Raw genomic sequence first — 72,089 nt, forward strand, 5'->3', positions numbered from 1 at the left:
CATATGCCTAAGGTTAACCACCTTAGTATGATTTTAGATGAAATCCAGTATAATATTATAAATCAATACTGTGATTTTTTTCAACACTGGACAAATGCATCTATACCATAATGCATTAATATGATCAGCAAGATCAACAAACAACTACAGTAATTTTACTGAGGGTCTTTTATTTGCTGACAATTTAAAAATGCTATTCTATCTTGTTGTCAGGACTCTACAGTCTGTTACAAGATATTCACACTTAGACAGACCAACACATGCAATGAAATGTTTATATAACATGTCTCTGTGTTTTGTTGCATGCTGAAAACTAAACATGCCTTGTGTGAGAGGTTCAGGAATGTTATCAGATAAGTAACTGGGTCTTCAAGAAACAACAAATTACATACAAGCATGCATTTAAACAAGACTAATCTAAGAGAGTTTAAAAAGGTACTTATAACAAGAAGGTATTTAATGTAATGTTAAAGCCATATGCAACTGAGGAGCAAAAAGATAATGTTCCAGGAAACACACACAAGAAACTGAATCAAAATTAAGTTTGAAATGAGCATTTTGACAGAGGATCTTCACTGGCAAAGTATACATGTGTCCAAATGTTTATTATTCATATTCATACAATATCAAAGACCACTTAAAGTACAGATGATCACACATTTCAACAGATACAGCAAAAAACCCCTCAACCCTTTGATCATCAAGTCACATGATCCATCTTTGTTTTGAGTGTTGTTTTCCCATTTCTCCCACTTGGTGGAAATGGAAAGGACAGAGAAGTTGATGTGACTAAAGTTTTCTTTAGCTTTAAATAATTCTTATTATGGGGATAGAGTGGGAAGAATTACCATGGGAAAGTTCACATAAGGAATTCTGGGGGAGGCGGGGAACCAGTCTCTCTGGGGAAATGCTACTACTAAATGCTACTACTAAACTGGGAAAACATCTAATTCTGTAAACAAGTGAACACAGAAAGAATGATACGGATGACATCTGTTGATACTCTTTTCCTCACCATTCATGTTTTCACTAAGATATATTTAACTTCTTATGGAAGAGAATCTGTGTGAGACATAGCAGATACAGTGTCAGGGTAGGATTTGGTGGATCTGGTTCTAAATCTCTGTTTAGCCTTGGGAATTCATTGTGGGTAGTAATGGCAAATCACTCCATGAATTCTGTAAGGGTTGCTGTAAGTCGGAAGTGACTTGATGGGTCACAACATCAACAAAAATGGCAATGCACGCAGTTTTGCCTCTACTGTAAGCTATCTGTATTCTTCTGATTAAGAAGTGTAACATGAATGGACAGCGGTATCTTTAGACATCTAAATTAATGCAAATGTGAAGGAGAAGTAGAGAGGAGAAAGACAGATGAGAGTGTGCCGTCTCCCCAAGAGATAGTGTCACAGAGAGAGGTGGTGGGAAAAGAAACAGAAGGAGTGATGGTAAATGAAAAGGAAGAGAAAGAAGCAAAGGTGGAAGTTTGCCTAGTGGAAGAAGACAAGGGAAAGGAAGGGGAGGAGTTAACTTTGCCAATGTGGGAGGAGAATATAAAAGAAGGGGAAGAAGGGAGAGTATTCTGTGTGCTGCGGGAAGGCATAAGAAAGGAGGGAGAATCTACTTATAAAAAAGCACAAGAGTTATTGGAGGATTTTCCCAACCTTAAAGTGGGGGGATTATTACCCGGCCCAGACCCCAAAGAAAAGAAGGTGACAATAACCGAAATGCAAGAATAAACCTGAGAGGACAAGGTCATTGGAGGAGGGTGATCCGACCTGATGCAACATGCAGTCAACCACCGTGCGAGGGGGATTGGGCTCAACATCCTTGCTGCAGTACAATTTGTGCTGTGAGGAGCGCTCTGCTGAGGAAGCCTACAGACAAAGAACGGTTTGGGCCAGCCCCACAATAGGCTCTCCAGAATTCCCTTTGGGAATTTATTTATTTATTTATTTATTTAATTTATATGCCGCCCACTCTACCCAAAGGTCTCTGGGCGGCTTACAACAATTAAAATTCAATGAAATAAAATAAAATGATTAAAATACAATTAAAATACAATTAAAATACAATTAAAATACAATTAAAATTGCCATCATTAAGACCCACAGTTAATGTTATTTCAATTAAAAGCCTTCCGGAACAGGAAGGTTTTGACCTGGCGCCGAAATATCATCAGTGTCGGCGCCAGGCGAATTTCAGTTGGGAGGGCGTTCCATAGTCTGGGGGCAGCTGCCGAGAAGGCCCTTTGTCTACAAGCCATCCCTCTTACCTCCTTGAGGGATGGCTCTTTCAAAAGGGCCCCCTGGCTAGATCTTAACAGCCGGGTAGGCTCATATGGAAGGAGGCGGTCCTTCAAGTATCCAGGGCCCATTGTCATTGTCTCCTTATGAACAGTTACTGAATTTGAGTTGTTTTGACCCTGTTGAGATTGTTAAATCTCCAAATGTTAAACCAAATAAATTTGTTAATCGTTCAAATTACTCCTCTTGGTTATTTCCCACCAAAAAAGAGAAACTGCTTTAAACTTCAAATGAACCCTATCACAGCAGGTCATTGACAACTTCGATCCAACTTTGTATGCAACAACTAAAACTGAGATGGGCAACTTCTTTGGACTATTCATAGTAGATGGATCATTTTGGGCCATGACATCTCTATGTATTGATGGTACTCATCATTGTGTCTATATTCTATCTTAATCAGGTGATGCAGTGAAACAACTAGACTGGAAGAAGTAATGGACTGATGAGTGCCAATAAACTGAGACAGAACCCTGAACCATCTTGAAGAGGTGTTGGTGCCAGGCAGTCAAGATTGGGGATATGGGAAGACAATATGTTCTGAGTGGACTTCTAAAGTGTTTGACCTTGGAAGTAACTATAAGGAGCCTTGTGGTGGCATGATTAAACCACAGTACTGCAGTGAAGACTCTGCTCATGACCTGAGTTCAACCCCAATGGGCTCAGGTAGCTGGCTCAAGGGTGACACCTTCCAATGATGGTAAATGGAGTATCCAACTTGTAGGATGGGGGCCTGCATAATGAAATTGTGAACTGCCCAGAGAGAGCTTTAAGCACTATGAGGTGGTATATAAACAGTATGCTTTGCTTTAACTTAAGGGGAGTGCTGGGTCCAGCTTTCTCCCTGAAGGCTTGATTGGGTGTCATTGGTAGATGTGCTTCTTTTCAACCCTACCTTATTCACTACCTACATTCTTCCTCAGGCCAGGATAATCTGGCCACATTGAGTCATGTTTTAGTACCTTAATGGCTGAACTGATAGAATGCAGGAAAAGTACAACTCCCTTTGAAGATGGTTCAGAGGGTTGAGCCAGTGGCAAATATGCTGCTGTTCAATTACTGAACAATGTACAAAGCCAGATTTATGACACCCATTTTCTGTGATCTGCAGTGGCTGCCTATTTGCTTCTGAGCCAACTTGGTGGCTTCCTATGGGTATCTGTTGATCATTGTGGTAACAAATTAATCAGTACTGGGTTAGACAAGCATTTGGTTTGATCCAGGAGAGTTTTTCTTTAGGCTTTAACCACTTTACAAACTCCAGTGCTACTTAGGATTATTGCTATTATTTACCATAGTTATGAATTTATTATGTATTCCCAGCAGCAAAATCTATAGCACACACTGTTGGAAATAAAACAGAATACCAACACCAGCAGCCTGTTTGATAAAACTAGTAGCAGTTTGACTACCATCAATCATGCTCTTGCACATTGACATAACACCCACATTCACCATACAAGTCAGTTTTCACCAGATCAATGTATAGTGATACGTATATGCAACACTATCATGAAATCAGCCTTTGTCAGATACTTTCTAGATGTCCAAGTACATAACATCTACTGATTATCTATTTGTATTCCATTGAAGATTGTTGGCTGAAGCATTTTCTCATTCACTCAATTTGTAGTTTATGTCTGATATAGAGGGTCTTTTCAGTATTAACGTTCCAGCTCTGAAATGCAATCCTTAAGGAAGCTTGCCTTGTTGCTTAATTTTGTAGCTTTTAGGCTGAATGCAAATCACTTTTTTTTTAGGCTTTCAAAGTACCTTAAATCACATTGACTTCCCTTGCACTAACAGTTTTTTATGGTACCACTTGCAACTGAACACTGTAACATGGAGTGTTTCTTACATTTGGGCTGGCTTTTTTTTTTGTACTGGCCAAATTAGTTTTTTTTAAATATACTTTTACAAATCCTAAGATTTCTTATGCATCTGCTATACGAGAACATATTCAGGCTGTTTTTGATTTTTGTAGTGCATAATACAAAGCATGAGATCTGAGAAATTGTAGCTCTGAACACTCATCTACTGAATGGAAGCCCAGAACTGACTGGAGACGCACACACACCCAGTTATCTGACTTGTAGAGGCTTCATATATTTGTTCATTTAGCCCATGTGTTCTGCGCACATTAAAAATGTGATAAAGCTGTAGAATTGAGCTTCAGAGGCAGAATTGCAAAGACCTCGATGTAAATATTTTGGATAACATTCTTTACGTGAAGGGGAGGGAGGGGAAGGAAAGGATTCCATCTTACAACATTCCTATGCCAAAGCCTTCTAGTCTTTACAAGTGGATATTACCAAGCCTCTTTGGTCAGGACGTGCTTTGAGTTGAACAAACATGCTCACTGTATTAATGTACCTTGCCCATACATAGTTCCCCGAGGGGAAGGGAATGAGGCTTCTGTCAGTTCAAACACACATCTACTTCTTTTTACCTCCCTGACGTAGGCCACTGTTGCCACTAGTTTGTTTACACATAAACATGTTTAATGCTATAAAGTTATAGTGTAAAAACAGCAACAAAAATTATTGGAGAATGTGCTGTTCTGCAGTGCCAAGTAAAAAAAAAAATACATCCCAAGGCGTGATCTGCTTTTCAGGTTATGAGGGTCACATACTAGCTTTCCTTTCATTTAGAACGTTGGGATTCCTTGACTCGAGCCTAGAGCATAAAACATTCCCTAAAGAATTCTGAGCCCAGGAAGTCATTTCCAACACCATCTCTAATAGTTCACAGAACTTCCATGTAAAAATACACTCCTAGTTACTGAATTTCAGCAGTAAAACGTAGGCAAGGGGTGGGGGATAACTTTGGAGTACTGTAGTTAGAAGTACAGTTGACGAGAGGTTTCCGTGTTTCCATATTATCTCCTTCATAGAAACTAATAATGGTAAATGTCATTTTGGCAACCTTTCTGTTACGGCTCTTGTTCAATAATGGTATAGTAGTTTTACCTCTCAGTCTTATCATTTTCTAAAAGCTTTGAAATCTCTGCTTCTGTCTTTTGCCAAACCTAACTAGAGTGGCAATAATGGAATAAAAACTGTGATTCTCTAACCCCTCTCAACCCTACTGCCACTTCATCTATCGAGTCTCTCCATTCAATAGAATCAAGTTAAGGACAGCTAATCCTCTAATTTGTCTTCCACTTTGTTGGATAAAATTATCAGTAACACAAGCCACAAATTTCTTGGAAGGGCCATATTTGGTAGAATTTGCCTCTCAACAGGTATCAGGATAACTGAAATCTCCCATTATTACTACATCATGTCTTTTTAAAATTCTTCCAATTTGTTTTTACTACTATCCCTTTTTAAATTTTTGCCACAGTTATATTAATCCAGATGCTCTTGATGGGACAACCAAGCTCATCCTCTTGTATATCTGTGCAAAAATATTTATTTTTGACATTCACTAGGCACATTTAAAAAACTACTAAAAACCTGGTTATTTAGACAGGCCTTCCCAGATCATATAATATCCTGATGCATTGGTGCTTCCAACAACGTAACATCTAATCTACTGCCATGCTTTTCATGCTATCCCATTTTATTGTATTTTATTATATATCTTGTTGTCTTTTATGGTATTTTGTTTTGCACTTTTATAATTTATAGATGTTATGTTTTTGTGATTATGTTACTGTTACTGTTTAGTCATTGTAAACCACTCAGAATGGCCTTGGCTGCCAGATGGGTGGCATAGAAATCAAATAAATAATAATAAATAATAATGATACAGTGTGAGTTCACCGCTCTTTCTGTTCTTTCTGTTCTTTTTGAATAATTTATTTCCTTCAATTGCTGTATTCCAGTCATGGGAGTTATTCCACCAACTTTCATTTATCCCTGTTACATAGTATTTACCTTCCTGAAGTAAGTTTTCCAGTTCTTCTTGTTTGTTAGATACTGAAGATTCTGTGCTTTGTGGCCTGCTTTCCTTACATTTTTATGAACATTATTATTGGGCCCAATTCCAGCTGCTCAGTTTGTTCCTCTTGTGCTTTAGACTTCATCTCTAAGTTTGTGTCTCCTTCCTTCTTCCAATTCAGTTTGAAGCCCTTCTAATATACTTCCTTGTGTGGTGACCAAACATATTATTCCCAGTCCTTGTGAAGGAAATCCTGCTATATTTAATGGAATTAGGACTGAAGGTGGCTAGGCCATTCTACACTGCATATTTAACTAAAAGATTTTTTGGCAGGCAGAGGTGGTACAGAAGAACATCACAAATGATGAGACACAAGTGATGTGCCCTATGAGTGATATTGTCCAAATGCTTGCAACCAATACTGGAATGGAGAAAAATACAAACTTCTCATGAGTGGACCACTGAACAAGTTCTGCAAGGGAACAGGATTCTGCCCTATTGTATTTAACTATTAGTTGTTATTGATCTTATGTGTTATTAAGTAACTTCTGAAAACCCAATGTATTAGTTAGCTCCAAAAGGTCCTATCATTAACAGCTATGTTCAGACTGTGTTTACCTGTACACGTGCCATAAAAAGAATGAGGGAGTGGTTGGCAATATTCAGAAGACTGTTACAGCATCATATTTGTACCTGCGATTTACATAAGAGACTATAAATCTATTATTAATATGCCTTGAACTATAATAAACATGTAATTCACAAGCATGCTGCTGTAGTAACAATTAAACAGCTAATTAAGCTTTTGCAAATTATGCCCTTGCCATATAATACATGATAAAGAGAAGAAATTTAAAAAAAATAGTTTTCAGCTTACAAATACTGTTTTTACTTCCTGAAGGGATGCTGCTACTTTCAATTAGGTTATTTGCTTCAACAATGTGTAATATAAAATTAATGTCAGAAAACATACTATTAAAAAATCTACATGCCTGGAAGTAATCCTTGAGTAAAATTAACCAATCGGCAACACTTGCACTTCTCAGATCTATATTTTCCTAAAATACTGTTTCTTGGTTCTTGGCTGAAATTGAGGCCATGCCCAGAAAAGATTGGAGGAGGGGTTTAGACAAACAAATAACCATATTTGAAAAACAATACCCTGGTTTTCAAGCAAACAACCTCCAAGGAAATCCACAATAGGTTTAAAATACAAAAACTATACTCAGCAACCCATAAGCCTTTGCCAGTGTCAATAGCCAAAAGGATTTTCCTTTTCCAAGTCCCAGAGCAGACAGCATTTGGAGCCGAATGTTTTATGGCAGGGATTGGCAAACCAGCTTCTAGCAATGGCTCTTTCAGTAGCTGATGGACAGGACTGGACTTGCCTTTGTAATTAGAAGAATTATGACATAAATATTGCAATGAGCTAACAGCAGATAAAGTACAGTTCCCAGCCCTGGGATCACTGCAGGCTAAGCTATGAGAGACACAAGTCCCACCCATCCCCCCAGTCCACACACACACACACAATGATGTCACCACATGCAGCCATGTTCTTCTAAATGAATGGTAGCCATATTCTCATATGTGATTTTTAAAAACCCCTGATGAATTGGGCCAACCAAACCGACAGGTTAAGACATAAATTTGGCTCCTGCTGATCCTTTTTCTTCCCCCAGTATTCTTGACAGAGGGGATTACTTACCTTGTACAATAGAATTAATGGGAGCAGCTGAAGTGCAGCCAGGGGGAGGTCACATGGTGAGGCAGGAAACATTACTTTGGGGTGCCCAAAATTCCCTAGCTAGTGACAGGAGGATCTGGGAGTTATATTTAAAAAATAACGTTTTCATGCTCTGGTCAACGAGCCTGCTCTCATATGCCTCTCTTCTCCAAATGGGGAAAAAAACCCCACCAGTTAGGGCAAGAAAGAGCTTAGCAGAAGTCTGTGGTCATGGACAAGAAATTGTATGGTTCTTGAATGGGGAAGGTATGCCCTGGGTGCTTTTTTCAGTGTCATTTCACTATGCTGGAATGGCAACACTCTGGAATTTTACGCAAGTCCTGTCTGATTTTATGAAGAAATTAAAACAAAGGAAAGAGGCCAAAGTAATACACAGCCATCTATTTCCTACAGTTTTCTTCATTTTTCTCTTTGAAAAATCATACAGTGGTGCCCTCGCTATACGGAATCATCGCTAAACGGGTAGGGGAAAGGTATTGGAACGCATTAAACTTCGTTTAATGCGTTCCAATACCTTCGTTACTTACCTGTTCAGCGAGGATTCCAGGTGCCGGCAGCCATTTTCGCGCCTTCGCTAAGCGAGGGCAGGGCGCGAAAACGGCTGCCGGCAGCCATTTCCGGGCTTCCGGCGGCCATTTTGGAACCGCCGATCAGCTGTTCGGCGGCTCCAAAATGGCCGCCGCAATACCCGATCTTCGCAATGCGGGTTTTCCCCATTGCGAAGATCGGGTATGTTTCCGTATAGCGATCCCGAAAAAGGGATCGCTATACGGAAACCGCTATACGGTGCACTCGTTAAGCGAGGCACCACTGTATTTGGAAATAATGAATCAAGGAAGCTACCTTGAATGTGAAAAGAAGGAAGGGAGTAGATGCAACAAAACTCTGAAGATATCTGCAGTAGTTGTTAAACTAACTAGGGAAAAAAAATCAGGTGCTATTTTGGACAGTTTTCAACCTATGGGCCTGTAAGGCAGTCTGGAATGATAAATTGAAATTAGCTTAACACAGGAAGTACGGATATGCCAGACCAGACTAAAAGGCCAATTTGAGATACGGTAACATTTTCTTCACATAATGGCCAACTGGTTGCCCATAAGAGGCCTATATGAAACACCTGGGGAGAAGTACATTATGTTCTACCTTTTGGATGCTGTGAATATGGAAGGGCTGATAAATACTCTTATCTCCTGTGAAATTAATTGTGGTTCCCAAGCACAATCCTATATATACTAGACTTTATTGGAGCTGTATGAATAGGATTAAGAAGTACAGTTATGTCCTTGACTGTGATGGTAAATAGCGTTGATTGGAACTAATGAGGGCTATGGTGATAGGGCAGTACCTTCATTGCCTAGAAAGCTCCAATTAATAATAATAATATGGCAGCTTATGTTTTTAATTGCCCAGCTATGAAATAATACATATACAGTGGTGCCTCGCATAGCGAGGTTAATCCGTTCCGGATTAACCTTCGCTATGCGAAAACATCGCTAAACGGGAATAAAAAAGCCACAGAAATGCATTGAACTTCGTTCAATGCGTTCCTATGGCTTTAAAACTCACCGTTAAGCGATGTTTTTCCATAGCGCCGCCATTTTCGCGCCCTCGGTAAGCGAGGGCAGGGCGCGAAAATGCGGCGCGGACCTTCCGGCGGCCATTTTGGAACCGCCGATCAGCTGTTCTCCCCGCTTCGTTCTGCGAAAATCGCTAAGCGAATTGCTTAGCGATCATCGCAAAGCGAAAAAACACTATACGGGCCATCGCTGAGCGAATGCTCCAGCGATGGCCCGGACCCCCTCGCTATGCGAATTCATCGCATAGCGAAGCACTCGCTAAGCGAGGGACCACTGTAGTTTTAAATGTTCTATGTTAATACATAGATATACTTCACATCTTAGTATTGTTTCTATACATTCAACACTGCATTCTTATGCTGTCTAATGGGATAGTCCGTGTCAGCCACCAGAAGTTCAGTTTTGACACAGATTTTTTTATATTCTGTTTTTGAATTCCTGCCAAGTGGTATGAGCCCTCTGAAGCACAAAAACTTCTTATAGTCAATGTCTCGATCAAAACTGTGATGGCAGATTTATGGTAACTCTTAGAGATTGTGTTTACATGCTATCAGGGATGAACACTGAGGTACCAAAATTTATGCTGCTTGAATTTTGACAAGAAAGTTTAAAAACCAGGTCCCAAATTAAAGGAGAAATCAAAGGCATTGCTAAAGTTTTGGTCCAGTAATTAATATAGAATCAGAGAAACTAAGGGGTTAGTTTGAAAGTGATTAGCAAGAGCAATTGAGTTTCCTATCCACTGAGTAGCAGCCTTGTGCAATGTATGTACAGGACTATTTTGACAGAGTATTGACTTAAGCTATAAATTCTATGATTATGCCAACGTTAGTGTGTTTGGGGAAGCCCATTCATGAAAATCTAAAAAAAAGTTGGACTGTGTTTGGAGGAGATACCAAACTGCAGCCTTTCATTAATAAAGCTCATTCATGGTGATTTGGAAATTAAGGCTTACAATGATAGTACCACCATCAGACAATGTTCCTACTGATTCCCTTACAAAAGGCAGTCTGTGGTGTTGGGGGTGATATATTCCATAGTACTACTATTCCATTAACTACTTTTAAATAACCTTTAGGACAAGTTCTTTCTCTTTTTCAAGAAAATCTCCCTTCTATTTCAGTTAATGCTTCCATTTTCTCCTAGCAACCTTGTCAATGCACTTCCTAAAAATTGCAGAATTTGACCCAAAACAGACTTCAGACATAGTGTTTGTGAAATGGCCCATTCTTCTGTAACAGCATCTCAGTTGTTGGCTTTAGGAATGCAGGCACCCTGTCTCCACAAAAGAGGTGACTATCACAACTCATGGAGGAGACTAGTGTTTCCCTTCTAGGGTTAAAAAGCCACTTATGCCTTCATATTCTTAGTGTTTCTCTACTGTAGTTTTAGTTATGTAAGAATCAGGAGGAGAAACTGTTGGTAACTCAGGAAAACGTTTTGCACTCTGATTATTTCTGATAATTTCATACTGGTTGGAATTTTACATAACAGGGTTGAGAACAACGGGGATTGCTTTATATAGAATTAAACTAAACACTTAACACAGCAATACCCAATGGAAAATGAGTAATAACATATGCTCTCCAGTAAATAGTTTCCCTCTGCCCTTCTAGTTCATAATGCTTAATCCAAGGGTAAGGAGCCTGTGTCCTATCACTAGACTCAAACTTTCATCATCACTGACTACTGGTCATGTTTGATTGACTGTTGGGAACTGAGTTCAACAACATCTTGAAAAAGGCACATTCTGTATCTCCGATACAGAATTTAGGGAACTAATAGAACACTGTCCTCTTTTTTCATTATAGTTCTATGCATCAACTCCAGCACTCCTGCACAACTCACAGTTCAGCAGAGTACATTGTTCTACAGCGAAGAGAGTATCTAACATCCCTCCATGATAGGCATTACTATTTCTTTTGTTTTGCCACCACCTGTCAAATAGCTATCTGCTTTATGGGACAAAGCATGTTCCTGCCCTCCAAACCATATGGATTGCTAGCTTGGAAGGAGAGTTACTGCCAGATGAACCCCTAGATACTGCTAAACAAGTTTCAATCTATTTCCCCTCTTTATTCCTTTTAAATCAAATAGTTCAATTCCCCGCTGTGCCTCTTTGACAAGAGGTGGACTCAGTGATCCATATGGCCTCTTCCAGCTCTGTAGTTCTAAGATAGTGATGATGATGATGATGATGATGATGATGATGATGATGATGATGATGATGATGATGATGATGATGATGATATATTGGAATTCAAGAGGCCTGGCAACGGAGAGAGTCTTTTTCTTGAGCACAGAAGATAAAATGATAAGGAAAATGCCCCATCATTCATATAGCTAGGAAGGGAAGATTAATTGGTAAGGGAAATTCTTCCAACCAGAACTGGAAAAGGCTATTTGGTGTAAACAAAACCCATATGGAAAGGTGATGGCCAAAATTGGGAAATAAGGAGAAGTAAACATTGACAACATAGTTTTCCTCTGACGCGAATGAACAGATTTACCAAAAGAAACATTTGTCCTGTGTATTTGGGAAATAAGTGTCCAGAATACAATGGGGAAATGGAATGCCTACTGTAGTGCAGCCTTCTCTAATCAAGTGCCCTCCAAATGCCCAGAAGACAGTGGGGCTTTTGTCCAAAATATCTGCAGGGCACCATGCTGGGGATGAATATTTTCATGGCTCTCAGGCAGGGACACCCAGTATGGTATAGCAGATAAAATGACAGATTAGGACTAAGGAGGCCTGGGTTTGAAGACCTTCTCAGCCACTGTGACACTGGGAGTATCTCCAGAGGACACTCCAGAGTGTACCGTCCCTTTGAGCAAAGACACCGAAGGACACCTGTCTACCCTAGTAGATATACTGTACAAGGACTGAGTTTGGAGGAAAGGACACTAGAGGGTGCTATTTTGGCAGGAAAGGTGGAGGAGATAAAGGGAAGGAAAGAGGAGGGAGAAGAGCAGTTGGAGACAGAAGATGAGGTGGCTTGTTGGGTGCAGGAGGAAGAGAAAGCTGATCAAAGAGGAGACTGGGTACAGAGTATACGAAGACCCCTGGACAGGGGAGTGGACTGAGTTTAAAGTCCCAAGGGAGTATGCAGAGAAAGAGTGGAAGGGGCGAGTCTGTAGGAAGTCACCCTATTGGGAGGAAACTGAAGAGAGAGAAAGGAGAAAACAGTTCAAAGCCTGGCAGCAACAGGAAACCCAGAGGAGAGAACACAGACAATGGACAGAGAATCCTGGGAAACCCAGTGGGCCAGTCCGTTCAGACTGAGGTTGAGACAAAACCTGGGCAAGAAGGTATGGGAACCGCAGGTGGGCTGGGTCTTCCACCCTCCTCAATGACACCTAACGCAGCTGTACCCGATGGATCAGGCTTGCCACCAAAGTCGCATTGCAAAGTTTTAAATTTGTCACCCTTAATGTTGAAAGGGGATTTGTTAGAGTTTGAAGATGAGAAAAGTTATGGCCTGTCCTTGAAGCAAGAGACAGGAACCCTTGTTAACAGAGAATCTGATGAGTTGTCAAAGAATAAAGACGTTTTATTGGAAGACCTTGACTTCATGACTCGTCCTTATACCAAAATGTGGCAGATGGAGAAAAGGGGATTGCACAGAATCACAACCACAGAAACTCATTGGTGGTATGGAACTGGTAAAACCAAAATATGTCACTTACCTTGAAACCTCTGTTAGGGTTGCCATAAGTTGGTTCAAACTTGATGGCATGTAATGTAGGGCAGGGAAAGGCAACATGCAAATTTGAAAACTAGCCCTTGTCCCTAAGGAGATCACCCACTCCTGGTCTATGGATGCTTGAAGCCACACACTTAAAAGGATATGACCATTAGTCCTAGCCAGCATATCCCATCATAAAAGATAATGAACAACATATTGACAGTACCAGGTTGCTCAGTCCTGGCATATATAATTCTACTTTGAAATTGTATACAGTGGTGCCTCGACTTACGAACTTAATTCGTATTGGAATGGTGTTTGTAATTTGAAATGTTCGTAAGTCGAAGTACCATTTCCCATAGGAATGCACTGAAAATTGGGTAATCTGTTCCAGCTGAAGAAACAGAATCACAAAAAAATAAAAATAAAAAGAACACAGCAAGCTTGGTCAGAAGGCACTCCATTGCTGAGGTTTAAGAAGAAAAAACCTCCAGAAACAAACACTAAAGCCACCAACAACATGGCACAGAAACATACCCGCCCCAGCCAAAACCCACCCAGAACAGTTTTTAAAAGGAGAAAACAGCAGCTTACCTCCCTGCAAGCACACGCACACACACACTCCAAAGCAGAAGAAGGCTCTCCCAAGCCTTGGACAACGAGGACACACTCTCTAACTGCCGAAAGTGAAAGAGCTACAGTACGAAGCAGCCTCGGTGCAAACCTACAGTTGGAAATCTGAATTGCCCGCCTTTTTTCCCTGCCTGTTTCTGTTCATAAGTGGAAGCTCCGCTTGCAAGTCAAAGCAAAATGTTGTGACCGGAGCTGTTTGTAAGTCGAAATGTTTGTAAGTAGGGATGTTCGTAAGTCGAGGCAACACTGTACTGTTATCTGTGCAAGGCCAGTGCAAGTTCTCATCACCTGGGAAGGCCAGAGAAGATTTGCTGTCCCCATGCCACTCCCTTTCATATACACCTCACAACAGTATGGCAACAGAACTCACATAGAGGAAGAGGAGTGGTGGCAGGTACAGGCAATGTTTTTGGCCCCTATTCCCCACAATGCTGTGGTCTCAAGGCCCCAGTCAGAGCCAGCGATTACTCAAATAGCCAACTGAAAGGCAGCTGTACTGTGAAAGTGAAATTGTCATTTCAGGAAGCAAAGCTGTGACAGTGGTTGATTTGGATGGGCAGCTGTCAGTGGTGGCTCTACACTGACCAGTGTTCTTCCACCAGAGGTGGCTGCATCACCTTAGGCCTAAGTCTGTATGATTTATTTGTCTTGTACAAAGCACCCAAGGAAACATTTATACAGTATTAGCTAGTAACTTCTTATTCAGTATATCAGTATAATGGTGCTTTAGTGCTTGAACCAGGACTCTGAAAACCTAGATTCAAATCCTCAGTCATGAAGCTAACTGTGTAACTTTGGGATCGTTACACACAGGTTGACCAACCTCGCAGGGTTATTGTGAAGTGGGGAAGAGGAGAACCATGTATAGTGTCTTGATCTCAGTGGAGGAAAAGTGGGACAGACAGACAGACAGACAGACATAGTTTTGGCCAACATATAATATTAAGATGTAATATATACTGGCGTCGTTACTGACAACAACCACTACTAACCTTTCTAATTTTTCTAGGGGACCTAAAACTAGTTTGGATCTATGTAGTTTGTGTGTTTAAAACTGATCACTATAGGAAAGGGTTGAAAGTTCAGACTTCTTCCACACCATTTACAATATGATACAGTACTTTCCATGCTATTTTACTGAAATATATTAAGAACATTCCACTCATGTAATTTAGCCATGTTTGCTTCATATGTACAAAGAAACAAATTTGAAAGGCAGGAAGAAAGGATACTGGTCTAATAAACATTTCAATTAGACTTCAGACTTAAAATAACAAATCTGAAAAGGGCACTGTTCTACCTGTTTATGCTTTGAATAGATCTATCTTGGAGTTGTTGAGCAAGACTTGCAAATAATGTACAGTACTAAAGCTTTCCTCAAGTGCATCATAGCTTATTAGGTAAATTGCCACTGGAGGCAAAGTGCAATGAGTCAACATTTCCTACATATGCTTAAATAAATTTCTTCACTAATCATATAGCTGATTTTAAACAAATGTATGCATTAATCTTAGCAGGATGCATCCAAGTGTCAGCACAAATAACCACTGAAGATCTATTCCAGGTTCAATTGAACTGAGATTTTGTTGGAAGACAGGTTTAATAGGCTAAATCCAGCATTTGTCCTCATGTAGAGCAGACCCATTATAATCAACAGAGCCAAAGTTAGCTGTATCTAACAAGTTATATTCACTTTAGAGAATGTAAGGAGAGGTTTCAGTCAAAGCTAGCAGCTTCACAGCATAACTGGTTGTAAAAATTTTAATTAAAGCCAATGTTACTTCCAGTAATGCTTCTTATTGACAATACAGTATTTTAATTGTGGCCCTTTTATTGTTTTGAATCACATTGTTCAAATAAAAAGGGATATATATGCATTGCAAATGGAGCTAGCAAAAGTTACTTTTCCAGATTGTAGCTCCACCAGCTAGTATGGCCATTGGCTATGTTAGCTAGAGGATGCTGTGGGCAAAAAAAGTAACTTTTCCAAGCTCTGACTGTAAACCAACCTACAAACCTCAAAGTTACAGGATTCTGGCTTAAAACTAAGACATGATCATAACAGTCACGAAATACCAATTCTGTTTTGAATGTAAAATATTTCTTTAAAGAAAAACTATTTATAAAAATCAACTGGAGGAAAAGAAACTGCAGAATTGAGTCAATTTTGTTTTAGCTACATCTAGTGGCCTAATGGTGGATGTCAATTTAACAGTGCTAAAAAAATCCATTCCACCTGATGTTTTGAAACTACAGTGGTGCCTCGACTTACGGACTTAATTGGTTCTGGAACTCTGGTCGTAACTCGAAATGGTCATACGTCGAAGCACCATTTCCCATTAAAATGCATTGAAATGCAATTAATCCATTCCGGCCGAAGAAAAAAAAACAACAAAAAAATCATTGCAAGATCCATCGGAAACGTTCCGGTGAAAGGGGGGGGCAAGCAAGCAAAGTGTGCAAGACCCATCGGAAACGGAAAAAAAACACCCCAAAGCAGAAAGCAAGTGTGAAGTTCACCCTCATGGCCCCTGCTTGTCTCCCCAAACACAGAACTCACAAAGGCAAACCAAAACCTCTTGACACGCTGCCACCAGTTGATCTCTTTATCAACGTATTTTACTTAGCAAAGACGAAGGTCCATTCAGTACTGACTTATTAATAAAATAGGTTTATTGATTGCAGATGCTTTCTAGGATAATTCATAAGCATATTCTTTCACTTTCACCAAGCCTCAATATTAATCTTCTATACTAAATATCACAGGTTATTAATCACTCCTCAGACTAATCACTCCTCAGATCCCCAAATTATCTCTCTCAGATTCCTAACACAGACTCCTCTGACTCTCTGACTTCTCCTCTCAGGCTCCGCCTTTTAACATCTCTTTTAACACCTCAACCACGTTAGCATATAACTCATGAATATTGCATTTCTTATTACATGACTTAGGGTGAACGCTACAGCAAGCAAATCATGCAAGACCCATCGGAAATGCAAAAAGAGCAAAGCAGAAAGCAAGCGAACTGTGCAAAACCCATCAGAAATGGAGGAAATAAACCAAAAAGCAAATAATCCCCCCAAGACCCATTGGAAATGGGGAAAAAATACCAATAAACAAACCCCCCAAGACCCATCACAGCACAGAAACATAACCCCCAGCCCAAAAACATGCTGCAAAACCCACCCAGAACAGTTTTTACAAAGCAGAAAGCAGCACCTTACCAGGTAGTCCGAAGCCTCCTCCGATTGCACTCACTCTAACCATTGGGGTGAAAGAGCTACAAAGAAGTAGCCTCTTCACCTACCAATGGCTAGCAATTTGAATGTCCCGGCTTTTACCCCTGCCTTTTTCTGTTCATAACTGGAAGCTCCGGCTGCAAGTCAAAGCAAAATTTTGTGGCAGGAGCTGGTTGTAAGTCAAAATGGTCATAAGTCGGGATGTTTGTTAAGTCGAGGCACCACTGTATCATTTTGGATAACTTAAATACATAAAGCTTTTGAAGTCTTTCACTGATGTCTTCATGTTATATAGTTTGAATATCATGTCATAGGCATATTATTTATCATTGTAAAAGAATATATTCTATACTTTTTGTTTTCAATTTTTCTGGGTGGAAAATGGCTTTGGAAAAAAACAGAAAAAATGCCCCCCCCCATTGTCCTGTTTTTTCCCCAGGTCTTCCCATCTCTAGTCTCTGCATTTTGAAAAAAAAGTAGTGTTCTTATATTGATAGTATCAGTCAATATCCTTGCAAAACAGAGAAGAGTTAAAAAAAGGTTGCATATTAACAAAGCCGGAAGTTAATTTTTATTCATGAGGTGAGATGAGAAATTAATTATTAATATTTTCTAACAGTTACAGAACATGTTTCTGCTACAGACTGAATTTCACTATTAGCCCTTTCCCTTCAAAATAAGACCTACCCCAAAAATAAGCCCCAGTTAAGTGAAACCCTGCCCTCTACCATTATGTAGCATTGTGCAGCAACCAGCAGATGACATGACTGTAAAATAAAACAAGAAAATCTGAAAATAAGCCCTAATCCATTTTTGGAGCAAAAATTAATAAAAGACCCTGTCTTATTTTCAGGAAAAAACGATAGATGCTAGAAGGGCCTGGAATGGTTATTTCCAAAGTCCTGTTTATGAGCCTCCTTGGGATAATCTAGTGAACTGCTATGGGAAGCCTAACAAAATGGATCTCGTGTCTGATCCAGCAGGATCACTGTTTCAGTTCTACAATGTGTATTACTGTGCTGCTAATTTGGATTGTTCTTGTGCTTGTATACTGGAGAAAAGCTCAAAGGGAAACATCTATTCAATGTACAGTATAGCGTTGGAGGAGAGCTTTATAAGTACAATAGACAACCAGAAAGACCAATTAGTGGTGCTAGATCAAATCAAGCCTGAACCCCTCTGGAAGCAAAAATGACTGAACTGAGGCTATTGTACTTTGGGCACATCATGAGAAGACAAGACTTACTGGAAAAGACAATAATGCTAGGAAAAGTTGAAGGTAGCAGGAAAAAGAGGAAGACTAAATATGAGATGGATTGACTCAATAAAGGAAGCTATGGCCTTGAGTTTGCAAGACCTCAGCTGGGCTAGTACTGTAATGAGGTCCCTGATTTCTAGGGTTGCAATGAATCAGAGGCAACTAGATGGCACATAACAACCACCAAACTACAGAACAATTATGTGTGGATTCATTCCTAAGTAATCCTTTTGAGTTTAATGGGATTTACTCTGCAGTACAACAAACACATTAACAAAGGCAAACTTATTCTATTGCTAAACAAGGAGAAAGTGAGAATTTTGAAGCATAGTAAAAATGAACATATCCCCAATCAGTTCTTCAATCTTTAAGGTGCTACAGGAGTCTTTGTTTTGCAGATGTTTTCCTTGGGCCTCTGTAACACTTTCATATACTTTATCATCTTTTCTAGTTCCTTCACAGCTGACCTTCCACTCCGTCTGCTTTCTTGGCTGAAGTTTCCATTTGGACTGAAAACTAAACCAAGGAATAAAATAACAACTTCAGTCTCTTAATCATCTGCATCAAAGCTATATACATTATTTTGTACACTTTTTTGCCAAAGCTAGATAAACAGAATATGTTCACGCTGAGAAAGTCTTGCTTTAAATCCATGGGTTCCATGGGGTTGTCAGTCACAGCCTTCCTTTATAGCATCATCAGTGATGCAGGCCAGAGCTAATGGAATGTGCAATCCAACAATACTTGGAGCCCCGCAGTTTACCCAGCCCTGCTATACAACCATATCTGCATTCCCTTAATAAGATTTGTACAGTGGTGCCTTGACTTATGAACGTCCCAACATATGACCATTTTGAGTTATGACCAGCTCCTGCCACAAAATTTTGCTTTGACTTGCAGCCAGAGCTTCCAGTTACGAACAGAAAAAGGCAGGGGTAAAAGCCGGGACATTCAAATTGCTAGCCGTTGGTAGGTGAAGAGGCTACTTCTTTGTAGCTCTTTCACCCCAATGGTTAAAGTGAGTGCAATTGGAGGAGGCTTCGGACTGCCTGGTAAGGTGCTGTTTCTGCTTTTTAAAAACTGTTCTGGGTGGGTTTTGCAGCGTTTTTTGGGCTGGGGGTGTTATGTTTCTGTGTTGTGATGGGTCTTGAAGTCTTTGTCACCATTTCTGATGCGTCTTGGGGGGTTTGCTTGATTTTGCTGGGTGTTTTTTTTTTTTGCATTTCCGATGGGTCTTGCATGGTTTGCTTGCTTTCTGCTTTGCTCTTTTTGCATTTCCAATGGGACTTGCATGGCTTGTTTGCATGTTTTTAAAATTTCTGATGGGTCTTGCATGGTTTGCTTGCTTTTTACTTCCTCCCCCTCCCCTTCAGCTGGAACGGATTAATCACACTTCCATGGGTGTTGCAGTGTTTTGGGTTTTTTGGGAGATTTTTTTCTTCGGCCAGAACAGATTAATTGCATTTCAATGGGAAATGGTGCTTCAGCTTACGACTACTTCAAGGGTTATAACCGGAGGTCCAGAACCAATTCAGTTTGTAAGTCGAGGCACCACTGTACTGTATTTGTTTCTCTCTTTGCCCAATTAATTTTATGTTTGATCAGTTTTATCCAACCAAATCGTCATAGTCAGCTTAACAGTATCAAATACTGAATAAAAGAATCATTCTGGATTTATCCCATTAAATACAGAGAGGTGAAAACACCCCTGTAGGTAGGCAAAATCTGTAATAATCCTGCCCATCAATCTTGAGTCGTCCTCTTAAATACAGTCTTTGCGACACCTTCTGCCAGCAGACCTGAAGAGAAAGAAGCTAGTTTAGGGGACCTGTCCTCGCACATCTCCTGTCTGAGGAGACACCTCCACTCTGCCTAACGAGGAGGAGGGTTTGTCCTGCGCTCCACAGCGCAACTGGTGGAACTCTGGGAGTCGGGTTCCCTTGGGAGCTTTCAACCTCTTGCCAGAGGCACCAAATGGCAGAAGGGGCAGAAAGCTACCGGGCGATGCCAGGACCTTAAATCCTGCCAAGTGGCCGTCTATCCGTCGCTGCTCCTCCGCAACAGGAGAGCGCGATGAAACCGCCTGTGTCGCCCTACCGGTGGGCGTGGCCGCGCAACAAGCTCTGGGGGGGAAAGGCAACCGTGAGGCGGAAAAAGTCTACTCGCCGGAAACCCCCCTTGTTTGCTTCCGGAAGTGACGCACGACCTCCCCAACTCAACCTCCCCCTCCTCTCCGGCGGTATCTGACTGCGGCAGCTGTGGAGCCGGGCGGGGTTGGCGGCGGCGGCGGCGGCGGCAGCGGTGGGGGAGGGGAAAGGAGGAGAGGCGGAATATGGCGGACGGCGTGGACCACATAGATATCTACGCCGATGTAGGAGAGGAATTTAACCAGGTAGAGAGGCTGCGCCGGCCCGGCTTCTGCCATGGCGCCGAGTCAAGAGCAAGGAAGGGGTGGGGAGGATGCAGAGGCCTGGTATGGTGGAGCGCGCCTGAGGTGGAGGAGGTGGAGGCTGGCTGGCTCCCTCCTTCCCTCCCTCCCTCCTTCCTTCCTTCCGTGTGGGCCCCTCCGCGCCGCCATTGTTGCCGCCGCGCAGTTCGCCCCGCGCGAGTTTCCCGCCCCGGTTTGCGGAGTGGCTCCCGCGAGTGCGGGATCGCCGCCTGGGGGGGGGGAATCTCACCGGAGGGGAAGGGAGGGAAGGAAGGAAGGAAGGAGGGGGGGGCGCGGCCTAGCTCGAAGGCGCATCGCTCTCTCTTTTCCCGCCGGCTCGGTTTTATTTCCTCCCCTTCTCGGAGGCCCCAAGTGTGGGGAAACAATGCGCGCTCGCTGGCTAACGTGGTTGTGCTGGTTCGGGTTCGTCCCGCCTTCTCCTCAGGGATTCCCTGGGGACGGGCACGGGGCGACGCGAACACATAGCGGCCTCTGCCCCCCGGGAAGGCACGACGAGCTCCGGCTTCTCTTTCATGAGCGATGAAAACGTTGCGGAGGCCTTGCCAAGAAGGGAAGACCGTGGAGGAGAAGGCGAAACGGACCGACCCCCCTCCCGCTCCCCCAGGAGAGTCGGCCGTGCCTGTTTTTCGTTCTCATTAGAAAAGAGGCCCTGCTCAGTGCATGAAAATACGCCCAACCACCTTCCCCTTTGCAACAGTTTTCTTTTCTTTCTTTTCTTGAAACAAAAATGATTTAAGGCATACTTTTGAATAAATTACGTCCATGTTTTGTTTTGTTTTTATATTTGGTTTACAAGGTAGCACACTACCTGATAGCCAAACTGGTGGTGCGTTTTTTTTAGCCCTAGGGAAATAATTCTTAAAAAGCAATAGGCCTTTTTGTGTGTGTTTCATTAATGTGAGTCAAAACAGTAGTAGCAAGAAGCTTTAGTCTTTCTGAGCAGGATGGATTTGATTTAAATCAAATTGATTTAAATCTTGATTTAAATAATTATATCATTTTTTAAAAATTTAAATCAGTTTGGTTTTTTTAAAGGGTTGATTTTTATCCACCCTGGTACATGTTCGGTCAGTTACTACCTTGTCAGTATGTTTACTAATTCTGCTTTTACTGGGTGATAAATTATGTTGTTAAAAACATTTTTTTAATGAAGAAGCAGAAATGGATGTGAGAGAAGAGTAGGCACAGAGGCATAGTTTTCCCACAAAACTCAGGTTTGGGCAGAGTTGCTCTTCAACCCTGTTACATCAAATTGAGTCAGAGTAGAGTTCTTTTAAGGCAAGGGTAGGTAAACTGGTGTCTTTTAGATATTTTGATCTACAGCTCCTGTAAACTTTAACCAGTGGTGATTAATGGTGAGGGATTATGGGAGCTGTAATCAAGGGATCTGGAGACTACCAAATGGCTTACTCCAGCCTTATAAACTCTGGAAGGAGTTTATGCACAGTTAGAACAAGTTAGTTGTTTTATTTTTAATTGGCATTGAACAAAGTAATTCAAATTCTCCTGGGCATTCTGAGAGGAGTAGTAATTTATGCATGCAAAAAGCTCTATGGTTATAAATTAACTGATTATTGTTGTTGTTTAGTCCTTAAATTGTGTCCAACTCTTTGTGATCCCATGGACCAGAGCATGCTAGGCCCTCCTGTCTTCCACTGCCTCCCGGAGTTTGGTCAAATTCATGTTGGTAGCTTCGATGACACTGTCCAACCATCTCATCCTCTGTCGTCTCCTTCTCCTCTTGCCTTTACACTTTCCCAACATCAGGGTCTTTTCCAGGGAGTCTTCTCTTCTCATGAGATGGCCAAAGTACTGGAGCCTCAGCTTCAGGATCTGTCCTTCCAGTGAATACTTGGGGTTGATTACCTTCAGAATGGATAGGTTTGTTCTCTTTGCAGTCCAGGGGACTCTCAAGAGTCTCCTCCAGCACCACAATTCAAAAGCATCAATTTTTCCGCAGTCAGCCTTCTTTATGGTCCAGCTCTCACTTCCATACATTGCTACTGGAAAAACCTTAGCTTTGACGATGTGGACCTTTGTCAGCAAGGTGATGTCTCTTCTTTTTAAGATGCTGTCTAGGTTTGCCATCGCTTTCCTTTAATTTTGTGGCTACTGTTACCATCTGCAATGATCATGGAGCCCAAGAAAGTAAAATCTGTCACTGCCTGCGTATCTTCCCCTTCTATTTGCCAGGACGTGACGGGACCAGTGGCCATGATCTTAGGTTTTTTTTAAAGTTATGCTTCAGACCATTTTTTGCGCTCTCCTCTTTCACCCTCATTAAGAGGTTCCTTAATTCTTCCTCACTTTCTGCCATCAGAGTGGTATCATCTGCATATCTGAGGTTGTTGATATTCCTTCTAGCAATATTAATTCTGGCTTGGGATTCCTCCAATCCAGCCTTTCGCATGATATATTCAGCATAAATAAGCAGGGAGACAATATACAGCTTTGTCATACTCCTTTCCCAATTTTGAACCAATCAGTTGTTCCATATCCAGTTTTAATTGTTGCTTCCTGTCCCACATATAGATTTCTCAGGAGATAGGTAAGATGGTCAGGCACTCCCATTTCTTTAAGAACTTGCCATAATTTGTTGTGGTCTGCATAGTCAAAGGTTTTAGCGTAGTTAATGAAGCAGAAGTACTGTATAGTGGTGCCTCGCATGACGACGTTAATTCGTTCTACGAAAATCACTGTAAAACGAAAATGTCGTCATGCGATTTTAAAAAGCCCATAGAAACGCATTAAAACCCGATTAATGTGTTCCTAGGGGATTCAAACTCACCGTCCAGAGAAGATCCTCCATAGCGTGACCATTTTCGCCGCCCGTGCAGCGAGGAATCCGTGCCAGAATACAGCGGCCATGTTTTTTTACCCGGCGGCCATTTTGAAACCACCCATCAGCTGTGCGAAAATCATCACTTTGTGATGATTGGTTACCGAAACGGGACTGATCATCGCAAAGCGAAATTCCCCCATAGAGCACATCGTTTTGTGATCGTTTTTGCGATCACAAAAACATCGACGTAAAGCGATTTCGTCGTCAAACGGAGCACTCGTAATGCGAGGCACCGCTGTACATATTTTTCTGGAACTCTCTGACTTTCTCCACAATCCAGTGCATATTAGCAATTTGGTCTTTAGTTCCTCTGCCCCTTTGAAATCCAGCTTGTATTTCTGGGAAATTAACTGATAGCCAACATTAAAATGGGAAATTTTGAGGTGCAGTTATATTGCTCAGTCCCTGTTGCATCTTTGGACCCATAATTTGGTTTCTTTACCAACCTAATGCTTTCAGAGATTTTCTCCACTAATAGAGGAATTATTTTTATATAATACTTACCAGACAACACCTCAGTAGAACAGTGTTTGAATCCCCAGTTGGCCATGGAAATTCACTGAGGGAATGGAATTGGTAAAAACACTTGTTAAAAATCTCACTTATCTTGAGATATTAGGGTCAGTGTACGTCCGTTCCGACATAATGGCACAGAAAACACACATATACATACACTTACCAGGTAAGGTCTTGGAAGTAATGGGAAATCTATTCAATCTCACTTCATTCTCCTTAAAATTGGTTAGTTGTATCTTGCATTTTGTGCAGTCAGACATGCAAAACAATAAACAAAACTTAATGGTGCTATATAAAACATTACTAAGAATTTTGAAAATTTGTAGAGAAAACTACATTGGTTAACAGCAGCATAGTAGTACAAAATATCCTCATTTTCCAGCTGAAATGTATTCTGAAAAGGCCATGGAGAACATAATGAGAATTCAGTAGAAACCACGAGAGCATGGTGGAAAGACTGCAGATACATCTGCAGTCTTTGACCAGTAGGGTTACTGTTTGCACAGATGTTCTTGATGGGAGTTCTAAATTTGAATGTGTTAGTTGCACACTACTTGAAACTTTGTGTTTTGGAAACTTGACTATCTAAACTGAATTTACTTTAGACTTTAGCCCTTGCTTTAGTGGTGGCGTGGTGGCGCTGTGGGCTAAAGCGCAGAAGCCTGTGCTGCAGGGTCAGAAGACCAGCAGTCGTAAGATCGAATCCACGCGACGGAGTGAGCTCCCGTCGCTTGTCTCAGCTCCCGCCAACCTAGCGGTTCGAAAGCATGCAAATGCAAGTAGATACATAGGGACTACCTAGGTGGGAGCTAACAGCGTTCTGTGTCTAAGTCGCAGTGGTCATGTGACCACGGAAGATTGTCTTCGAACAAAACGCTGGCTCTATGGCTTGCAAACGGGGATGAGCACCGCCCCCTAGAGTCGAACACGACTGGACAAAAATTGTCAAGGGGAACCTTTACCTTTAGTGCATATATCTTGACTTACTTAGAGTCTTGGTCAGGATATTTTCCAAAATCCTTCTGTACTCCGCTTTCTGCAAGGGGTGTCCCCATCTCTTTGCCCAACATGGCTTCGGTCCATGCACTCAGAAAGACTTCAGGGGGAAAAACAGCTTCTGCCCATTTCTCTTCCCTTTCTGTCACCTCTACTGCTTCAGATACCACTTTTCTTTAGCGGACCGTCCTCTGCCCAGAGGGTCCCAGTCAGTTGCAGGAGCTCTCCCAAAACCCTTACCGGTGTCACCACAAGGAAAGCCCACCTTCATACAGCAGTCATGTTAATGTATATGTGATTCTATCTGTCATCTAAGGTTTTGCCCAGTTTTTTTTTTCTGTTCTTATAGTGTAATTATATAGTAAGAGTCATGAAGATTGTTGTGATCACTCTGGTGTTGTCAGGTGTATAAAGGTGTTTTGAAAGATCACATTAACTTGACTCCAGAAAGATTGGTGGGTTTTCTTGTTCACGCTTGCATTTTGTTGGTTACTGATTATTATTAAAAGTTGTCACCTGCCAGTAGGTTTTACCTACCTTTAAAATATGCTACCTTTTAAATTTTCACAGAAATTCATAGAGCCCAGTGGACAGACTTAACGGTGCAGCCCTTTGTACTAAATGTCAGTGTTTACTATTTAAGTATATTGTTTAAAACAGGGGTCCCCAACTCCTGGTCCACGGCCTGGTGCCGGTCCGTGGCCATGGCAGGACTGGGCCATGGAGACAGACCTCCTGCACACACGCCCCGCCACCCCGTGATGGGTGCCACACCCATGGGGCTTAGGGAGTGGAGGGATAAAGCAGCAATGAAGTGGCTGCAGGACGAAAGGGCTGCGATCCTGCAGCCCTTTCATTGCTGCTTTACCCCTTGTCAGGGTTCGATGTTAGGCTCTGCAGTGATTCCAAATAAATCAGCGGACTTTCTCGGTTTTGAAATAGGGGTAACGTTTATTGGATTATTTAACAATGGTCCTGTATCAACAAACATGTTCCAACTCTTCTCCTGGTCAGACAACAGATCTGTCGGGGGCTTTCATTCTTCAAACTTGAAGGGTTTTCCCTCCTGAGCATTCCATGGTCCTGGCCATTCCGGTGTGGTATCAGGGTTCTCCCCCTCTAGTAAGGGGATTACATCCTCATCTCGAAAGTCCACCCAGTCACCATCCTGGGTGGGATCCCCCGTCTGCCAGGGTCTTCCCCGGGTTCCATCCTCTGCATCTCCTGCATCCTCCATTCTATCCTCTCTAGTCTCTCTCTCTCCACCTTCTCCTTTTCTTCCCTCAGTTTCTTACACCACTCTCTTGTCTCTCTCTCTCTCCCCCCAATAAGAGGGTCTGGAGGTCAGTTCTCTTTTCCTACATGTATCTGCTTCCTCCTTGGGGAACTCCGGTTCTCCACCTTTCCATTCCAAGGGTCTTCAACCCATATCCACTCCCAGTCTGGTGGAAATCCTTCTCTTCTCCCTTTTATATCCACCAACCCTGCCTCCACCACTTCCCGTGCTTTCCGTTCCCTTCCCACCACACCAGTTCTGGATTGTTCAACCGTTAACTCCTTCAAACTCTTCTCTATTCTCCTAGGGTCTGGCTCAGGTTGTTTCATCTTCCAAAGCGGGGGAATAGGTGGGGTCTGACTCTCCTTATCAACCGAAGGAGGGAGGGACGGCACTCCTGTGAGAGGCACCTTGCCCTCACCTCCAGCCTTACACCCCTCCACTTCCTAAGCCCCGTGGGGCTTATGAAGTGCAGGGGGAAAATAGAGATCAAAGGGCTGCAATCCTGCAGCACTTTGATCCCTTTCCCCCTTACTTCCATGTATAAGATGACCCTCAATTTTTAGTCCAAAGATTTTAGATAAAGAATCGTCTTATATACGGAAAATACGGTATTTTGTGGGAAGAAAATATAGGGTAGAAGGAGCAGCAGTTTAGGGGTGATGTTAAACATACAGTTGTCAGAGAAAGGGTAAACAACAGCACCCCCAAGTGTTCTGAGCAAAGCTACTTGCAGCCTTGTTTGCTTTTGTGAAAACAAAACAAAACAAAAAAAATCTGCAAGTCAACTATATAACAGTATGTGATGGATGTAGCTCGAATTTGGTACATATTTACTTACATTTTTTTTACTTTTATTAGATTTTTAACCCGTCCCTCTAGACAAAGTCTACTCGGAGCGGCCTACATACATAATAAAAACATCACAATAACAACATCATAAAACATTTAAACGTTTAAAACAACAAAATTTTAGCAGTTATATAAATCATTGCCAAGATGGAGTGATTAAAAAGAAAAAGAATAAAGGTCAGTTAATTGACTGCAGGGAAGCCCTGCCTAAAGAGCCAGGTTTTTAAATGGCTTTTAAAAACACCCAGTGAGAGTGCCGGACGAATTTCTGTTGGGAGGTTGTTCCATAGCATACATAGTTCTTAGATTGACTTTGTGGAGCAGAGGCCACAGCTAATGATGACATTGCCATAAGTAGATCTTAGCCTACCAGTGAGATATAGATAAAACTGTAGAATTGTTTCAGTAATAAAAGATATTTAACATCAAGCATATATGAAAAATAAATTGATGCAGATCCTTGTTTTTATAGAACATATACAGTGGCGCCTCGCTTAACGATGTTAATTGGTTCCATAAAAAAATCGTTATGTGAAAACATCGTTAAGTGAAACACCATTTCCCATAGGAATGCATTGAAAACCGGTTAATCCGTTCCAATTGGAACAGATTAATGTTTGCAATCATTAGCCCACCTCCTGAAACCTATGCAAACGTAATTTGGTGTTGTTCTGAGTCTTCATTAATTTTTGGTGATTTTTTCTCTCTCTCATTGAAAAGCATTGGACCATCCGTCCAATGCTTTTCAATGAGAGAGAGAAAAAAATCACCAAAAATTAACGAAGACTCAGAACAACACCAAATTAAGTTTGCATAGGTTTCAGGAGGTGGGCTAACGATTGCAAGCATTTAAAACAGGCTTCAAACAGTCTAAGACACTTTTACAGGAGCGAAAAGGGAGATCGGAACGAGCTTTAAAAGCGAAACGGAGATCAAAGAGCCCTTTCTGATCTCCGTTTTTGCTCCTGTAAAAGTGTCTTAAACTGTTTGAAGCCTGTTTTAAAGGCTTGCAATCGTTAGCCCACCTCCTGAAACCTATGCAAACTTAATTTGGTGTTGTTCTGAGTCGTCGTTAATTTTTGGTGATTTTTTTCTTTTCTCTCTCATTGAAATGCATTGGACGGACAGTTCAATAGAGTTCAATGAGGGAAAAACAAAAAATCACCAAAAATTAACAACGACTCAGAACAACACCAAATTAAGTTTGCATAGGTTTCAGGAGGTGGGCTAACGATTGCAAGCATTTAAAACAGGCTTCAAACAGTTGAAGATACTTTTACAGGAGCGAAAAGGGAGATCGGAAAGGGCTCTTTGATCTCCGGTTCCCTTTTAAAGCTCTTTCCGATCTCCCTTTTCGCTCCTGTAAAAGTGTCTTAAACTGTTTGAAGCCTGTTTTAAATGCTTGCAATCGTTAGCCCACCTCCTGAAACCTATGTAACCTTAATTTGGTGTTCTGAGTCGTTGTTAATTTTTGTTGATTTTTTGTTTTTCCCGCATTGAACTCTATTGAACTGTCCGTCCAATGCATTTCAATGAGAGAGAAAAGAAAAAATCACCAAAAATTAATGAAGACTCAGAACAACACCAAATTAAGTTTGCATAGGGTTCAGGAGGTGGGCTAACGATTGCAAGCATTTAAAACAGGTTCCAAACATTGTAAGACACTTAAAAATGAGCGAAAATGGAAGAGCTTCAAAAGCACTGAAGCCAGCTTCAGTGCTTTTGAAGTCCTTTCCGATGTCCGTTTTCGCTCATTTTTAAGTGTCTTACAATGTTTGGAACCTGTTTTAAATGCTTGCAGTCGTTAGCCCACCTCCTGAACCCTATGCAACCTTAATTTGGTGTTGTTCTGAGTTGTCGTTAATTTTTGGTGATTTTTTGTTTTCTCCATTGAAAGCCTTTGAACGGACCATTCAAAGGCTTTCAATGGAGAATTTAAAAAATCACCAAAAATTAACGAAGACTCAGAACAACACCAAATTAAGTTTGCATAGGGCTCAGGAGGTGGGCTAATGATTGCAAGCATTTAAAACAGGTTTCTAACAGTTTAAGACACTTTTACAGGAGCGAAAAAGGGACATCGTTAAGTGAAATTCCCCCATAGAGAACATCGTTAAACAATGGGGGAAATTCCTCAAAGAAACCCATCGCTGTGTGAATTCATCGTTGTATGAAGCAATCGTTGTGCGAGGCACCACTGTAGTGTAGTGTCTGGCAGTTGCAGTGGATAATTGATGAGGTACTGGAGCATGTCTTGGTTGCATGCTTGCCCAGTTGCACCACTTAGACGTGCCATGCTGTCTTGGCAGTTAGCTGCTATGAACTGTAGCATGTTATACATACTTAATATGAACACTATAGGATTTTGACCATTATAAATAGTCAGAGCTTGAAAAATTTTAGAATGTCTCACCAGTCAGTCAAAAATTTCCCCAGTCAGCATGACCAGACTATAGCCTTGCAATTTATTGGGATTGGGAATCACTGATTTATACCCTCAGACTTGGGTTGCTTTATTACCTCCATGCCTGTGGGGTCATGAAGTTTGTATTGTGAATGCCTTTTTTTAAATGTCTCCAGCAAAAATAAAACTGAAAACAAAAGTGCCTGGCCTCTTAAGGACCCATGGTTCCCTCCTACCCCAGGATGTGTCCTCGTTCGGTTGAAATTGGGAGCAAGGAATCTCCATAATCTCCAGCATGGGACTATTTTACAGTCTCCTGGAGAGCTATATCTCTATGTGCCGCTCAAACTCTCTTCTCGTGAGAAGAGGGCAGTTTTCCTTTTGCGAGGGGAGGATTGCAGGATTAGAGAGAGACACACAGTCAGAGTGGAAGGAGGCAGGCAGGCAGGGAGCTGTGACTCGTCCAGCAGCATTTTTCACTCGTCACAGATGAGTGGATAAGTGCGTCTTTCAAGCCCTGTAAATACTGTAGTAATATTTTGGCCAGATTCCTTTATTGTGAAGAAGAGGAGGGTCAGTGATATACCATTCATACATTTTTAGTTGGAGACTTCAGCTAGTTGTAGTCTTAAGTTTTGCTTGTTGGTTGCTGGAAATGAATTTTTCAATTGGTTGCTTTATTTTAATTACTTTGCTGCTTTTACTTGGCTTATTGTGCATACCGCTTTAAAACTGTTCACTGTAAATGACCTTAGAACAGATATTACAAAAGTATGCAAATGCATCTGTAGTTAAAAAAATACTACAGTATAGTAAAGCATGTGCACTTTACTACAGCATTTAGTAAAGAAATCCAAGCATCTGTAGCAGGGCAGATTGATTTAAATCAAGCCAACTTAAATCACAATTTAAATCACTAGTCAGTAAGACTTGATTTAAATCATGATTTTAAAATGTAAATACTCATTATTGTTGGTAGTTTTAATCTTTAATCTTTGCAACCAGATGAAGATTTCAGATTTAGAATAACAATCTATCAGATTAGTAAAACAGCTATATCAGAACAGATTTTAGTTTAATAGGTTAATCATTCGTACAGTATTTGGAAAATTACTTAAATTGTTTCATTTAACTAAAACAATAACATTGTATAGCATACATATTCTTGTATTAGTTTAAACATTAGTGTGTTTATTGTACATAGATTTGCAGAACAACAGGGTTAAGGTTTTTTCCTGAACTTTGTTCATTTTATATCATTTTTACCGTGAAAAGTTCATGTTATCTCAACTTGGATAACTTGAATTAACTGAATTAGTTAACGAAATGTAAATATTGCATGAAAATACTGCTTTATGCTACATAACAAAGTTCTGTTTCATGCAGAATAACCTTTGAACTGTAATATATCTTAAATAGAAAACTATCTTTAGATAGATTTTTCATCCAAAACCATTTCATTAAGACAAATGTGATTTAAATTTTTAAAAATCTGATTTTTTATTTTTTTAAAAGAATCATTGTTTTTAATCCACTCTGATGTGTAGTAATACACACACACATATATACACACGCACACACACACACAAATAGAGCATTAAAAGTATTTTAAGCTGTTGTTTGTGACTTCAATGCCTTCTAGGAGGCTGAATATGGTGGACATGATCAAATAGATTTGTATGACGACGTCATCTCGCCATCTGCCAATAACGGCGATGCACCAGAGGATCGTGATTATATGGACTCTCTTCCACCATCTGTCGGAGATGATGTAGGCAAAGGATCAGCACCAAATGTTGTCTACACATATACGGGAAAGAGAATTGCATTATATATTGGAAATCTTACATGGGTAAGTGTTCAACTAGGTTTTTTTAATGTTACTTCTGTGTAAGTAACATAGGAAGCTTTTTACATAATTATGCCCATTGAGGCCATTGGTCTGTGAAGGTCAGTGCTATCTATAACTTTCCATGGAGATGACAATTAAGCCTGGGAACTCTTATATTTGAAAGATGTGCTGTCCACACCCCTTCCATTTTCTAATAGGCACCAACTGATATTTTTTGTAACCATTACTTTTTATAGTCTGATTGAAACAAAATATTCACTTATTTTTAAGCATAGCTATACACTGTATGATGTACAAGTAAGCATTGGAGTGACCTTCAGAAAATAAACACTACTCTGATTTTGGTTTCCTTTAATATGAAATACATTGTAGATCCCACATGTGTCTAGCAGTGCATTACTCTCATGAATCATGCATTGAGAAAAGGCGTTTTTGCTATTGTTGAAGAATGAGAGGTTAATATTGGATATTTTTCAGTGGACCACAGATGAAGATTTAACTGAGGCTGTTCATTCACTTGGTGTAAATGATATTTTGGAGATAAAATTTTTTGAAAATCGAGCTAATGGCCAGTCTAAAGGGTAAGAATTTGTTTAAATACTCTATTATTTCCATTTATGTTTAAGCACCATCAGTGAGATAGAATATTGTAGTACAATCATGTTATATGTTATCTCTTTGGGAAGATTTTGACTTAGAGCATGAAATAGATGAAAAAGAATGCTGTAAGAGGAAAGAAGAATAAGTAAAGTGTGAAGAACATTTGCAGCTAGGTTGAAATAGATATTTGAATTTGAAATCTGTGAGAGATCACTTATGAAATAGAGGAGTGCTATTCCAGGTTTATAGGGAGTCGATCTGACAGAAGATGACTATTTACATAATAGTAAATGGAGGATACAGGAAGGTGCTCTGGGTGTGATTGATTATAACAATTGGTTATATTGTATTAGAAAATGAATAACTTAACTTACTGTCGTATGCTGTTACATGCAGCATGTTTCCTCCCCCAAAGAGAAGTACGTAGTAAACAAAAAACTGACTTCAGTTCTAAAATCCTTCCAAAGCATTTCAGCTCATTCTTTAGATGATGTTTCCTAACCTTTTTCAACCATAACCCCATTTTATAGGAATCTGTAAACCTGCCACCACATTTGCATAAACAAGCACTTTAATGGAGTAAAGAAAACACATTTTAATAATAATAATAGTGATGCAGAAAGTTGAGTGTCCCACTGCCTTCCTCCTCCTTCCCCCCCAAAGAAAAAAAAGAAGGCACACGTTGGTCTACATTTAAACAAGCAAGATAGAATTGGTTTTACATACTTCTGCCAGTTAAACCCATCCATCTGAACAGTAGCATCATCACCCCTCCCTGCTTCTTACCAGTCCATCTTGTCTTTTTCAGCTCCCCTTGCTGGAACCTCTGTATTAACCAAGTTGCTACCACCAGAGCCTCCATTCTCCTCACTTGAGAGAGACCACCTGGACCTGACCTTGGGACTGAGGCAGCAGTTCTCAAGATCCAGCAGCTTGCATGATGATGATGACTCTGCTGCAGGTGCTGGTTCACCCTGGTGTCACCTTCCTTGTCTCCAGTCATCAAGAACAGCCTGCTGCTGCTGGATCTCGAGAATGGCATGCAAGTACCCACCCACCCCACAGTTACTACTGAGAAGCCATTTTGGGCTGTCACCTGGTACCCCAACAACATTATGAATGCAAAGCTGCCCATTCTGCTTCTCTAGCTTTTCTAACAGTTCTTGCAGGTTCCACACTTTGGTGGCAGTGTTCGTGTTACAGTTGATGTCCTTCATGACACCCTGTGGCTTCATCTGGCTAATCAGCAACACTCTCTCCCCTTCTGTTCAGACAGCAATTCTTGCCTTACTCCCTTCCCTTCCCCTCAGATGGAGGCGGCCTGTTGTCTCCCAGGCTGAACTAAGTGGGATGGGCTGCCTCTACATGGCTGGGTGGAGAAGTGTAGCCTCTCCTCTCCTTACTCCAAATAATTACCACTGCACAGTTCCTCTTTCAGGGCTTGGCTAGCCTGAGTCAGCTGCAGTAACCCTTTTGGGGTTGCGGTCCACAGGTTAGGAACCCGTGCTTTAGATGAACCTCTTTCCTCAATCTCTAATTCTTTTTCTTGTTTTCCTCCCCAGATTTGCTCTTGTAGGTGTGGGATCTGAAGCATCTTCTAAAAAACTGATGGATCTCTTACCTAAAAGAGAATTGCATGGGCAAAATCCTGTTGTAACACCATGTAATAAACAGTTCTTAAGTCAATTTGAGTTGCAGTCAAGAAAAAGTAAGTTTTTATTGGCTACTTTCAGTGAAGTGAAAGGGTTCATTTCAGAGTGAAAAGTTGCTACAGTTGTTAAAGATTGTTACACATTTAAAAATTAAATATGTTCATACTTTATGCTGACTGAAATTTGATATTTTGAAACAGTAGATTGTATCTGTCAAGGCACTTTAGTTGTGGACCTCTTGTGTCAACTACAGATTGAATTTTGGGTTCCTTTCCAGCCTCATAATTCTGTGATTCTCTAATTCTGAATATTAGTAGAACAATTTAAAAACATGTAACAACTATAACAACTCTTGTGTGGTCATTTACAAAACTATTGCAGACCTGCAGTAGAACACATCTTTACAGTACTGTATTTATAGCAGGGATATATGGCCTTTAGGTGATGATGTGGTGCTGTAATACTTTCTGAAATACTCCATAATCAGTTGGGATCTCTTCCAGCCCCACAATTCTCTGTATACCTCTGATCATTGCTACAAGTAGAATATGTGAAGGTAGGCCTTTTCCTTGGATGTTACAAGTTTTTTGCTGCCCTATTTAACTTTTTGGAGGAAAAAAAACCCTGAATTGGACCATAAGCCTCAGTTCATATACATATGGCTGTTTCATTTGTGCAGCTTTGTGTGTATTGAAGAGAGAGAGAAAGGAAAAAAAATCCAGAATCCACAGGTGGGTAAAGTATATTGGGATAAACTATAATGTACAAATATATTAGCTTTCAGGTTTTCAGAAATAGGCTACATGATTTTAAAAATTAGATGAGGGAAAGGATGTAAGTCCTTTTTTTTTGGCTAGGTCTTGTAAGTCATGGAGGTCTGTAATTATATTCAGTTCTAAAACAAAAAGTAAGGTCCAGATAGGTCAGAGTTATGTAGCTGTCACATGACTCTTGATAAAGCCAACTGAAAAGAAGACAGTATGTTAACTGCCTTTCTCCGCTAACAGAAATACATCATCAACTCATGCATTTGCATCTAGTCTTTGATGAACATACAGGGTTTTGTTTTTTGGCAGGATTCAGCAGTACTACGAAGAAACCTCATTCCTTTTGTAAATTGAGCTGAAAACTTAATTGTAGATACATAACTAAGTAAAGAAGTTAAAGCAAGGCAGATTATTTTAGCAGTTCTCTTTAATCTTCTGCATTCCCTCTTAAGTGATAGAAGACATTCCCTTCCTCTCAACCGATCCTTCTCTGAAAGGCCAAATATGATTGCCTCTCAATAACAATTCCAAATATAGAAAGAGCAGTGTTGACTTTTTTTTAATTGAAGAAGTAGCAACCTTTTAAATTCTTAGTTAAAGCTGTTTGCTCAATTGGAACTGTATTTGTAGGCTGATCTGATGTTTATTTTGGCCCATTTAGATTCTGAGATAGTCATCTTGCTACAACTTTGAAGAACATTCACTCATCATTTTCTGACTTTTAATCTTTGTCTCCATATGAAAGAAATATAAGAAAGCTCTGTCTTTTGGTCTGTTTTCTGCTTCACACCTGCACTTCCTGTTATAAAGAAAGGAGGAGCTGAAAATGATGGGGTTCATTGGTTTCTGCCAGCTGATCATAACTCAGAATTCATCTTCACATTTGCTTTAAGCTAATGAGCTTGTACATTGCAGTAGTATGAAAGGTTCCGGATCTTGCATTATTAAACACAACTTTTTAAATTATTTTATTCCTTGTTTTTATGGGGGAAAGTAGCCAGTTTTATAATAAGGATAAGCATGAGATTTTTTTCTTTATCTTGTGGGTTCTTTGCCTCCAGAAGTTGAGTTTTATTGCCTCTCTTCTGGAATGTAAACAGTTTAAGGTAACATGCAGTAAGATACACTGACTTTTCTTTAAACTAATCTTAATCTCTAGCACTTTTCCAGGTGTTCTTTATGGAAAGGATTCGAGACAATACTGCAGTACTGAAAATACTGAATAAAAAAGACCTTAGCATATAATGTAGATGCTCTGTTTTGTATTCTTTAAAGCACAGTGTGTTCATGGTGCAAAGCTAAAAGGTGATTACCAAGATGCGCATCACAGATGGAGGGTCCAGAGTAATTCTCTGGTATGCACTCTGGGTCAGGATACAAAGAACTTGCAACTCTTCTTGCTTGTCCCGGAAGGGCTCTGCAAATGTCTTCCTCAAAGAAGGAATAGAATCTGTACGCAATATTTTCCATTCCAAATGGGAGATACTCAAATTAGCTAACAAAAGCATGTAAACAAAAATATTTCTATAAATTAAAATGGTAAATCACTGCCCAAAGCTAAAAGCAGGAGTAAAAACTAATGTTTTTAAAGTGCTTGAAATTTTATAGTATTCATCAAACACTTGTTTACTATTACTGTAGCTACACAGTCTGGGCAGATGTCTGGTGAAGGAAAAGCTGGTCCTCCAGGAGGAAGTTCACGGGCAACATTTCCACCAAGTAACAGAGGGAGAGGTCGTTTTCCAGGTGCCCTTCCTGGAGGTGACAGGTTTCCTGGTCCAGCCGGGCCAGGAGGACCTCCTCCACCTTTTCCAGGTACAACATTTTGGCATTATATGACACATGACTTGTTGGCTCTGAAATGATCCTACATTCCTGGAGCAATTTTTTGGTAGCCAAAAAATTGATCCAGGAGTGTTGGATCATTTCAGACTGAGATACTATAATATTCTGTATTAAATTAAAAACCGTAGAAGCATGTCTGTAATAAAGAGCATTATATGACCTGAAATAAAAAGAGAAACCTAAAGTATGTTCTTGTTTATAATTATTGCTAAATAAAAATGGAAAACCTACAAATTTATGTGATCTCCATTAATCTCTTAAAATACTTCTGTAGACTATTTCTGTTGAAGATTATCATCAAATTTAAATGTAAGGTAATTTAGCTCACTGGTTCTCAACCTTGGGTTACTCAGGAGTTTTGGACTGCAACTCCCAGAAGCCTTCACCACCAGCTGTCCTGACTGGGGCTTCTGGGAGTTGCAGTTCAAAAGCATCTGAGTAATAAAGGTTAAGAACCACTGATTTAGCTGAAGGCGGTCTGTGCTGCCATAGGTTTTCTTAAGTAAACATTTTAAAAAGGTTGAGCTAACATTAGTCTGCCTCGAGGAAGTATTTATTGGTGTTTTGAATATTATAGCCAATTTCATTAGTGTTTCACCTAAACATATAATCAAAGTATTTATATCGCACTATGGTTATTTTCAGCTAGCTACATAGTTCAGTGAGTTAAGTATCTGGCTGTGGAGCCAGAGGTTGAGAATTTAGTTCTTCTCTGGGTATCCCAGAAGAGCCAGCCTATGTGACCTTGGGCAAGTTGCACAATCCCAAAATGCCCCTAGAAGGAGGACATGGTAAACTACTTCAGAATACTTCTCTGGGTATCCCAGAAGAGCCAGCCTATGTGACCTTGGGCAAGTTGCACAATCCCAAAATGCCCCTAGAAGGAGGGCATGGTAAACTACTTCAGAATACTCTACCTAGAAAAACCTGAAAAAGATCAATGTAAATCAGAATTGACTTGACAGCATATACAGTGGTACCTCGATTTAAGAACTTAATCCATATTGGGACTGCTTTCTTAAGTGAAAACGTTCTTAAATCGAAGCACCATTTCCCATAGGAATGCATTGAAAACCATTTAATCAGTATCTGCTGTTTTTCGTTCTTAAGTCGAAGCATTAGTTCCCATAGGAACCAATGCAAAGCCTGTTAATCCGTATCTACCACTAGGGGGTGAATTTTTTAAATTTTTTCTTCTTCTTTTGACCTAAGGTGAACTTAGGTCAAAAAAAGGGCAGGAAAAGTTTTTTCTTTTTCTTTGGTTCTTAAGTCGAGGCTCCGTTCTCATTTGAAGCAACTTTTTGCAAACAGAGCCATTCTTAACTCAAATCGTTCTTATGTAGGGACGTTCTCAGGTCGAGGTACGACTGTAGTAGTAATTTTGTTATCTTCTCAAAATAATCTTAATTTTTAAAATTTCTTAGCTTTCTCCCTTTCTTCCATTTTAGCTGGACAGACTCCTCCGCGTCCACCACTAGGTCCTCCTGGCCCACCAGGTCCACCGGGTCCTCCTCCACCTGGCCAGGTTCTACCTCCTCCATTAACTGGTCCTCCTAATCGTGGTGACCGCCCCCCTCCTCCAGTTCTGTTTCCAGGACAGCCCTTTGGTCAACCTCCATTGGGTCCACTTCCCCCTGGTCCTCCGCCTCCAGTTCCAGGCTATGGTCCTCCACCAGGTCCTCCACCCCCACAACAGGGTCCTCCTCCTCCTCCAGGTCCTTTCCCCCCTCGTCCACCTGGTCCGTTAGGACCACCCCTGACACTGGCTCCTCCTCCACACTTACCTGGCCCACCACCAGGTGCTCCCCCACCAGCCCCACACGTGAATCCAGCATTCTTCCCCCCACCAGCCAACAGTGGCATACCTACATCAGACAGCCGTGGTCCACCACCTTCAGACCCCTATGGACGACCTCCACCGTATGACAGAGGTGATTATGGGCCACCAGGCAGGTGAGTTCCTTTATCGATAGCCTATTTATTTCCCTCTAAGAACTCTACAATCCATTCAGGTGATTTTAAACCTCCATTTGCTTCAGGAAAGTGATGTTTCTGCAATAAAGTTTTTTTTTTTAAAAAATAAGGATTTAATTAAATTAATGTTATCAGACCTTCTGAACTTGGTCTCTTTTTTTTGTGAATGTACAGCCTCAAGTTCTGCAAAAGACATTTATTCTGCACCTGAGACTTGCATGCTGCAGCGTGCATTAGCCTGCTGCTATGTGTCGAGTTCTGTAGAGGTGTGAAGTAATCCAACACCGGCACTGGAAAGCAATATAGAATGAGATTAATGATGTTTTATCCTAAAAATCTCATGCTAGGGAAATACCATTAGAAAAAAGCAGCAGCTCTTGCCAGTTGTGCCTGGAGATCTAATACACACCTGTCCAGTATCCTTGCTAAAACTGATGAAGGGAAGGGAAGGTTCACCTTGTTCTGAATCCTATATCTCTTTTGAACTAGGTGCTCATCTTCAAGTGTTATTAGATCAGGAAGTGCTACACAGTTTGGGAATTGCTAGCATTTTTCCTTCCTTTTGCAATGTTTTTGATCAACCTTTCACCAAGTTGTACTTTAGTTTCATGAGAATACTTCCAGTCTACATATTAAAGTAAATGTCTGTTGTTTTCACTGGGCAGATGTTGAATTAATTTGGAAGAAGGAAATCCCCTGTGTATTGTTTTAGTTTGACACCATCATCTTTTCTCCTGTGCTGTTTTAATTTATTTATGTTATGTTGTAAGCCGCCCAGAGTGGTAGAATATACCAGATGGGCGGGATATAAATCAAATAAATAAATAAATTTTCTGTTTGGTCCTGGAAAAACCTTATTGACAACACCTGTTATTGAATTGATTTTCTGTTCTGAGTGCTTGGGCTTGGACAGTCATTTCAGATGGCAGACAATAAGGGGACTCAATACCATGTAACAAAGAAAAGGAAAAGAGGACTGTTAGTTGCTGAATTTGTTTTACTAGGAGTTTGTGAGCTTAGGTGACTTAACAAAAGTTACAACTTCAGTTGTTAGCCGCTCAGAGTGGTATAAATATACCAGATGGGCGGGATATAAATCAAATCAAATAAATAAATAAATAAATAAATAAATAAATTGTCTTTTGTTTTCCAGCTTCATTTTAAGAGGCCCTGTTGGCCTATAGTTCTGGCTGTTGCTTTTTGTTTGATACAGTTTATCTTAGGCATGTGCAATACCATTTCACAGTAGTGCCTAGACTGTATGTAGAAATCTGTTTGCAGGTAGTGTGCTTATATGAGAAGGTTTGTTGGCACAGTGATTTGTCAAATAATCCTATCACTCTTTTACTTAAGTATATTCTAGTTTGTTCATTTGGAATTAACATCCAATGTTATAAAATATAACATTTTATAAAACATTATAGATATTTAGAGGATTGGGCATAATTGTTTGAAAGCACATGCAGAGAACCACTTATCATCATAATCTTGTTATCTTTGTATATCAAGATAATTCTCTTAAAGGTAAGGGAGGGCTGAGGGTGGTGAAAGCAGAAGTAGAACTTCTTCACATAATGTCCAATATTTTAATGATGGTCTCAACTACAATCCATAACTATATTTAAATTGTCAATTATATACCATAGGCGTATCACTGGAAATAACATGTCCATAAGAGAACAATTACATATGCCATTGTATTGGAGACAAACGAAAAATAATACTCAAAACGCAGGGAGGTATGAATTTTTAGACATTTCCTCTTATGCTAAATCAGCTGTAGGATATTTTGATCCACTTCTTGCTCTTAAGAGGATAGCATTGCTTATTCTGCATTTTCTTTCTACCAGAAGAACTAACATTTGCAAGAAATATTTCTCAAAAGCAAGTAAAATCACCTAATTTTGCAGTGCTAGAATGAATATGAAGAACAAATAGTCTAACATCACATCCTAAGGCATGACTATTCAAGGCACCTAAATCAGATTACATTATCATTCTAGAAGAGAGTATGCCACAAGCAGAGGGGAGGAGGAATCTAGATATTGCATCTTTAAACATAGACCTGTGAAGCTTCAGATCTTCTGTTTTAAACCAGAAATTTGTAAATGCTACAAATGCCACTTGCAGTATTATATTTTTAACTCTAATTTTGGGTAATTAGGGCAAGTATTTATGTGTGCAGCCAGTACATCACATTGCTCGAGTTAAGGTATGATTGAGTTAGATAATGTGTTGAGAGCAAAGTTCTTTGATTTGGCTCCACCACAGTTATCTTTGCCTCAGCTATTGCATATATACTTGACAGAAGATTTGTAGGCATCTGTTGAAGTTTTGTAAGGATGGAATGCACTACATAAGTACATTATCTAAATGAAGTTTCAACAGTAATTAGAGAGTTATTGCTTCTGTCATAGTGTACTTTTCATTCTTGCTAGACTGCAGGTTTAGTATCATAAGCATCTTCATTTAGAAAAAGATTTCTTTTAGTTACTGTTTTACTTAAGATTGTATATTATAGTTGTTGAAACAACAGTATTGACTTAACCAGCTGGGGATAAAAATTTTGAATTTGTGTATGTTTGCAGAGAAATAGATGCTGCAAGGACACCTTTAAGTGAAGCAGAATTTGAAGAAATCATGAACAGAAATAGAGCTATTTCTAGCAGTGCCATTTCAAGAGCTGTATCAGATGCTAGTGCTGGTCAGTATATTTTGATTTATTAGCTGTCTCATTCTATAACCTGATACAAAAAACTACTGCTGGCCAGACTTGGAGGAACACTGGTGCTGTCAGTACACCTTACTTTTTCTGGATAGAATTGAAAGTGGTTTTTATGATCAGTAAAGCCTTATAGGGCTCATAAGCATGTTTCCGATACATCAAATCATGCCTCAGCAGGATTTGGGACCACGTTAAAATGCACTAGACCACCATGTTTTGCCATGCTACAAAATGTGTCACAGGGCTGATTCAGAAGACACAATTTTATTTAAAAACAATGTGTTCAGGAAGCAAATGTTTTTGTTTTAAAGCAGAATAATGCATGCTTACCTTATTTTTAAAGGAAACTGGCTTCATTGGCACAAGTGAGAATTTATTATTCATTGTTCACATTGTTTTAATGTTTTAATTAGGAAGGTTACTTAAATGCTCCCTTTGATTCACAAATATAAATATAAATTTAATACACTTTATTTGGTTCCTGCAAACAGCAGATGAGACAGTAAATTTGAGGATTATACTAGTTTAGACAGTAGAGGGTACTATGTCCTGAGATGCTTCTCCACAAACTGTTTTTATGCACAGCAGATGAATATGCCAGTGAGATTTATAGTTTACAGTTGTTCTCCCTGACATCAAGTTTGTTTTCTTCATTGTAGAGAGATGCCCTTTGTAGGGAAGAGTATCCTTGCATGTCAGTTTCTTGTTTTTTCTGAAGCAAAGTATTCCACTCACCAGTTTGCCACCTAATCTGTGGTTTGTAGGAACTAGGGATTATGCTGTAGTGGTACATATTGGTATAAATTATAGAAGACTATTTGATGTTAACAAACCATATATTTGCTCATTCACTGTTTTCACTTTCTAGCGGAGTATGGAAGTGCTATAGAAACCTTGGTGACTGCAATTTCATTAATTAAACAATCCAAAGTATCTGCAGATGATCGTTGCAAAGTACTTATTAGCTCTCTGCAAGATTGCCTCCATGGAATTGAGTCAAAATCTTATGGTTCAGGGTCAAGGTAAACCTTTTGTATAACAATGAATACATATTTTGAATAAAACTCCAGATTACAGAAGGGAAACAAGATGACTGAAATGGACTTCTCTCTCTTGCTGTTGTAACTTTTAAAAATTTGATTTCTTGGTTTAATAGATGCAGGCGCAGTCTCAAAGTTATTAAATGCAAGAACTGCTCAATATTGTTGCACTGTTTCAAATTGTTAACATAACCATTTAAATTGTTACGTGAATTGTTATAATGAATTAAGGATCCACATAACTTGTAACAATATTACAGGGTAGAAATGCTGTGTGTTTTTTGGAGGAGGTTTCTGAAAGCAAGCCGTACTATGTTGACAATACAAATACTAACTTTCTGTTTAAGAATATTCCTACATTTATGTTTTGCCTCTAAAATGTTGAGTTTCATACAGTTTTGGGCAGAAGCCTATTGGTGTTTGTGTGAGGATTGCACCACATGCAGTGGCTAATTCCAACTAATTGATGAGTTGTGGGGTGTATCTGGGTTGCTTATCTGGTCACAGACCCCACTGCACAACCAAGATATCCCTTGTCACTACATCAGTAAACTGCAAACAGTGGTGGCAAGTTTATCATACCTTATGTGAACAAAAATAGGATTTCAACCATTGATTGAAACAACAGGACAGTGATTGGCTATGTTTTCTGACACATAAATAATCTTAGTGGAGTTTTTCTGTTGAGGGCTAATTTTTGTTACTTGTACTGCAGGGGTTGGTGCCTTCCCAGGGTTGAAAAGGCCACTGAGACACTTTGGATCTACCAGGAGGCTGACTCTGGTGCCAAAACCTGATTGTCACCTTCACTGTAGTTGCTGCCAAAATTCATGGGAATTGTGTGGTTTTCCTGTGGTGCAGGAGGCTGCCAGAATATTATTTTCTACCACTGAACCCTGGAAAACAGCACAGTAGAGTGTTGTCTCCTTTTCGGAAGGGGAGAAGATGCTGTACTTTTGGCACTGTGATTAATTGCAGTGGCAGCTGGCACCAGTAATTCTGTTGCTACTGCTGCACCAGCCTGCCACTATGTGGGTTTTAGAATTCATACGGAGACTGCATAGATATAGACAGCTCTCACTTTGCACGCCTCTATTCTGTTGAGAGAGAATTCCCCATTAAGAAGCTTAACAAATCCAGAGTTTGTCTTTATTATTATAAAACTGTGTAATTTGAGAGAATTAATGAAATAATTTCTTTTAGAAGACGTGAGCGATCAAGGGAGAGAGACCACAGCAGGTCGAGAGAGAAGAGCCGGCGCCACAAATCTCGTAGCAGAGATCGCCATGACGATTATTACCGGGAAAGAAGCCGTGAACGTGAGAGACATCGTGACCGCGATAGAGACCGTGACAGAGAACGTGACAGAGAACGAGAGTATCGCCATCGTTAAAAGGTGGGCATATTTGTTCTTCATTAATCATTTTTCTACTAATATTTTAAGTAGTCTTGGAGAACATCATCTCTAGCATAGTATGCTGAATATTTTTCTCATAGTGTAGCATTGCCAGGTAAGTAGCAATACACATAACTTGTAATCTTGCTAACATTTTCCCTTACCCTTCCCTTTTGCTAACTGCATGTGTGGCCTGTATTGTGTAGTATGCATTCTTGTGATCCTGCTATTTTAATTATAGTCTGGTTCACTTTAGCTACTGCAGTTCATTTCTCCGATATTTAAAGTTGTAACTAAGGATGGTCCTCTCTTGTTTAATGGATTGTCTCCCTTGTAAGTCAGTGGGCAACTCCCAAATTGAATTATAGGAATGCAAGCCCCAAAGAAGCTGACAGTAGAATAGTCCCTCAATTTCTATCTGGTTCCCACCTCTTCTGGTAAGAGGGTAGAAAAGTGCCCTGCTGAGTCTGGGAACCATAAGATCCCCTGAGACTTCCCAAGTTCCTTGGAAGAGCACCTTCTAACAGAAGCTGTTGGAAGGAACTCACTACCTTGGGCACCCTTGCAGGTCTCAGGGAATTTTCTATTTTCCTGAGCTCAGTGAAGTGCTTTTCTCTCTGCTTTTCTCTCAGACGAATGACTGGGAACCAAATAGAGGTAGAGGATTCTACCCCTTGCTGCTTTGGGGCTTATATTCTCATCATTTGGCTTGAGGGTTCCTGCCAATTTATGGGGATACAAAAGGACCGTACTTAATGTGACCATACAGTGATAAAGACGTCTCGCCAGTCCAGGGAGCTGCTGAGTTATTTGGAACAGAATCACAGATAACTAGGCATAGGGCGCAAGAGCCCAGCTGCCAATTCAGCTGAAATTTGGGTTTGGATTGTAGTCTTGTTGAAATATTTGCAGCTAAATCAATTAAATCCAAGCATCTGGCTCCACGTTTTTTAAACAGTCCTTGCCAGAAGAAAACAGATATGTGAATTTTCACTGCTGAAATATACGTGTCTCTTAGATTCAGGGGTTATCTGACTACTCTTTGAAGTATGTCTGAACACAGTGTGGGTAAGTTGTAAATGTACTAGTCCAAGTTCAGTGAGTACTCCTGTGGCTAACAAAATCTATTGTATAAAAGTGCTCCCGGCTTCAGAATTTATTTATTTTTTTATTTTTTTATTTATTTAATATCCCGCCTATCTGGTCGGGTGAGGACCACTCTAGGCTTCCGAATAATTTTTTTTTAAGTTTAAACGTGTGTGTGTGTGTGTGTGTGTGTACACTTGCTTCAATAAATAAATTTATTTCACACAAAAGTTTAAATCTTTTGCAACCATATAATCTGCTTTGTGTTGAGGTTCCAGTTTGATTTACCAGTATGTTTCTAATCTTCAAAACTGAAAGGTAGTTTTTAATACAAAGTAATTACAGATAATTGGAAAGATTATTTGAGGCTCTTATTCATTTCCTGGTTAGGATTTTTCTTTGCTACTACTATTGTACCCCATAGGAATCTCTTTATTGCCATTTCCGTATTCTTTGGGCATTTTCTTCTCTTCCTTATGGGGATTGAGTTACGTATGCTCAAGTGGTTTGAATGTTATGTACCAATCTGTAGCATCACAACCTTTAGGGAATATTAATTTTAATGAGTGCAGGATTTAAAGAACTACGGAATGTTTACACATCTGAAAGCTGTTTTAGAACAGCTGTATTTTACTGTGTATGTTTTCTTAAATACTTGTATATAAATAGAGATTGTCTCAAGAAAATAAGCAGTACTTGCCTTGATGAAATGGTGTAAGATAGGAAATGTCTCTTGAAAGGAGATTTGGTATAAATGGAGTGCTGTGTGCTGATCACATCACTGTAAAAGCAACCTGTTCTTTAAAATTATTATTATTTTATTTCTGTAAAGTAAAAGCTGTGTTTCTCTCCTAAAATTAATTCCTCACAGGACTTTACATCTTCTGTAACTATATAGTCTATGTTGTATTGAGGTTCCAGAATGTATATACATGATGAAACTAAAGGAACAAATTATGTATCTGTGGTGATTATAGAACACCAAGCTAAAGTTTTTTTTAAATCACAGAGGGTTTAGATTACCCGTTGGCTTATTTTGCACTTCCTGTGTGACAAATAAATATAAAAATTTGAATGAAATTCTAATACATTGTCTCGAGAGTTTAGCACCATAATATTGTTAACAGGGAAACATGAGAATTTGAAAGTCACAGTTTGCTTTTTACCTACTGTTTAAAACAAGATGTTTTAAGTGGTAGCCAGGACATTTGATTCAGTTGCTTTAATGTTAATTACTAGTGGTGCCCACTTGTAACTGCCTTAAATAGATATATTATGCTTCTTGTGACGAGTGATACAGCTTTCGCGAATACATCGATAAAGCTTTTCTCTTAGTAAAAAACTGAAGGATGTTGAACACATAACGTGCTGATTAGTTTTAAACATTTCATCTTAACTAGAACAATCAAACAATAAGGTATTTAGATTAATTACACTGGCTTGGATCCAAAGATGCTTTTTGACAGGTGGAAGAGCGCTGTGTAAGAAGTAAACTCCTCCCTATTCAGAGCAGTTTCTCCACTTGCACAGGCTCTTGTGTAAAACTTCACATACTTCTTTCTCTGTATGCTGAGGCATTATAAGAGTTCATCTAACCGCACAAATATGTTTTCTTTTGGTTCATAATTCTTTGGATCCCAGTCATTCACATAGACCCTGAATACATTCATATAAATGGGTTGAATCTGTGTAGCTGCTCTGAAATTGGATGCACCTTTTCAAATTTCTTGCTGGTTTATTGAATGGTACACTGAATAATCCCAAGTGGTTTTCCACATACTTTATACTTCATTAGTTTTTTAATGTACATTGACAGTGTACTTTTGACTAGTTGGTTATTTTGAACATTTTTCATGAAATTCTGTATTTTTTTTTGTTAACGTCCTTTGTATTTTGTCAATATAAAAGTACAAGAAAACTGTGAATATCAATGTACTTATTTTCTTGTACTGATCTGCTAGAAGTTCCAGCAATCTTTGTGCAGCCTTTTATGGCAGATCATGAGCATGTTTATGTTGGGCCATACACACATTTAGATCAAATGTTGACAGCAACATATGTAGCAATAGAACAAATAATCATAGATTGTAGGACTGCTTCTGGCATGAATCCTGTAGGTCGTTGCATGTGATGAACTATGTACTGTCTTCATGCGTCATCCTATACAAATGTGCTTTTGTTTAGGAAATATATAATATTTAAACTCTCTGAGGCTAACATTATATGGATTGAAAATGAGATGATTAGCTGATCTATGAGATAAACATTACATGCTTTATCGTTATTTTAATATACAAGTAATGCAGATTAATACGAATTAAACAAGTATGAAGCATTCTAACAATGATCACACTGTATGTAGTTTGTAGAGTCTGAACAAAAGTTTAAATTTTTTTAAAGACTTGTTTTTTTTCTGATGCATATACTGTGCCTGAAAAAAAATTAGAAGGTTCTTCCTATAAACGAATTTATAAGTTGCTTCTGTTCATATGGTGTTTAATATGTACAGAGTGTGTTCAAGATGTGGAAACTTGAGAGCTCCTCATTGGTCTACCTCACACCCACACATTGGACATGATAAAATGCTATTTAAGCCTATATGCCCAGCCCCTCAGTATCTGACCTGTCAAACTCTCAAATGGTAGAGCTCATGCTTGTTCTGTTAGTCCACAAAAACACTATGCACATCAAAGAACAGGAACGAGGCTATTGTATGTTGTGCATCATATGAATAAGCCTATATTATTAGAACTTAATTGTTTTGATTTTTATTGATAATGATAGTTCTCCACATGGAAGTGATAGTATAGAAGTAATTAACATCCATATACATAAGCAGGCACTACTTTTGGGTTGACCATTATTTGTCCTACCCCTCTTTCAAAGTGTAATGCTTTCTCCAACAATATATGGTTTTAGCTGAACTGGTGTTATTTGGAGCTGGCTGTTGACATGTTTTTGCAAATAAATCCATATGTAGGTAAGATCACTTCCCAATATTGGCAAGCCTTTAGTTTTGTTGTGTGAAAATTTTATACTGTCATAGTGAATAATTTGTGTGTGCTAATCATTTTCTTTTATGGGCTGTAAATTCATCTTCCTAGCCTTTGTTTCTCTTGATCCCTGGTTGTCTGTACAACTTGCATTGTTTAGTGGCACAACATATTATGTTGCTCCTTCTGAGAGGACTTCATTTTGGAGCAGCAGCTAAGTGCTTTTTGTTTGTTTGTTTTTTCAAAAAAATATATTTGACTGGATCTCCTTAATTATTGTGGTTTGAGAACTAGGTGATTTTCTTAAACAAAGGAAATAGATCAGTATGCTCCATTTTACTTGTTGCAGTTTGAATTCTAGCAGTCTTTATAGTGCCTCAATGTGTACGTTATTTACAGTTTAAAATCAAGTATAACTAAATGGTAAAATTTACAACAGAAACGATAGCTGTTAAAGTAAACCCCTGAGGTTACATTTTATGGAGTTAATCACTATTGGGATTTGAAATAATGTGAAATTTTGGCGCAGTGTCTGAATCTGAGTAGTTGAATCCTGGTAAACCAGACTATAACAGCCTTTGTGCACCTGACTTGCAGTTTCTTTTGCTGCTCCACTTTTTCCTTTATATGAGCTAACAAAGAAGCTATGGATCCAATTCCTAGCCTCTTTGCTAATTTGATTGAATGGAAGAGTAAAGCAGCAGCAGAAGGGCTGAGCTTGTGGTGCATGGATCACTAGCATATTATGGCCAATTAAGCCAAGATCTAATCTTTCCATGCAGGGCTGTACATCTAATCTTCCTAGTCCAGATAAAACAAGCAAGACTCCTATTATGAGAAATATGATCCTGTATAAGTAGGTTTAGAAACGTGATCCAAACTTATTTGGCAGATAAACAAACTAGTTTGGAAACACAGAACAAAAAATTGTAGTTCAAAAGAGAGAAATCATATAGGTAGGTGCATGCAGCTGGCCAATTAGTTGGATACATTTCCTTTCAACCCCACCCTCCCAGGGATGGTGTTGGATGTTAAGATTTAACAGAGATGTATGCTAGGTACAATGTTGTAAAAGGATAAAGATTTCAATATAAAAAGGTTGTTGGGGAAAGTACAATGTACATTTTTACATAAAATTGAACTTAGATCTGGATAGTCAACTCTGATGACAGCAATCTAAATGGGTTACATAAATTTGATTTGCAACTTCGTGTTGTTGCATTAATGTAAACTTGAAAAATAACCTTTTGCTTCTAATGGTTGTAACATGGATGCTAGCCTTATTTGGGAATTGTACATGCAGTGCAATTTGCAGTTTGGACTGTCTGAGTTTGCAAAACTCAAATAAAAGGGAAGCTCCTGCTCCTGCAGATGTAAAACTAAACTAAGGCTTAGGGATCATGTGTAGGCCACAGAATTGCATGCATCTTTCTGATCTTACACAAATCCCCCAGCCCTCTTTATTTGTTAAGCAGTATATGAGATCATGAACAGCCTGGGGAGATACTTCAACTCAGTCAGACAACCTGGTTTAAATAGTGTTTTCAAGTGAATTTAGGAGTCTTAGAAGGATTCACTTAGGTTTGAAATTAGAAGTAATAATTTCCAATGGAATATGGAAGAATAATTTTTTAAAAAGAAAAGTTGACCTGGATGGTAAAAAGAAGCATGCCATCTCACTTGGGATCCCTAAACCTAGTTTATTTTTATATTTTTTCTTATATGGTCAGTAGTAGGGAATACTTTTGAGTATTCAAAAGAGTGGTTGTGTTTTTTACTGTCTAGGGAAGTTATTACTCGTGCATACACCAGTTGAAAAGAAGTGTAATTTTATTATTTGTATCTGTATATGTAGAGAAAAGTCTACAGTGACATAATTTGCCCAGTAAAATATCTTTATGAGGCATGTTTCTATTAAAATTTTTAGAAGGCAGACATGATACTACTTTGTTGAAAGGCAACAAGTTATTATCAAAGTCTAGAATTTTGATGTCTTGAGCACATTATAGTTATTTCACTAGAAATGCTAGAAAATGTTGCTGAACAGCAATAATTATGTACAACTACAAACAATTATTGCTCTTAATCACTGCAAACATATTTCAGATGATGAATAAATGTTTACAGTCTCCTATTTTGTATTATATTATTTTGCTACAATCCACAGAATGTTGAAAACTTTGTGTAGTTTTATTGATCACTTGTAATCCTAAATCCAGTGGTAGCCTGAACCAGAGTAGGCTCACTTAATCAACTGCCCAATGGCAAGTCAACCCTAATATATGTTCCATGAATTCAATGGATCAACTCTAGTTGGGGCTACCAATTTGATTCAGGCCATCAAGTTTAAAATAGTAGAATATATCTGTTGGAATAGTTTTAAAGAACAGAATGTATATTGAGTCTTGGAGTCTATCCACTTAATTACATAGTAAATTTGTTACATTGATTTTAAATGAAATATGTTTTTGTTAATTCAGATGAAAACTGAAGCCCAGATTTCCTACAATGAAATTTGTTCTTCCCTGTTCAGTATTACTCTAGAAGTGGTAGAAATATCTGATGCCACTCAAGTACTGTGTTGCAAGAGTAGAAAATCGTAATGCAGTTATGCAGCTGTCATTTTATGTCTTTTAAATAGACTCTGTAGGTGCACTAGCAACTTGTCTTTCAGTCAGAATTAACACCAGTTCTAAAAGGACTAAGGATATTATTGTGTTAGAAGGCAAAATACCTAGTCAGGGTTCAATACCTGATGCTTCCTATTGACTGGTTGAATTATATATCTAGACATGCTTAAAGACAGTGTCGAGGGGAAAAACATCTCAAGTCCTCATTACTGCTATAGATGTGAATAATGTTAGTAATAAGAATGACCTTATGACAGCTGCATGCTACTGTATATTTTGAAATTATTCATCCATGTGTCTGCATTCCAAATGACTTATCAACCGGTCACTTTGCAAATAATTTGAGTTTCAAGTTCTTTCATAAAAGCTTTGGAAATTGATGTGAAGTACTGACAAGTGTCTTACTGCTATTAATTATTCAGGTTTTACACTGCAATTCTAAGTCTGTTTATGGGAAATATGTTCTATTGGGTTTAGAGAGGTCTTACTTCTGATTAAGAGAGCCTAGAATTGCTGTTCTAAGATTGCAAATCTAACCTTGCTTACTTGGATGTATGCACATTTGAAATCATTCCTCCAACTAATATTGGGATTGCTGTGGGCAAATGTGCTTTTTCACTGTGAACAGCTTACTTGCATTTGTAAACATCCATGTGCATTTCTGAATAGGAACACCAATTGCATTGGGGTCTCTGGTGCAGTGACATGGGTGTTCAAAGATGCAGGTATGCTCTCCATACCTTACATGTTTGCTAGGGAAAATGTCAGTAGTCAATGCAGTTACATTGATATTGAAAAATGAGAAGCCTCGTTAAGCCTCATTCACTAGGATCCAAAGAACTAAAAAAAAATTCTATGCATTTGAAGGGGATTTGGAATTCTAGCTAATGAACACCAGCCCCACTTTCATAAAATGGAGTGTTGCACATTCCTTTTGAAGCAGAAGGAATTTCAAAAATTTGTGATATACAGTGGAGACCTGCTGTTCGAAATAAAACGTGTACCCTGTTTCCCCGAAAATAAGATCAAACCTGAAAATAAGCCCTAGTGTGATTTTTCAGGATGCTTATAATATAAGCTGTACTCCCAAAATAAGCCCCAATTAAGTGAAACCCCATCCTCCACCATTGTGCTGCAACCAGAAGAAGATGACATGACTGTATTTGAATAAATGTAGATTGTTGTACATGAAAAAAAAACTTCCCCTGAAAATAAGCCCTCATACATTTTTGGAGCAAAAATTAATGTAAGACCCTGTCTTATTTTTGGGGAAACACGGTACATAAGCCCTTGATTTGCCAGACTAGTTCTTTGGATCTCAGTTGACTTCTGTGCAACTTGATATGAAAACTTTAATCAGGCCTTTCAGAATACATATGGGGTTCTCACATAACTTGTTCAGAATACCATGGCATAGGCGTTAAGGGTTTCTTGCCATAAAAGATGGTTAGGATTGGATATGGCATATATTGCAAAGAGACAGCCAATTGATACGTGTCTGCTGATCAGAAATATCTTATACGGCAGCTGTAACCAAGTAGGAATTGGCAATCTCTGGTGCCAGCCATCTACAGAATTAAGCCGTACCTGCCATGTGCCAACTTCCACATCTGTGCACTTTGATATGAATTAGCATTATTTTATAAATTTGATGCTGAAAATAAGTTAACAAACCAGTTTGACCACTGCATTATCCTTTATGTGCTTTTTCACTGATTTTGGTCTGAAGAAATCTTCCAGATGATTTTCAGGTTTTTACAAAGTAGGTATTTGTAGTTTTCAGCAGCTAAATTGTTTTTTCTATATTGCTGTAAATCATACTAAAACTATCAAACAGGTAACTGCTGTCTACATTGTTGTTTTAGTTTTCCATTGTGCTAGTTTTCTGTAGATTTGAAGTGCACGATCTGTGTATGCGTAGTTATACCAACGAATTTTGCTTGCTGTGGGACCTAGCAAAATCTACATCACAAATTTTGACACATTACAGCTGAAGGAAGAGGAACACCTCATCAGACAAGAAATGTAACTTCATGGAGGCTTGTCCAGCAGTTTGCTTCTTGTGATGGAACAGAGTCATGGATAAAATGAACAGGAATAGATCTGAATAAGGCAAATCTGCATACATGGTAACCAGTAGCTCTCTTAACCTTTTTATGTTGCTTAGCTGTTTTATTTGAAGGAACCTGTGTGATTTAAAACGTATAGCATTTTGCAACTTTATTACTGGTTATATACATTTGACAATTAAAATGTGCAAACAATTGGAAGAAAAGTCAAGTGAATGCTTGTTTTTATAGTAGTTGGTTCTTGTTTAAATGTTGAAATGATAATGTCTGTAAAAAGCACCAATTTGATTACAATAGATGTAGTGTTGTAATAAACTGTTTAATGGGGCTGATGTGTAAAGCTGTTCAAGTTATTTGATGTGTTTACACCTCAGGGAGCGTCTTGTGTTCAGCAATATATAATGCTGTTTAAAATGTCTAACAAAACATTGCATATTTTTTGCACATGCATCAACTTGTTATGTTTAGTGAATGAATAGCGGTTCTGTCCAACATTTGATGTTATTAGAAAAGTGGTTACATCATTAATTTGTAGCTTTATGTAGAGATTACGTGTGAATTTGCTGAAAGGCATGTAAAACTGTAAAAACTGTAGACTAATATTCTGTGATAGCAATTGACTGAACTTTCTTTTGAGCAATGGAAGTCTGAATTCTGATAAACAGACAGTTGTCCGTTGCATTATGCAGTCCTGAATGATACTTCATTTAAATGTACAGTTAGAAAAATAATTGGTCACTGTCAAATGATGCTGCAGTTATTTACAGTTTTTTAGTGCTTTTGTCCTGCTTCTAGGCCATTTGTGTACAGATATGTGTCGGTTAAAACCAAAAGGTTCCCTTTTTGGAAAAAGATTAAGATTTCAGATAGGATCATTTGAAGCAGCAGAATTCTCATGTGTTAAAAGCTGATACACACATACAGGGACATCTGGTATAATTAATATAGTAATAGTTTGCCTTAATAAGTGGAGACTTAAAATATACTTTTCTAGATTACACTAATACCTGCTTGGTTTCTAGTTACTTATAACTAGTTGTATACGCTTCAAAAAGTTTGTTTAAATCATTCCCAAGATTTTATAGGAACTGATTCCTGCATTAGTGACTATATGAAGGATTATGGCATGTAATGTCACTTGGGATGTAAATTTAACATGACACAAAATTAAATGAAGGTATCTATGTATTTTACAACTTGAGTTTGCTACCAAGCATAAATTGATGAGAATCCATGACCAATTCTGGCCTTCTAGGTAGTGTACTTATATCACAAATTTGTTTTTAAGAAGTGTTTGTCACAACCACAATTATTTCAGGTGCATATATATATATATATTTCAGGTGCATATGTATATAAAACACTCAATTCCGTAACTAAATATCTGGTGATCCTTAGTTGCAGTTCTTTCTGTTATCTGGGAGTAAGTCAATTTTAATTCAAAAAAGAATCTGCTAAACACAGAAACATTCAAGCTATTGGGTTGGATTCAGACACAGTAATATTTGAATTAGACCCACTGAGATAATTTGGACTTGGGTTGGCCATGACTACTATAGTCTAACTCAGTGGTTCTTAACCTTTGTTATTCAGGTGTTTTTGAACTGCAACTCCCAGAAACCCCAGCCAGCAGAGTTGATGGTGAAGGCTTCTGGGAGTTGCAGTCCAAAAACATCTGAGTAACAAAGGTTAAGAACCAGTGGTCTAACTGGCCAAAATCCTATTGCTTATTGAAAGCTGAATCATAACTTTCAGCCTATTCCTTCCTAGTAAACAGCTGTCATTATCAGAGTGCACACAGTAAGTCAGCATATGCATATGCCTCCTGATAATCATGCAAAGATAGTTTGCTTACAGGGAAGGAATGGAGCAAAAGTTACTATTTGACTTATGCTAAGCAATAGCATTTTGAACACTCATTTCATAGGATCACTGTAGAGTTGGAAGGGTCCGTAAAATATCCAATATCATGACAGTGCCAATCTGAATGTGTCTATTCTATTCTGACAATATCTGGATCCACTTCATTATCTCAGAAGGTTGTATCCAGTATAACAAAAAGTTACAGATTTGCAAGAATCATATTGTCACTTGCATAGCTCAGGCTGACGCATCCGACCTATTCATTTTTTACCAATATATTTTGAAATATGTGTAACTAGGGTGTTATGTCCATGTTAATAAGCAATTTACTGTTGGAGAGTTTTAGTAATTATTTAATATAAAAGTTGCCTTTTTAAAGTTTTGTACATCAGAAGTTCTCTCATGATTAATTCCTGTTTTGTTACACTAGGTTTTACCGATCATCTGCATTAGTTATGTCTTTTTTTACCTCCTTTGAGATTATTATTTGGGGCAGTTGATTATGTGATGGTGACAACTCCTAAATTCATTTTATGCTCTGACTTGTTTATACACTAAAGTGGGGGAAGGGTTCAGAAGTTGAAATGAACTAAAGCAAAATATCAGTTACTTCTGGTTTATTTAAATGCTTCATCCTGGAATAAGTGTTTGTGTAAGATTGGGTTTGTTTTGTGCAAAGTTGAATGGGAGTGTGAAATTTACTGGGAGAAAGTCTGTGAATGATTTAAGATAATTAAGATGTTGCTTGAAATTATTTGTACAGGTTGGTTGATGGTTTAGGCATTCTGAGGGGCAGTGTACTATCAGTTTCAGTTAGGTGGGGTGTGGGCAGAGAATCTGGATTAAATTACACTGGAAACAACAAAACTCAAGGAACTGAAGGTAAGTTAGATGTGTAATTTCAGATGTTCAGTAACCAGAACAAAAATTGGAAACATAAAATTCCGTTTTCTGTAACTTAGCATTGTATTACTGAACAAAAGAGTTGTATATAAATAGTCTTAATTTTTTCCCTTAAAACTTCCATTGCTGGCAATGGATCTGCCAAAAAACACAAAATACTACTGACTTTTAGTAACATTTTGATACATGTAGGCTGAATATTTATAACTTACATTGTAGTAAATAGTTCAAATAGTTGTCTTGTGAGTTAAATTTATTTTCTCAGATTTGCTCAGAAGAATTTTGTTAAAGAAGTCCAAAGATGTTTAGACAAAATGAAGGCATTCCACGTGTAATGAACTCTACAGAGAAATATGTACACTATTTCCAGACTAGTTACATTATGAGCTCCTTCAGGAGATATTACTGAAGTGGGTTTTATTAAATATATTTAACCTGTTTCTTTTAGGGAAATGTAAATAGCCTGTAAGTAGACACCTGATATTCTATACATAGACTTTCATAGAGCAGATCAAAGGCATTTTACAGCTTTTTTTCCACAAAAAGGAAATGATTGAACAGTTACCTAAAATAACTGATTAGCATCTTAAGCATGGATGTTTATGCTGACATTCTGTGGTGCCCCTACGACATGAGTATGTAACATTGTGTATGTTTCTACATTTGGTACTTCTGATATTAGCCAGACATTATCTGAAGCACTTCTTTGTAGATTATTTTTCTTCATCTGGACAGAGGTAATAATAGTAGTTGGAGAACTTAGCTAATAATAATAGCAGCAGAAGTTCTGAGGAAAAATTATAGTCAAAGCAAACAGAATATCAAAAAATGCTTATGTTCCATTGGATGGCATTCTTGGTGGTCTGCTAAGCAAACGTTGCAGTAAGCATATATTAAGCATGATATTTGTGTTTAGATTTTAAGAGTAAATATCCTAATTAGTTTGTAATTGCTGGGTGTATATGCACTTTTCAAAATTGTCAGTCTTTGGTTTTGATTTTGCATACTTGAGTCATACTTGTTTTACCCATCAATATGAATTGTGGTTTTTAAATTTATGTATTGATTTTAGTTTTAAGAATTCTTTGTACATCTTGGGGAACATTTCATTTTTTACTTATGTACAGTTTAAACATACATCCCAAGTTTTATATATTGGGGTTAACTACTAATATTTTTAGTTATTTGGTGTAAAATGATGAAAGGAACATACAGCCTTAAAATACAACTTTAATGATGCGGCACTAAACATGCTGTGTAAAATGTACAGTTCATAATACTCCAACTGTCTGCCAGTTCATTTTTTAAATTCTGAGAAGAAATTTTGTTGAAAGAATAGCTTAAGTTCTTGAAAATGAGAACTATTATTGGATTTTTAAGGACCAAGGAAGCAGCAGCAAGAAATGATTTAATGCTTAGGTAGCAACTCTTAACAAAATATTTTTAAAGCACGTTAGGAAGATTTTATATGTTTATTTATTTATTTATTTATTGGACTTATATACTGCCCATAGCGCTACAAGCACTCTCCGGGCGGTTTACAATTTAATTACAGTGGGGTCTTGACTTGAGAACTTAATCCGTATTGGAAGGCGGTTCTCAAGTCAAAAAGTTCTCAAGTCAAATCTGCATTTCCCATAGGAATGCATTGAAAACCATTTGATCCGTATCTCCTCTTTTCCGTCCATAGAAACTAATAGGAAGCTGCTATTCCGCCTTCGACCACTAGAGGGGGGATATTTTGTTTCTTTTTTTCTTAGGTCAAGAAAGGTTCAGGGAAGGCAGGGAGAATACAGTCCAGGCAGTACAGTACCAGGCAGTCTGAAGACTGTCTCCCAATCCACTCTCTAAACGCTGGGAGGAGTGAGGAAGCAGACAGGCACCCTTTTCACTGGCCAACAGTTAACTGAAAGTTCAAATTTTGCACTTTCTCTGCCTCCCACGTGGTTTTTTTTCCAGTTCTTAACTCAAATCTAAGTACTTGTCAAGTCAATATTTTCCTATGAGAGCGGTTCTTAAGTCAAAATGTTCTTAACTTGAGCCGTTCTTAAGTCAAGACCCCACTGTATACAGGCTACACATTGCCCCCCCAGCAAGCTGGGTACTCATTTTACCGACCTCGGAAGGATAGAAGGCTGAGTCAACCTTGAGCCGGCTACCTGGGATTTGAACCCCAGGTCGTGAGCACAGTTTTAGCTGCAGTACAGCGTTTTAACCACTGCGCCACGAGGCTCTTTACCTCGTGTTGTTGAACATTGGCATACCTTTTCTAAAAGATACGTAGCAGTAGCTTTAGGGTCCCCGCCCCTTAAAAATTAGTCAGAACTCTGGATGGTGTAATTATGTTTTCTCTCCAGTGGATTGGATCCTGAGAAGACTAAACAGAACTACACCAATACAGTATTATAAAGCTTTCCTGGCTTCTCCCTTCAGCTTCAGCTTCCTATACCCCAAAGAGATAGTTTTGATGGGAAGGCAGTCTGCAGCAGAATGGAGAAACCAATTAAAAGGTTTGATGGAACTACCTTATACAAGCAGAAATGGTTCTGTGCTCCTGCATAACCTGTAAGGCTTCACACTGTTTTCTTATAGAACTAGGTAATAGTTATACTCATCTGGTTTCTGGGGGCTGTGAAGCTCAGTGACCATGTTTGCAATTCTGTTCTGGGATGGTCTTAAATCCTGTTGTCTTAAACAGTGACATCTGGAAAAAATTATGTTTCTGAAGCCGATTTGAGTCAGTTTCTCAAACTTGGGATAAATTTTCACTCAAACTGTTCATGTTAAACATTTTTCAGCTATTACACTGAAAGAGTGATCTAAATCAGCCATTCTCTTTTGCCACAGCCATAAACACAACTTGAAAGAATTATATGCTGAATCAGGACTGTATAAGTTGCATAATTACAAAGTGGTGTGTGAAGAATTGTTTCCCAGCTGTGGAAATGTTCTCTTCAAATGTGGCAGGGTCCCTCAGGGGGCCATATGGCCTCTGTAGAGAATGGCTGATTTAAATCACATCAGCCATAAATCTACTGTGTTCTTCTTCATGGCCTCTGTGAATGCACACAAATGGGCTTTGCTGTGACTGCGCAGGACTCCTCGGAATGTTCCAGAGCACGGGTCCCCAACCTTTTTCACCCCGCGGACTGGCTGGGGAAGGTGGGGCACCCCGTGCTCGTGTGCATGCACGAACAAGTGGTTGTGCACAAACGGCGGCACTCACATGGGCACGCTAGAGCACGTGTGCATGTGCAAGTCATCTGTGTCGCGGTGAGTGCAGGAAGTGGGGTGGAAGGTCTGTCTCCGTGGCCCGGTCTGGCTCAGGCCATGTTCTAGAGCTTAAAAATGTGATTAGTAGGATGTTCCCTGCCCAATATGCCTCCGTTCCTTTCAGCCGCCACTAAGTTCGGACTCTTTTCATGACTATAGAGCTTCTTCCATTTTGATTCTACTGTTTTTGATCTTTGGCTTGTTTAGCATTTTCCTGATCTTGTCACAGACTTGGCTTTGTTCATTGTTTTGATTATGGCTTTCTGATCTTTGGACTGTTTTCCGTTAAGTGTTTCTGGATCATGGACTTGGACGTTTCCCTATGATGTTATCTCCAGCCCAGCCTCGGCCCATTCTAGCCCTATTTCTGTTGGGTGGGCAACGGTGATTCAACTTTCCAACGCAGATGCATTGCTTTCTCAGTCTCCTCCAAGTAAGTGGTCTGCTAAATGGCTCCACATCTCTCCATCCTGACAGTATTCTCAGTATCGGGAAGTGATTCATGTTCCGCGCTCATCTCAACACCACGTGATTTTGAAATATGGTGAACCCCTTTATCATAACGTGGATTGGCGTAGCGATTGACATCAATACAGACTGAACGAGCTCAATCGCTGCTATGTCGAGGATTATTATGGGTGGCCTAGGCACATGCATTATGCATACGCCTCCTGAGTCTTCTCAAATCGCTTTCACCACCTACTGCTCGGCATCGATATTGAGCGTACTACCAGCCCAACCCTGCAATACCGGCACCGAGAAAATCTGCTTCCAAACACGGATTACCCACATCTGACATCCCCCGTCCGGACCCAGTACCAGCGAAACGTTCACATTTATCCTCTCTACCACCGGCCTCAACATCGCAGCCAGCTTATGTTGTCCAAATGTCCCGCTCATGCCACACTTCGGCTTTGATCCCATGAGTTTTAACCTTGGCTCACTCATCTCGAGCTCATCATCATTCCCCTTCTCCTCTTCTCTCAGTCGCCAGGGACAGCTTCTTAGCAGGATCAGGATCTCCCTTCGGAGGCTTCTAGGGAGTCCCCGTCAAATTTACCAACACTTGGATGTCACAGATATCCACCCACCGTCTCCATCTGAAGACTTTACATCTTACTCCCAGCTCATTCTCCGTATGGCCAAATCTTTGGAACTCGACATTGAACAGCCTCCCCCTCCCAAACAGGACCTCATCTTTGACAACATAAATTAAGAGAAATCCCCTCCGTTGAGTCTGGCATTCATACCAGCCATGTTGGACCTTATCAAAGAGTCATGGGACAAGACGTCTACATCGACCCAAATCTCTCAATGTGTTGAGAACCACTATAGAACACATGGATCTGACACGGCTTTCCTCTTTAAACATCTTGCTCCAAACTCCAGTATAGTGCAGTCAAATCAGTCCCATACCGGTAATCCATCTTAAGTCACTCCTACCAATAGGGAGGGCAGAAAGTTGGATGTTTAGGCTGTTACCTATATTCTCTGGCCTCCTTTCTTATGAGAGTCTCGAATTGCCAAGCCGCGATGGGAGCTTATCAGAGACAACAATGGAATAAGATCCTTCAGGCTGTTCCCAACGAAACTAGAACTTCTGCCCTTAACACCCATCTTGAGGCCACTACACTAGCTAAACATCAGCGTCTTGCATCTCATCACTCGGCTGACATTGCCTCGAAGGCCTTGGCCTCGGCTATTGCCCTTAGAAGGCACGCTTGGTTGCACTCAGCAGGGATCAGTGATGATGCTAGATCCCGCATTGAGGATCTCCCCTTTGATGGCATTGGTCTTTTTAATGAGAAGATGGATTAGGTAATGGACAATTTGCACAAGATGCACAAAACCACTTGTTCCTATTCTACCCAGCAGCTTAGATACCAACAGCGTAACCAATGGCGTAGGCCCTTTACCTTTCAACAACAATACCAGCAACCCTATCGGCCCTACAAATCTCCAGCTCTGGCTCCTGAAAGATCCAATCTTCCTCAGTCTTCCTCTGCTCCTCCTTTCCATTCCCAGGCCCCTGCTCAGCGCAGACAAGTTTTCCGTCGCCCTGCAAGAAAAAACAATATCTTTGACTCTCCTCTCCTGGACTATCCTCATCCTCCCCAGCTGGCTCCCTTTTTCGACAAGTGATCCACTATCACCAAGGACACTTGGTGGTCATCATATGTTACAGTTACCTATTGGAATTCAAGGAGCTTCCTCCTCTCGGACATGTCAGACCCACAACTTACTCACCTGCCCTAGAGGACGAGGTTATACTCCTTTGAAAACGTGCTATCCAATGGGTGCCTCCCCAAGATATTCTGAACAGTTTTTACTTACGTTACTTCACAGTTCCCAAAAAGGATGGAGGCCTCCATCCCATCTTGGACCTGCGACTTCTAAATACCTACATTCATCTGAGGCATTTTCATATGGTCACCCTCGAATCAGTCATCCCTCTTCTTCAGCCAGGTGATTAGTTTTTGGTTATAGATCTACAGGACACGTATTTTCATATTTCAATTCACCGCTTACCATAAACAACACCTGCTAGGTCTGATGGCTTCATCTGTGTCTGTGCTCCAACTGCACGACTGAAGATGCATTCCTTACAGACTTGGTACCTGTCCTAGTTCAACCCTTTGTTAGACCATCCTTCCAAGAGTCTAATGGTTACCCCGGAGTTAGCTCACCAACTTACCTAGTGGACCTTTGTCCCTCACCTCCTGCTGGGCCGCATATTCAGTCCTCTTCAGCTGACGGTACAGGTCACAACAGATGCCAGTCAGATAGGATGGGGCGCACACTGCGGGCATTGCGAGAGCCACACCTTGTGGTCAAGCTCAGAGAGACTGCTGCACATCAACCACCTAGAGATGCTAGCAGTCATCAAATCCTTCCAAGTCTTCCAATTTCTCATAGCTGGTTGCGGCATCCAGGTCACCACGGACAGTATGACCACCCTCTATTATATCAACAAACAGGGTGGCACCCATTCTTTGAATCTTCTATACTTAGCAATTCAGCTGTGGGAATGGTGTTATGATCACCATGCCTTTCCTGTGGTTCTTCATGTGGCTGTAGAGAACAATGAGGTTGCCGACCATCTGAGCTATCTTACCACCCAAACCCATGAGTGGGCTCTCGACAACACCATTTCATCTCGTCGCTGCAGTCGGTGGGGAACACCAGGTCTCAACATCTTCACCACTCAGATCAATTCCAAATGCAGCAAGTACTGCTCTTGGGCAGGAAGAGGAGAGAACTCTCTCGGCGATGCTTTCATGATGGACTGGGGTGACAGCGAATGATAGTCAGGCTCCATCAGCTGAGCTCCGATGCCATCCTAGTAGCACCATGGTGGTCTTGACAACAGTGGTTCACCACTCTCAGAGCCATGGCTTCCATCTTCCTGAGATTACCTCGACACTCTACACCTTACAGCGTGGAGAATTCCCCCACCGTAGCGGAGGTTCTAGATAGGGCTAGGAAGCCCTCCACTCAGTTAGTATATTCTTATAAGTGGAGCACCTTCACCAAATTTGCTGCATCACGGAGTTTGCCCACAGTTCCAGTTTCCTTGGACACCCTTCTCAAGTTCCTTTGTTATCTCTTTGACCAAAGTTTGGCTCATTCACCATTGCAAGTTTATATCTCTGCTATAGTTTCGTATCAGCCTGCGGGGTCTGAGGCCTTTCGTTTATTTTCTCATCCTACCTTGAAAAAAATTTAGGAGAGGTTTATGAAATATTTGGCCACCTATATGACCTCCACTCCCTCAGTGGTCTCTCCAAGTTGTTCTCAGTACACTCACTTGTCATCCGTTTGAGCCCATGGCCTCTGCGCATCTCAAACTTATTTCCTTGTGGCTATAATCTCTGTGTGTTGAGCAAGCCACCTGTCCGCTCTTTGAGCTGATGCCCCTTATATTCAATTTTATCCAGACAAGGTTGTGTTATATCCACATGTATCCTTTCTCCCCAAAGTGATTTCAGATTTTCATGTTAATCAACCTTTAATCCTTACAACGTTGTTTCCAACTCCCTCTTTTAATCTTGAGCGCATGCTCCACTCCTTCAGTGTTCGTTGTGCCTTAGCATTTTATATTTCTAGGACTAAGGAATTTTGCACTTCTCCCAGAGTCTTTGTGTGCTTCCATGGCCCACGAAAAGGCTCTCCTGCCTCTTCGCAGACAGTCTCAAGGTGAATTGTCTCTGCTATTATACACCTTATTGGAAGCCGCCCAGAGTGGTCGACCAGACCAGATGGGCGGGATATTAATCAAATAAATAAATAAATAAATAAATAAATAAATAAATAAATAAATAAATAAATATTACTTTAGCTTATGACTTGGCCGGCAAGACTCTGCCAGAGGTGCTAAAGGGGCACTCCATGAGAGCTATGGCAACTTCTACAGCCTGGTTGCATGGCATTGAGGTCCATGACATCTGTTGAACGGCCACTTGTTCTACACCCTTGGCTTTTGTGACGCATTACAGTCTTGACGTCAGGGCCAAGAAGGAAGCAAGTTTTGGAAGGGCTGTGCTGACTTTGTTGTTGACGTGGCGGCCCTCCTTGCAGTGAGTGAGCTTGCTAGTCATCCATTTGTGTGCATTCACAGAGGCCACGAAGAAGAAAGAGAGGTTACTTACCTGTAACCATGGTTCTTCGAGTGATCCTCTGTGAATCCACACATCCTGCCCATCCTCCCTGCTGTCCGTCACTGTGTGTCTTGAGCTCTTTGTTATAGTCAGAGCTTTGACAGCGGCGGACATTTCAGAATGGAGGCATTTTGGGCAGGCGGAGCATGCGCACCATGAGGGAATGTCCTACTAATCACGTTTTAAAGCTCTAGAACAGAGGTCGCCAACCCCCGGTGCCGGTCCATGGCCTGAGCCGGGCCGTGTTGCGAAGACAGACCTCCCCCGCATGCACTCCCCTCCCCACAGCTGTTTTGTGCACATGCGCGTACACCAGTGCTGGCGTTAGCGCTCCCCCACCCCTTCATGCTTGCACCTATGCCAAAGCGAAGGGGTGGGCGAGTGTGCAGGCAGTCCTGTGCATGCGTGATGGGATGGGGAAGCACTCGGGCAGGCAGGCGCCCCTGCACATGCGTGAAGGGGTGGGGGAGTGCTCATGCTGGTGCTGGTGGGCGGGCGCTCCCCCACCGCTTTGCACATGTGCCTGACAGAGTGCGCACACATGCAGGGGCCCCCCACCTTTCTCAGAGGCTCAGCCGGTCCGCGGTCCCAAAAACTTGGGGACCGCTGCTCTAGAACATTCCGAGGAGTCCTGTGCAGGCGCAATAAAACCTATTTGTGTGGATTCACAGAGGACCACTCGAAGAACTATGGTTACAGGTAAGTAACCTCTCTTTCCCACACATGCAATGGCTACTTCTATTTCTCAGGATGCCCATTGCATTCTTAAGTGCATGACCAGGCATGTAGTTAATTGTGGAATTAGAGAAACCCAGGTGTGCAGCAGACAGCCCAGAAAACAGATCAGATCATTTATATGAGTGCCCTTATACAGTTGTGTAAAGCAGCAGAGTTCTGACCAGTGAAAGTAGCATGCTACACACAGAGGACCTTTTTTTTTCTGTGAAGGACCACTGACTTTTGGATTTGGGAGTGGAATGCAATTCCAACTGCTGGTGTGGAGAACCAGTGCCAAAAGCAGCTGTATGCAGGAAAGCACACATCTTAGTGTCATGCAGTCCTTTATTACTACTTTTGTCATATTTGTTCACATGGACATACACACACATGAAAACACAAAGACAATGTAGCAATTTCCAGTGCTGTGGTTCAGAGAGCAAGCAAGGAACCTGCAGTATCCAAAGAATTGTATGAAGTTGAAGGCAGTATAGAGTGCTGGGGCTGCAAGTTTCCCTTTCTAGTTGTTCACAGTTGTTTTCCCTGGAAATGAACCTGGACCAAATGCTGTTATACCACCAGTAATCTTGCACTCTGTGTTGATGAGTCCAGCATAATATCTGCGTATACCATTTTAGATAGCTAAGTCATATATAAATTTATTAAATAATAATTTTAAGTGTTCCTTGTTTTTAGGTGATGTTCTGAATTTAATAGAATTTATTAAATCTAATCATTGCAAATTAAAAGATTTAAATTTTATTTTTGTCAGTATTTTTTTCCAGTGCCTGTGGAACAAGCTTAAACTTTTTACGTTATCTTAGTTTGGATTTTGCTGTTACATTTTACCCAAATGCGTACATTCAAACAAAGCATTGTATTTTGCATATCGTAAGCACTGTTGCTACATGATACTTTTATATTCATTAGTGTTTGAAATCACTAGTGAACATAAAGCTATTCATTTAAAATCAGTACTAGCATTCCGATACATGGTGGCATAAAGAACATCTTGATAGTGTTGAGTTTCTGCACACTTAAATATCTTCAAAAGGTAAGAGGATGACCTGTTGCATTTATGTGGTTTAAAAAAAAACAAAAATGCAAATCTGTTTCTACATTTGGCTTATCAAAATACATTTGACTTCTATACTTTTAAATTCTTTGATTATATTAATTACCTTTCTTTCCAGTCTTTAGGTGACTGTTAGGATTTGGCTGCCCAGCCATTTATTGGTCATTAAACTGCAAAAGGAGTTTCCTTGTATTGGAGAAAAATAAAGTGAATTTTAATAAAAACTGAAATCTTCTTTGCATTCTTTTGATGTGAATATGATTTTTTATTGGATATGATTGAAGTGTACTGTGGTAGTTATGCAATAAGGGAGTGAAATATGAAGTTCTTATTTGACAAGTTACAGTACAAATCTTGGAGATTGAGAGATAAGAACATATAGCAATTTGTATCTGCGTAGATTGGTGATAGAGGCCAGTTTTTTCAATGGCTTCTGCTAAGTAAGCATAAGTTTTTGTATTTCTTTCAATTCAGCCTGCAGAATTCAGCAGGAATTCCTCCAGCCATAATTTTGGGGCCTTTAATCAAGAAATCAAAGCTGCAGGGAGTTAGTCTCTGAAGATTATTCTCTGATTATCAAACTGCAGAGGGTGCCTCATCAGCTGACCCTTTCCCTTGCCACTCTTACAGAGCTTGCCTGACCCACCAATTTCCCCTGTCTTCTCCATAGATGATTACTGGAGTCTTAATGAACCAGCTGTAAATACTAGCAAACACGTGTTGAAACTTCCTATTTTTAAAAATTAAACCTTCCAGAATTCTGGTTGAGGGAATTCCTCAATTCTGGGGGCTAAAGTCCAAGAAGTATAAAAAATCTCACTTCTGCAGTTTAGAGCCATCAAACATTGTAACTATTCTACATACATTTCCCTCAGAATAGTCACCTCGTGCTATTTTGTTTCTGCTCTCTGCTGATTTGGACTACGACTGAACCAGCTGAATTTTTTTTCTTAACTTTGCTTATTCACTCCAGATTATACAACTAGAGCCATTAGTTAGGCCTTTGGCCCACAGACTATAGGGTCTTTCAGCATTTTTGCCTGAAGGAACTGATACGCTCCAGGCAGAAGTTGATCATATTGGAATTCAAACAATTACAGTGGAACCTCTACTTACAAATGTCCCTACCTACGAACATTTCTGCTTAAGAACAGAAAAAACGTGGGGAAGGTGGGAAATTTGAACTTTCAGTTAACCGTCCGCCAGCAAAGAGGCTGCTTGCCTGCTACATCGCTCGTCCCCGTGGTTAGAGTGTGTGGATACTGAAAGAAACTTCAGATTGCCTGGTACTGTACAGACTTTTTTTTTGCTTTTATTTTTGGATTTTTGACTTTTTTAAAACACAGAGACTGCCTGTTCTGGGTGAGTACACTGTATTTACTGTACTGTACAGTTTTTTTACAGCTTGGTGGGGGGGCAAGGCTAGGTGGGGTGTTATGTTTCTGTGCTCTGATGGGTCTTGCAGTGTAGATTTTAGTTTTAAAATGTATGCGGTTAAAATGTGGCTCTAAAGTCTGTTTTAAAATCAGAAAATATTCTGTGAGGGGCTGTGGTGGTTGTAGATGCAGGCAAGCAGGCTTTAAAATAGCATTTAGACTCAAGTCTCTCTTCCCCCCCCCCCCCCCGGCTCTTTTTTTATGATGAGGAGTTCCATGCTAGAATAATGGTTGTTGATTGTTGGTGCAAGCAGGTTTTAAAATGGAGTTTAGACTCAAGTGTCTAAACCCACCCACCCCAATGCTCTCTTTTTGTGATTAGGAGTTCTGTGCTGGAATAATGCTTGTTGGATTCTGTGGCTTTTTAAAAAGGTGTTCTGTTTAAAGGTGTTCCCTCCCTCCTTTGCTGCCCTTTTTTTGACCTAAGTTCATCTTAGGTCAAAAGAAGAAAAATTCTCCCCCTAGTGGTAGAGGAACAATTAACCAGCTTTGCATTAGTTCCTATGGGAACTAATGCTTCGACTTAAGAACAGTGCCTCAATTTAAGAACGAAAAACAGCAGATACGGATTAAATGGTTTTCAATCCATTCCTATGGGAAATTTTGCTTCTACTTATGAACGTTTCAACTAATGAACATCTTATGGGACGGATTAAGTTCGTAAGTAGAGGTTCCACTGTAATGGGCAGATAAATAATTTAAAATTAAATATTTTCCTTAAAGCTGCTGAGTTGCATTATCATAACAAGTATGTTGTACACTGTTGAATCTATCATATTTGCAATTATTAAACTTTTTCATTAGGTAACTGTAAGCGTATGATGGGAATTGCTGTCAACATCTGATACCTACCAGATGTTCTGACAAACTCCCAATATCCCCAGATACAAGTCCTGTTTGTACTGATTGGGACTGTTGGAAGGTGCTAGGTTGGAGAAGATTGGATTAAGGCAGTGGTTCTTAACCTTTTTGAAAGAAACGCCCCCTTGAGCCATTGAGGAAGTTATCATCGCCCCCCCTCCCCGCGGTGATGATATCTTTTTATTTATTTATTTTATTTTATTTTATTTTATTTTATTTATATCCTGCCTATCTAGTCGCGGTGGACTACTCTAGGCGGCCAACAACAAAGATAAAATACAATAAAGATAAAATACAATAAGATAAAACAACTTATTTATTTATTTATTTATTTATTTATTTATTTATTTATTTATTTATTTATTTATTACACTTAAATCCAATGACCCCTGAAAACAAAATTCAATTCCAAGAAAATGAAATGCCCCCAAAAAGTAACATTTAATGATTTAGTTGCAAGCGAATTTTAAGACGCAAAAAGAAATATAAAAAAGGGCATAAAAACAAACTGCAATGCAGGAACTAAAACTTTCAAGACAAAAACTCTGAAACTAAATTAAGACTGGAGGAAAATATATATTCATGCACACTGTAAAAAGGCTGTAGCCATCTTCACAGGTTTGGCTTGCTCCAGCGCCCCCCTACCGCCCCCCTTCTGCTCCAGCGCCCCCACACCGCCCCTTTTCGTTCTACTGCTGCCCTGAAAAATGAAATCGCCCCCTAGGGGGCATTATCGCCCACGTTAAGAACCACTGGATTAAGGTATCTTCTTGATGGGAAGATAAATAGAACTCCGTGTGCAGCTAACAAAATTGCTTATCTTCACTCATACTATTTGTCTTAGCTAGAATCTGGTCTGCCCCAGTACTAATGTGTTCCTGAGACTATGTAAGGATGTGAGAGAAAATTAAAAAGTAGCGAAGAAAACAAGAAAAAAGGACTCAGCTGAAATATGGTTGACGGAGGACTTTCATGGGTAAAGCAGACTGTCAGAGACAAATAAATACATTCTAGATCAAATGAAGTGGGAGCTCTTCTTAGAAGCTAAATTAGGGCTATCTTTGGTAATTCATAGCACAAGAAGACCTAAGAAAATAGGTTTGCATGTAAGATGTATTGACTCCCAAGAGGGAACTTGCTTTTAGTTTGTGAGACCTGAGCAGAAAAATAACAGGACCTTTTGGGAGTCATTTACTGTATTCATTGGATTTCTGCAGATTACAAATAACCTGACGATATAAACTGTTAATCTGTTGAAGCAAAAATTGCCAAGAATTCTTGTAGCAGTTTAGAGATTAACAAATATGCCAAATAAAACCTGTTAGATTTTAAGGTGTCTTTCTGTATTAATAAGGAAAAACGGGCATTAAGATACCTACTGCTCTACCATTTCAAACCCATGGATTATGTTATGGAACTGGTCTTCCCTTGGGGGAAAAAAAAGTCATTCACGACTGGAGCTCCAATTCCTTGCTTTATTGAGTTTATCCCAAGGGAACGACAGAGGACGAGATGGATGGACAGTGTCATCGAAGCGACCAACATGAATTTGACCCAACTCCGGGAGGCAGTGGAAGCCAGGAGGGCCTGGCGTGCTCTGGTCCATGGGGTCACGAAGAGTCGGACACGACTAAACAACATTCTTGTCAGTGGAGGTCTCGAATTCGGAACCATACTACCAATTAACCGCACATGGAGTCAAACTGCTAATAAACCAGGGAGTACTGTACTACAGTCTCAAACTGGGTGATTGCTTAGAAAACGATTGGACATATTTAGAAAGTGAAACAGGATTGCTTAGTGGTGTAACCTTTAAGAGCTTGTGTTGTGCGCATCAACAATGGAAACAGCGTGTAAACCAATACTAACCCTATTTTCTCAGAAGGTATGCACGGGGTGGCAATAACCCAAGGCGGTTTATGAATCCCCACCCCCCTACCAAAATAGCCGTGCGAGGGAGCGTCCACCGGCGGCCAGTCTATTTGAACGACAATCCGGCAGCACCAGCCAGGCAAGTTGGGGCTTCAGGGAGCCCTAAGTCCAAACCGCTGGAGGCCCAAAGGCTCCCCGCGGGTCGCCCTCTGCCTCCGAGGCCGTGAGCTGCATGACCCGCCAGCAACAAACACACCCGTCCTGTCTCCTTTTCGCCTCCGGTTCACGAGGCCGCAGGAAGCCCACTCGTTATCCCTGAGGAACTCGCGTCTGTGACGGGAGTGAGGGAGAGAGAGAAAGAGGAAGGGAAGCACCAGGCCTGAAGTCGCGCCAAACTTGAGAGTCCCTCTCACCCGGAAGCTATTGTGAGCAAAACGGCCGGTTGTCTCTCTGTTTGTATATGTGTGTGTGTGTAGCTGTGTGTAGCTGTGTGTGCGCGCGCAGAGGGAGGGAGGTTTGATGCGCGCCGCTGAGAGTCGAAGGGTCGGTGGGAAGAAACGAGCCGTTCTTCTTCCCACCCCCACTTCTCCCCTGTCCTCTCACCAGTCGCCTCTTGAGGCGAGCGGGCACATGGGGGTGGGGAGTTCGTGCCCTAGCTCGGTTTGGCTGCTCTAGAGCGGCGCGAAGAGCCTTCCCTTCCGGTGCAATATGTTCAAAAGAATGGCTGAGTTCGGGCCTGACTCTGGAGGGAGAGTGAAGGTAAGTCAGGAGGCCGCCGCCGCCGCCGCCGCCGCCACTGCCCGGGAGGTGGGGGGTGTGGGGGCAGGACAGGTCGGAGCACGCGCACGCGCGCCACGGCGTCCCGTTGTGTTTCATGAACTTGGGAGGGAGGAGGAGGACGAGGAGGAGGTGCCGGGCTCCGCTGGAGACGGAGAGGGATGGCATAGGATTGCCGCTCGGCGCGAGGGTTGCGGCTTTGTATGGGGGAAAGTGGCAAGGCCCACCCCCCTCTTCTCTCCCATTCTACCTGCATAGAGTGACCCTTTGTGGCAATGAGACCTCTTCCTCAGGTGGGACTGTCGTCCCTCTGCCTCCTTCCTGCCTTGGTAGTCAGCCAGCCTTATTAAGCTCAAGGGAGGCTCCTGAGGGAGTTGCACGTCTTCCAGCCCAAATCCTCGTTCATATAATCAAAGTCTCAAATCCCTTCTGTGGCAATGGGGCAAAAAAGACAAAACGGTGTTCAATACAAGCTTCTCCACTCATCAGACATGATGTTGCACCCGGTTTCATTCAGGAAGCAAATGAAAACAGTACAGGCTCCTGAAAAGAAAACGTTTTTGCCATGCTCATCCTAGTCAATTTTATTTATTTATTTATTTTATTGGATTTCTACCTGCCCATCTAGACCAAAGGTTCACTCTAGTCAAATGCCAAGAACAGCAAGGAATACCAATGTCAACTCCTTAACCTAGTAGCAATGTGATTTATGCAGTTCTGCTTACACTGCCATATGTAAACAGTACGATTTATGCCAATGTTTTATTTTGGAACTAACTTTTTTAAGGGAAAATCAAATGTGTACTTGGGTGAATTAAGGAAACTGTATCTGGATGTACTGTATTCTAAATAGAATTTAAGGAAAAAATGAATAGTTTGGGCTTGGATCTATACACAATTATACTTAATAAAACTATTGAAATCACTGTGACAGAAGTTAGCCATGATTAACTTAAATTTTATTGATTTTAGTAGATTTACGTACTTTGGCTAAATCTTGATTCAAGCTCTTATTTAGATTTAGACAGCTTTGAATTCCTGAAAAAAAAGAACACATCTAGGATCTTATGTGTTGATTTGTGAAAACCAAATATTCAGTTACAAGCAACACAATGCAAAACCTCATACAACTGAAAAATCTGAATAATAAGAATTGCAACGAGATTTCCAAGTTTACATTACAAATGCCATGGAATTCTTAGGATATTTACTATATATTTCCCTTTTCTAATGCTTCTAATACCGAAGAAAGAAACCACTCTTGTCTCAATTACTCTATTATATCTCTCTCAAAAAGGAGGAACTGTATGCTTATGCTGTATGTGTCTATACAGACAAATGTAGTAGGATAAACAATGCTACTAACTGCCAGTGGGGTGCTAGAAAATATGCTTCTTTGAAAAGTGACAAGTTTCTCAATTACTCATATGCCTTTTTTAAAAAACTTTTTTGAAGGGTGTAACTATTGTAAAACCTATAGTTTATGGGAATGTTGCACGCTATTTTGGGAAGAAACGAGAAGAAGATGGTCACACTCATCAATGGACAGTTTATGTTAAGCCTTACAGAAATGAGGTAAGCAAAAAGGATCTCAGAAAGATATAATATATATGCTAGAATGGTTTCTGAACATATAGTTTGCTCTTTGTATTTTACTAGGTTAAGTATATGTGCACTTTTCAGAAACAGAAATTGTACAATAAAGTAAACGAAATTCCCATTTTAGAAGAAAAAAAGAGATACCTTAGGAAAAATTGTGATCTAAAGCAACTAGCTAGTTGAAAACCAGAAAACTGCAGTCTAAAAATTATTTTACATGGAATACACTTCAGTTCTTAGTAAATATATTCAATATTAGGTACTAGTTTTGGAAAATATGTCTGGGAGAAATTTAATTAGTGATAACACAAATGTTAAGAGACAGCATCGTAAACACTCCAAATAAATCTGGCAGGCTGTTCTTTAAGGGACTAGGCGAGAACCGTTAAACAGTGCAGAATATAGTACTAAATGTATCTATCCATTATATTTGTTCTAGGATATGTCTGCATATGTAAAGAAAATCCAGTTTAAGTTACATGAAAGCTATGGAAATCCATTGAGAGGTATGGTTTAAATGTTTTTAGTAGATGCAGCATCTTGATTGCTTTAAAAGGGCTACATTTTTTCTTTTTCTGTTTCTGTTTTAGTTGTAACTAAACCTCCATATGAAATAACTGAAACAGGCTGGGGTGAATTTGAAATTATCATCAAAATATTTTTTATCGACCCTAATGAAAGACCTGTGAGTATTCCTTCCAGCACAATGTCAGCTTTGCATATCGAGTTATACTGAAGAAACCACACTGTCTGGTATTGG

General features: G+C 40.0%; 2 protein-coding genes and 1 long non-coding RNA gene across 6 annotated transcripts in view; all 3 read left to right on the top strand.

The window, feature by feature from the left end:
* Positions 1-20,552: 20,552 nt before the first annotated feature.
* On the top strand, positions 20,553-52,623 carry CPSF6 (cleavage and polyadenylation specific factor 6). 4 transcript variants are annotated; one of them, XM_020786025.3, is made up of 11 exons: positions 20,553-20,723; positions 31,309-31,518; positions 31,996-32,099; positions 33,681-33,826; positions 36,179-36,352; positions 37,831-38,335; positions 40,003-40,095; positions 40,945-41,060; positions 41,950-42,103; positions 43,325-43,517; positions 52,217-52,623. In XM_020786025.3, the coding sequence occupies exons 1-10, from the start codon at positions 20,664-20,666 to the stop codon at positions 43,512-43,514; spliced, it is 1,752 nt and encodes a 583-aa protein (XP_020641684.1). In that variant the 5' UTR covers positions 20,553-20,663; the 3' UTR covers positions 43,515-43,517; positions 52,217-52,623. The 4 variants fall into 4 exon arrangements, with proteins under 4 accessions (XP_020641684.1, XP_020641686.1, XP_078233043.1 ...); XM_078376917.1 differs by having other exon boundaries at positions 20,555-20,723; positions 43,328-43,517; XM_020786027.3 differs by lacking the exon at positions 40,003-40,095 and having other exon boundaries at positions 20,554-20,723.
* Positions 52,624-67,032: 14,409 nt separating this feature from the next.
* LOC144583335 (uncharacterized) lies at positions 67,033-67,950 on the top strand. Its single transcript, XR_013537075.1, has 2 exons — positions 67,033-67,170; positions 67,844-67,950. It is a non-coding gene; the product is annotated as an uncharacterized LOC144583335 (long non-coding RNA).
* A 1,414-nt stretch (positions 67,951-69,364) lies between these two features.
* YEATS4 (YEATS domain containing 4) overlaps positions 69,365-72,089 on the top strand; it is a 6,367-nt gene continuing 3,642 nt past the window's right edge. The window contains exons 1-4 of the mRNA XM_020786062.3: positions 69,365-69,712; positions 71,186-71,305; positions 71,769-71,835; positions 71,920-72,014. Coding sequence (XP_020641721.1) covers positions 69,662-69,712; positions 71,186-71,305; positions 71,769-71,835; positions 71,920-72,014 — 333 coding nt within the window. The 5' untranslated portion in view covers positions 69,365-69,661. The remainder of the gene's footprint in view (positions 69,713-71,185; positions 71,306-71,768; positions 71,836-71,919; positions 72,015-72,089) is intronic.

This window comes from Pogona vitticeps, chromosome 5, assembly GCF_051106095.1.
Source record: "Pogona vitticeps strain Pit_001003342236 chromosome 5, PviZW2.1, whole genome shotgun sequence".
Classification (NCBI taxonomy): domain Eukaryota; kingdom Metazoa; phylum Chordata; class Lepidosauria; order Squamata; family Agamidae; genus Pogona; species Pogona vitticeps.

Excerpts from the sequence above, each read along its gene's own strand:
- CPSF6 (XM_020786025.3), top strand. The coding sequence starts at position 20,664 with ATGGCGGACGGCGTGGACCACATAGATATCTACGCCGATGTAGGAGAG. Across the intron at positions 31,519-31,995 it reads ATATTGGAAATCTTACATGG|TGGACCACAGATGAAGATTT; the intron begins GTAAGTGTTCAA and ends GATATTTTTCAG. Across the intron at positions 41,061-41,949 it reads TGTATCAGATGCTAGTGCTG|CGGAGTATGGAAGTGCTATA; the intron begins GTCAGTATATTT and ends TTCACTTTCTAG.